This window comes from Dipodomys merriami, unplaced genomic scaffold (genome assembly GCF_024711535.1).
Source record: "Dipodomys merriami isolate MVZ:Mamm:240054 unplaced genomic scaffold, mDipMer1.0.p SCAF_29, whole genome shotgun sequence".
Classification (NCBI taxonomy): Eukaryota; Metazoa; Chordata; class Mammalia; order Rodentia; family Heteromyidae; genus Dipodomys; species Dipodomys merriami.
Window position 1 is genome coordinate 4,440,469 of NW_027204381.1, and position 66,321 is coordinate 4,506,789.

Here is a 66,321-nt window from a genome sequence, read left to right on the forward strand (position 1 = left end):
GATGTTGTCTGTTGGGGTCCCTTTCAGTTTGCAGGCTTCACTAGGGGGATGTGGCCGGGGGCGGGGCGGGGGGGCGGAGTGAGTTTTGGGACACGCCCTTAACCCTTTGACTAAGTCTAGCAGGGGTCTGAAAGACTGCGCTTGTCAACCTTTTTTCAACTGTGATTGCTTACCTCTGATCTCCACCCGTTCACCCACCCACTCCGGTGGAGTTACAAAACCCGATTGCGGCGCCAGAGCGAACTTCCTCTCGGTCAGGAGAGCCCTACCCCAGATCGGAACTCCTGAGGTCTCTCCCCACCACCCCAAAGTCTCATCCCGAGCCTAGGAAAAGTGTATGTGTGTATTTGTGAGGGTTAGGGATTGGAAGGTCTTCAGGTGGAAAGAACCCCCAGAAAAGTCAAAATTCTGTGTCTGGGCGCAGGGGGAGCAGTCGTTTTTTTCTTTCCTGGAAGGATTGTGTGCAGTTACATGGTTCAAACAGAGTTGCACGAATTTTGCATCCTTCTCTTCTCTTGCACTTGTTTATAGATTCGTATTACTGCACTTGGTCTTTGTTCCATTCTTTTATTCCCTTTCAGTCTCCTCAATAAATGGAAAACAAGGGGCTGGGAAGGTGGATCAGTGGTAGAGTGCTTGCCTTGCCATGCCTGAGGCCCTGGGTTCGATTCCTCAGCACCACATAAGCAAAAAGAAAAAAGCCGGAAGTGGCGCTGTGGCTCAAGTGGTAGAGCGCTAGCCTTGAGCTGAAGAGCTGAGGGACAGCGCCCAGGCCCAGAGTTCAGGCCCCACGACCGGACCCCCCCCAAAAAAAGGAAAACAATAGAATAAAATAGAGTAAAGCAGTATGCAAAGAAATGCAAACAGCCCGGTCTCCCACCCAGGTAGATCCGCGTTCTGCACGTCTGCCAGGAACTCCAGATTATGAGGGCACTTGCAGTGGGACTCTGGGGTCCAGGTGAGTCGCTCCGTTTCTTGGCCTCCAACTGCAGAGTTAGATGATTGGGAGGACAAGGGATGGGCCTGTGATGGAATTCTCGTCCCATTCCCACTTCTTGCTCCAAACCACTTCAGCCTCCCTAATTCGCATCGCTAAGCCCTGGGGGCCGGGGACCGCATGGAAACCAGGGGTCTGAAAGCCAAAGAGCGTCTGGTAGTGGGTAGTGAGCAGTTTGCCTCGGTTTCCTCCAGGTATGGGAAAAGGAGAGGAACAACGGTCTAGATTTGGTCAGAGGGGAAGAGTCCGAAAGAACCTCAGCCCCGACCTTGGCGGCTTTGAGAAGGGAGGGAAACCCTCCCGCCCCGTCCAGAACAGATCCTGGGGGCGAGGAGTAGAGGGAGGGCGGGGACTCCAAGTCGCGCGCCACCGCGACTCGAGTTTCCGGCCCTGCTAGTGGCCGTCGGGGTGGGAGTGGGGATGGGGAGGCGGATTAAGCCCTTAATTACGCAGTGATCGGAGTGGCACCTGCTTTCCGCCCGCCCCGCTCCCGGGGGACGGCGGCCAGGGGGGTGGAGAGAAGGACGAGCGGAGGAGGTGGAGGAAGAGGAGGAGGAGGAGGGCAAGCGGCGGCTCCGGCCGGCCGTTCCCGGGCGCGCCCGCAGGACGGCGGCACCGTGGCTGCGGCGGCGCGCGGCGGCTCCCAGCCCTCGGGTCCCGGACCCAGGGGCTGGGCCCCGGGCCCCCCACCACGGTCTCGAGCGGGTCGCGTCATGCTGCGCTACCTGCTCAAAACCCTCCTGCAGATGAACCTGTTCGCGGACTCCTTCGCGGGGGGCGCCTCCAACACCAGCGAGTTGCTGCTCTTCGGCGGCTTCAACTCCTCGCTGGCGCCCCTCCACCCCAGCCCGCTGCCTCCGAGCGATCCGCCTCCCAACGGTGAGTCCGCCCCGGGGGGCGTCGGGTCAGGGGCGAGCAGAGGGCTGCCTGGCGGGGAAGCGGGTGCGGGAGGAGCCCCTGAGTTGGGGCCGCCTCCCCGGGGCGCCCCTCGCCCACCCCCGGTGGGGAGAAACGTGTCTGGGGTGGGCAGGTCCCCAGCCAAGAAAGGTGCACGCGCGCGGGGCAGAGGAGGGGCGCAGTCACCTCCCGGCCACTCGGTGACCCGCTCGGGGAGCAAGTCCCGCGGTTCTCCGGGAGCTCACGCGGGACGAGGGCGAGGACGCCGAACTGTCGGCTGTGCTTGCTGCCCAGGGGGACGGGGACAGCCATCGTTTCGGGGAAACTTGGAACTAAGTTTGTGTGTCAGCTGTGGGAGTCACCGCCAGCCCACCCGGGCAGAGCAGTGGGGAGCGGGCAGCGCCGGCGGCTGCGGCGGCGGCCAGGTCATTACCGCTAATTACCGTGATTAATAAATGACTGAGACAGCGCTAGCTCCCCGCGCGCGACGGGAGGCGGCCGCGGTGAGCCCCGCCGCGCGCGGGGAGACGCGCCAGCGCGCCCCCTCACGGCCACCGAGGGAATTCCCGCTTCCCGGGACGCTCCTGCGGGGTTGTTGGTTCAGGTGCTGCTCAACTGCACCTCTCTCGGCCTGTGTGCTCAAGTCCGACGGCGAGCACTGGGCTGGGGAGTCAAGGCGAGGAGAGACGCGGGCAACGTGTGTGCGTTTGTCTGTTAGGTACTCCAGGTGCTGGGGAGGGGCCCCAGAGCCTCATTAGCATGCCCATTAGCTATTCATTAGGTTGCAGTTGAAGCATCTCTTGAGACAGGGAATGACAGGCAAAAAATTCCAGGGAAAGGGAGCCGGCAGCTGTGTCTACAGGAATTAGACAGGGAAGGGGGACTTGAGGGTGTGGTATGTATGCAAGAAGCCTGGGGAAGGGGATGGGAGAGGAAGCTGGATTCAATCTCCTGACCCCTCGGGAGTCAGCACTCCCGAACTGATGGCCCAGAGTTACACTCCCTGCTCTCCTACTGCTTTTTGCAGTGTTTCACCATATCTCGCGTTATTTAAACTTGAGAAATTAGCCATGTGCAGACTTTAATAGTCACATATTGCAGCTAAGAGAACAAAGTTATAGAGGGAATGGTACCCAAATGGTTGCAACAGCAGCCTGAAGTAAAATGCTAGCAATAACAGATCAAAGTCAGCTTCCTGCAGTTGGTGTAAACAAGAAAAAAGTTACTAGGGCCTATTTGAATCTCATTCAGGTGAACTGTAGAGTGTGCTGTGTAGACTAGCCTTTAAAATAGTGACAGAGCAAGGCACTCATGGTTCACATCTGTAATCCTAGATACTCAAGAGGCTGAGATCTGAGAATCACAGTTTGAAGCCAGCCCAGGCAAGAAACGCCTGTGAGACTCCAATTAACTTCCAAAAAAGCTGAAGTGGAGCTGTGGCTCAAGTGGCAGAGCACTAACTTTGCGCACAAAAAGCTCAGGGACAGTGCTCAGGCCCTGAGTTATTCAATGAATAGCATAAAACTATAAATGAATAACATAAAACAATAAGAATCACCAGATGTTTTAATTTTTTCTGCAGGGTCTTTACACCATGTTACAGATAAAGAAACTGAAGCTCAGAGATGTTAAATACTTTGCCTAGCTGGGTGCCTGTGGCTCACACCTGTAATCCTAGATACTCAGGAGGCTGAGATCTGAGGATCAAGGTTCAAAGCCAGCCAGGGCAGGAAAGTCTGTGCGACTCTTATCTCCAATAAACCACTCAAAACTGGAAGTGGCGCTGTGGCTCAAATGGTAGAGTGCTAGCCTTAAGCTGAAGAGCTGAGGGACAACGCTCAGGCCCAGAGTTCAAGCCCCACAACCGACAAAACAAACAAACAAACAAAAAACCCACTTTGCCTAGATTCTTACAGCTATTAAATGTTAAAGTCTGGGATTCCAACTGGGTGTTCCAAAGCCACCTTCCTGGGCTCTTCCTTTGACCATGCCTGGATGGATCACCATGGATCCCACTAGGGTGGGAAGGAGGAGAAGATGGGTGAGCTTCAGAGATTTCCTTTTGTATGCCCCTCCCTCCACTAGAGTGTGAATTCAGGACCTTGAATGCTAGGCAGGTGCTCTACTACTTGAGCCATATCACTAGCCAGAGATTTCCCTTTGAAAGGGAGAAAATTGAGGAACTTGCTTCTTTCCCAAGAGGCAAGAGAAATTGATTATACCTGGCAGTTAAGCTCTTCACAGAACAGTGCTGGCTCACTTGGCAATCTGTCCAGCCTTGTCTATGCCAGAATTTCCAAGAGGAAGAGCAGGAAAGGAAACCTAGTTCTCACCAGGTCTGGAAGCTAGAGATCCCAGAGGTGTTTAAAACGGGGTGGGCACAAGGTGGGGAGGGAGGCCTGGAACAGATGTGCCAGGTTGTCCTGGTTATTTAAGGGCACCAAGTTACACGAGGCTGCAGCGACACTTACTGGTGGATGCAGGTTACAAACCATTAGGGAGAGAGGGACTGAACTGCGCGACTCTAACAACCTCCCAGATCCCAAACCAAGCCGTGGAAGATAAACCTGGGGCAGAATATGCAGACAAACCGATCCGAGCGAACAGAGGAGACAGTAGACTTTCTTTTCCAGTGTGGTTCTTCGCCTTTCCCCGATAGTAAATTAATCTGTTGAAAGCTAATACCTTTCAGAAAAAGGAGCATTATGCATGTTTCCACTACCAGTTGTGTTCAGGTTCCTGTTATATCATAGGATCCACACACACCTCCAAAGCAAAAGGAAATTGGGGGTGTCAGGGGGTCCGGGTTAAGATCCCCTTCTAGTCAAGGGCCATCAGTTGTCCTTACACAGAGGACCCCAGACCCTCGTCCATTTCACCGGGCAGAGGTGGTTGCGCACTGAGCAAGGAACACATTCGAGCCAGAGCCCATGGGTGAAAGCCCGCCCTTAGTCAAGCCACGGGCTGCCGGGCATTCCCCACGTAAGCTCAGCAGGAGAGGAGAGGAGGTGGGGTTCTTTCAGTGATTCACAAGTTCCGATTGTTATTGATCAGCCTGAAGGATACTTCCAAGAAGGAGATACGAATCTCTCCCATGAAAAGGGAGGGCTAGTGGAGACCGAGCTCTAGCGGAGGAGGCATGGGGGGGGGGTTCTTTTGTTTTGGGACGTCCGCCTCTCCCTGTTTGTTGGTCTGTCCCTGTTTCTTGCTGTGAGCCCTCTGAAACCATTGCCCTTTCCAGGGACAAGAGTCGGGCCTGAGGACGCCATGCCACGCATCGTGGAGCAGCCCCCAGATCTGGTAGTGTCCCGGGGCGAGCCGGCCACGCTGCCCTGTCGTGCCGAAGGCCGGCCTAGACCTCACATAGAATGGTACAAAAACGGGGCGCGCGTAGCCACCGCGCGGGAGGACCCGCGCGCGCACCGCCTGCTGCTGCCCAGCGGCGCCCTCTTCTTCCCGCGCATCGTGCATGGGCGCCGCGCGCGGCCGGACGAGGGCGTCTACACCTGTGTGGCCCGCAATTACCTTGGGGCAGCGGCTAGCAGAAATGCCTCTCTGGAAGTAGCAGGTGAGAGTCCTGGTCGGTACTATTTGTATGTGTGTCAGTACTGGGGCTTGAACTCGGAGGCCTGGATGCTGTCTCTTACATTTTTCACTCGAGGCTGGCATTCTACCACTTGAGCCACAGCTCCCTTTCTGGCTTTTTTTGCTGGTCAGCTGGAGATACGAGTCTCATGGACTTTCTTGCTCCAGCTGGCTTTGAACTGCAAGCCCACAATCCTCAGATCTCAGCCTCCAGGATAGTTAGGATTGCCAGCGGCGAGCGACTTGCACCGGGCTTCATCTTTGCTCTTTAATTCCAACACCAGGGCCAGAGGAAGAAGCCAGTGGGCTGGTCTCTAGATGCATTTGTAGTTTGGAACCTGAGAATGTGCTCTGGTCTGCTGTGATCGCTCCGCCTTCTCCCCCCCCCCCTCCCCTCCAGTTCTGCGAGATGATTTTCGTCAGTCCCCCGGAAACACGGTGGTGGCAGTGGGCGAGCCGGCAGTGATGGAATGCGTGCCCCCCAGGGGTCACCCAGAGCCTTTGGTGACTTGGAAGAAGGACAGCACGAGGCTTAAGGAAGAGGAAGGAAGGATCACGGTCAGGGGCAGAGCCAGAGGCTGTGGGTCTGGGACCTGTCTCATGGGAGAGAGACCTGAGGGTCCTGGAAGCTGGGAATAATGTCCCTGTGGGAGATTTGAGTTTCCAGGTGACCGGAAGCTAAGATTCAGCCACAGGGAGAGAGACAGGGAGGAAGGGTGGGAATGATGTAGGTGGGATGTAGGATTCAATGCCCCAGAGTCTTCTTAGGCTTGTCATGGGAGCCAAGTAAATTTCACACACACACACACACACACACACACACACACACACACACACACACACACACACACAGATGGTTGTGAAGGACCAAGGTTACCACTATTCCCCTGCAGATACGTGGAGGGAAACTGATGATGTCACACACATTCAAGAGCGATGCTGGGACATACGTGTGCGTGGCCTCCAACATAGCAGGAGAACGAGAGAGTGGGCCAGCTCAGCTGGTGGTACTGGGTAGGCACTGAGAATATGGGAGATATGGGAGGAGTTAGCCCGGGAAGTAACTAAATAAGCTGGCAGACCTCCTGTTGACTGGCTCTCACTCTGTAGAGCGTCCTTCATTCCTACGTAAACCAGAAAACCAAGTGGTCCTCACTGGTGCCCCTGTGAACTTCCAATGTGAGGTGCATGGGGATCCCCTGCCTCATCTCCGCTGGCGCAAGGAGGATGGGGAACTGCCCCCTGGCAGGTGAGAAGCCCCCTCCTTCTGCCAATAAAGAGACCCAAGCAGCCCCCAAACCTCCCCTGTTCTAGAAAGCCGGAAGACCGATTCCCTCTGTGTCCCTGAGGACACAGAGAATCTGTTGCCCAGAGCCTATGGTTCCTATCTTACCTGGTCCCACCTCATGTCCCTGTTGAGTTCTGCCTTGTCTTTCTGTACCCTGACCCTAGCATCTGTCCTGGGGGAAAGAGAATGAGGTCTATAACGGTGGCCAACCCAGCCTGGGGGGTGGGGAGTGGAGCAGGTATGAGATCCGGAGTGACCACAGCCTTTGGATCGGGCAAGCGAGTTCTGAAGATGAGGGGGCTTACACCTGTGTGGCGGAGAACAGCGTGGGCCGCATAGAAGCATCTGGATCCCTCAGCGTTCACGGTGAGGGCTGCACATGAGATGGCCTGAAGCAGGGCAGCATGGAGGAGGTAGGAGTGGCTTGCCTGACACTTCTGGAAGGAGAGAGAAGACAGAGCCAAACAGGCTTGGGCAAGACATGGAAGTCTGCTCTTCCTTAAGCCAGGTGTGGGCTCCTCCTTCCCATCCCTCCCTCATCCTGCCCAGTACCGTTAAGTCCCCCTTCTTTTGGCTTTCTCCCGTTCCCAGTCCCACCCCAGTTGGTGACCCAGCCGCAGAACCAGACAGCAGCTCCAGGAGACAATGTGGCTTTCCAATGTGAGACCAAAGGAAACCCCCCACCTGCCATCTTTTGGCAAAAGGAGGGAAGCCAAGTAGGTGCTTGTGTCCAGGGCTCCACCCACCTGCCTTTCATCTGGGACTTAGAGCTCCCTCCTCTGACCTTCTATAAATGTTTCTGCCTATGTTTTACCTATAGTACTCCAGCCCCATAAAGCTGTGCAGTTTATTTGGGAAATTTAAATAAGGTAATGAATATAAAAAGCTCGGAACATCTGGATACTTTTAAAAAACCAATGCTAACTATTAATGTTTAGCTGGTAGGTACATGTCTGGAGAAAAAATTCTTGGGGAATGTTTTCGCAGAGTTGTATTTCGGATATAGCAAATCCAGTTAGTTCTCTTCTTTCCCACTTAGACTTTCTGGATCTTTGCTTGGGGGGAGAGGAGGGAGACAAACTACTGGAAACCAAGTAGTGAACTTAAAAGTTGCCCAGGGTAGAAAATTACTTGCTCTGACTATTCATAGCTCCTGCCACCAGGGGGAGCTCACAGTCATCTCCTTCCTACCCAGCAAACAAATCCCAGGTCTCACAACCTGAAAGAACAAGCACTGATGTGACAACATAAATCAGTGACTTGTGTAAACATTGCCACTAGAAAACAGAGTCAATACAGTAAAATGCAAGGGATTACCCAGGTACCACATAACCAGGTAACCTGGTAACCTGGTAACCCAAGACTTTGTTCCAAATCTGCATCTACTGCAGATTTCCAATATCTCTAGCCCCTGTGACTGCTTTGTTTAAAGTAGATTCTCACATAAAATGATGGTAGGATAGGGTGGAGCTAGGTGTCATTCAGAGGCTTAGCCTGGTCCATTTATCCTGAGACCCAAACCTGCTTCCTGTAATTCCACCTGTCTATCTAAAGTAAAACATTAAAGCCACATTTTAGTACACAAAGTATATTAAAATACTACCAGGATTCTTTCATTTAACCCTCCTTTAAGTGATTGAGGCTCAGGAATTCTTATGCTCAAAGGTTCTCAACTAGTAAGTCACATAGCCAGAAAACAGCCCCCCCGCCCCCACCATCTACAATTTTCCCAAGGCTACTTCAATGCTTGGGGATGGGATGTGAATTAGAACCTTAGGAATTCTCTGGATTCTAAAACAGACAGGCAAGGCGGGAAATCTCCCTGCCCAGTTGCCAGCTCATTTCCTTCCTTGGTTCCTTGTTCTGTTCCAGGTCCTGCTGTTCCCTAGCCAGTCACTTCAGCCCACAGGACGCTTCTCAGTCTCTCCAAAAGGCCAGCTCAACATCACAGCAGTGGAGAGTGGCGATGCTGGCTACTATGTGTGCCAGGCTGTCAGTGTAGCTGGCAGTGTTCTGGCTAAAGCCCTGTTGGAGATCACAGGAGGTATTTGCCCATGGAGGCAGGGCTCATGGTCTAGAAAGACATAGTCTAAAGAGATCTGTTTCTCTTGGATGCCATGTAATATATCTGCAAGGAAAGTGGGTATGCTCCTGAAGCATGCTCTTGAAGTATGGAAGTCAGGGGCACAGTGGCCCCAGGCAGAGACTACAGATGGCTACAGATTATCAAAGCCCCCTTGGAGGGTTGGGAGGGGGGTTTGATGCTCCAGGGACTGGTGGCTTGACCCTAGATTTCACCCCTGAGATGTCTGAATCCTTCCTCTCTCAGCCTCCTTGGATGGGCTGCCTCCCATCATCCTCCAGGGACCAGCCAATCAGACACTGGCACTTGGCTCCTCGGCATGGCTGCCATGCAGAGTGGCTGGGAACCCTCAGCCTAGTGTCCGATGGAAGAAGGATGGGCAGTGGCTGCAGGGGATTGACCTTCAGCTAAGCCTAATGGCCAACGGCACCCTGTACATTGCCAGTGTGCAGGTGAGTGTCACCCCTGGAGCCCTTGTAACTGAGAATGGCTAGCAGGCCCACCTTCCCAACTCTCGTAAGTACTCACTGGGCCTCTAACCCCATTTCTACTCCTCTGCTCTCTCAGACCTCCTAAAGTGTCCAGCATCTTCTTCATCCTTCTTCACCTGCCTATCCCCTCACCCTACCTTGCTCCTCTCTCAGTGTGCCAGTGCTCTACCCTCTCCTACAGGAGATGGACATGGGTTTCTACAGCTGTGTGGCCAAGAGTTCCATAGGGGAGGCCACATGGAGTGGCTGGCTTCGGAAACGGGGTGAGTTTGTTCTCTGTCCCCTTGCTTAGCCAGAACTTTTCTCCAAACCTGCTTTGAAGATAGTCAATACCTCTCCAAACCCCAGGGCTAGTTTTTAATCATTCAAGTGCCACGGTGTGGTGGGCGGATGGGGAGAATGGAAGTGGTACACTTGAGGCCGATATGAGTAAGGACTAGGATACATTGTTGCCTCCGCCCATCACCTTGTCACAACCCCACTGTTCGTTGGTGAAGGAGAGAGGCTGCACTGTGGTCCTCCTTTCCCCATCATTCTACTTAATGATTACCATGATTATCATTCTACTTAATGATACTGCAGAAGACTGGGGAACATCACCAGATCCCCCTACAGAACTCAATACCCCTCCGGGGCCTCCCTCTCAGCCTTTGGTTACTGAGATCACCAAGAACAGCATTACCCTGACCTGGAAGCCTAATCCACAGGCTGGAGCCACAGTCACCTCTTATGTGATAGAGGCCTTCAGGTATGGAGAAAGTTTTGGGCACAAACCTGGACAGTTACAAAGCGAGAGTCCTAAGTCCTTAGGATCTAGGATCTTAGGATCTTTGCTGTTCTGGGAAGCAGTGCTTCAGTGCTCCCCTCCCACGGTGAGAAGAACACCTGAGGTGGAATAGACAGGTTGGGAGTCGATAAGCCCTGACATATTATTTCTGTTGTAGCCAAGCAGCTGGCAACACATGGCGGACAGTGGCAGATGGCGTGCAGCTGGAGACACACACCATCAGTGGTCTGCAGCCCAATACCATCTACCTGTTCCTGGTACGAGCTGTGGGAGCCTGGGGCCTCAGTGACCCCAGCCCTGTCTCTGAACCTGTCCGTACTCAGGGTAAGGTCAGAGTTTCTGGGTTTTGGGGTATGACATGGAACACTGTATGCCACAACAACGCATGTCTGTACCGTGGCACCATGACAGTTCAGAGTTCTTTCCTGCTATTTCTACACTGGAGCCCAGCCTAGAATAGGAGATTACATTTCCCTCTTACAGAAGGTCAGGAGAAGAGGGAGGGAAGAATCCACTCCACCACCCCATCACTGCTGAGCCTTTTACCCACAAATAATACAGATTGTTAGGCTAGAAGGCATTTTGGGGGGGGACCAACTCCATGTTAGTGATGAGGAAGTGAGATTTTAAAGGCTACACATAGTTATACAGGAAGGATATACTCAAGTTTGCTGCTCCCCCATCCTATCTGTGCAAACAGTTCCCCTGAGCAGTCTCCTTAGTGTGTGCTCTGATGTACTAAGTGTTACAATCTGTGAGAGAGGGCAGAGATAGGGCACAAACACATCCTCAGTCCTTCCTCTCTGCCCCTCCTGGGCCTTGCTGAATAGGATCTTTGATCAACAGACAGCATCCCATCCAGGCCAGTGGATGACCCATGGAGAGGCCAGCGGGGACTGGCTGAAGTGACCGTGCGAATTCAGGAGCCCATAATCCTTGGGCCCCGGACTCTGCAGGTGTCCTGGACTGTGAGTGTGGTACAGGGGATAAAGGGATGGGGTAAAGGGATGGGGGATGTGAGGGCTCCACAAATGAGTATGAGACAGTGAGAGATGAATGGCTGCGGAAGGGGGCATGAGTGGAGGTGGGACTGGGTCTGCAGCATCTGTGTGGCCCAAACCTCTCGTGCACCTTGCCCCATCTCCTACAGGTAGATGGCCCAGTTCATTTGGTGCAGGGTTTCCGCGTGTCTTGGAGGGTAGCAGGCCCTGATGAGGGAAGCTGGACAGTGCTGGACCTACAGACCCCACACCAGCAAAGTACTGTGCTAAGAGGACTCCCTCCAGGAGCCCAAATCCAGATCAAGGTTCAAGCCCAAGGCCAGGAGGGGCTGGGTGCTGAAAGCCCCTCAGTGACCAGGAGCATTCCAGAGGAGGGTAAGGAGGGCCACAGGGCCGACAGGTGGTGCAGATAATGGGTGGGGAGGACGGAGATGCATACTTAAGGCGGAAGAGCAGGGAGGAGGCTGGACACCAGAGGCTCGGCCTGTACCACCAGCTACTCAGGAGGCTGAGAACTGGGGCATCTGGGTTCAAGCTGGCCCAGGCAGACAAGTCCTTGAGATTCTATCTCCAAAACGACAGCAAAAAGCTAGGCGTGCTTTGTGTGGTAGAGGCCCAGCCTAGCAAACTTGAAGCTCCCAGTTCAAACCCCAGGAGGTGAGGAAGGAAAGGGCAAGGAAAGGAGGGCTTGCAATGACTATCTGTGTCCTCCGCCCTGGCCCAGCCCCCAGTGGTCCCCCCCAGGGAGTGGCGGTGGCCTTGGGGGGTGATGGCAACAGCAGTATCATTGTGTCCTGGGAGCCTCCACTTCCTTCTCAGCAAAATGGGGTCATCACCGAGTACCAGGTAGGAGGTTTGAGCCGGGAACTGGGTAAGAGGACGGGGGGTGTGGGGTGGGTGGTGGGGAGAGGGAGCATCTAGAAGCTGCGAATTCGGGCGGAGGGAACTTCAGGGTTGGCCTGGGAGCTGGGGTGAAGTGGGGAGACGTTCCACCGGGGAAGCCGGGCTCCTAACCCCGCATCTGGGCCTCCCTAGATCTGGTGCCTGGGCAACGAAAGCCGTTTCCACCTCAACCGGTCGGCGGCGGGCTGGGCACGCTCCGCAGTGCTCGGGGGGCTGCAGCCGGGCCTGCCCTACCGGACCCTGGTCGCCGCGGCCACCGGCGCCGGCGTGGGCGTGGCCAGTGCCCCGGTGTCGGTGCAGCTGCGTGAGTCCGGAGGGGACCGGGGGGGGGGGGGCCGCCCGTGCCCGCGGGGTCAGCTCCCGAGCTCCGGGGTCCTCCGTCCCCGCTCACCTCTCTGACCCCCGCCGCAGCTCCGCGCGGATCGCCGCCTGGGCCGCAGGCGGGCCCGGGGCTGGCGGAGCGGCTGGCACGCGTGCTGCGGGAGCCGGCCTTCCTGGCGGGCAGCAGCGCGGCCTGCGGGGCGCTGCTGCTGGGGCTCTGCGGCGCCCTCTACCGGCGCAGGAAGCAGCGCAAAGAGCTCAGCCACTACACCGGTGAGAGCCAGGCCTGGGCGCCTCCAGTGACGGGGCGGGGAAGGGGCCCGAGAGGCAGGGCGTGTCCCACAGCCAGTCCAGGGGCCCCGGGGCCTGCGGGCACTGGGCCGCTGTCAGGCCTGGGCTTGCAAGAGTGGGCCAAGAGGGCAAACGGTCTGGATTTGGGGCAGAGGGGTGAGCCCTGCCACTAAGACTTGTAGAGAAGCAGGCGGGCTTTTCAGTTCGGGCTCCACTTGAAGGCGGAGACGGAGCAGGGCCTGGTGTGGAGGGGCCCCAGCAGGACCCCAACGTGTGAACTGCGAGTGTGGGGTGTGGATAACACTTGAGTCCCGGGCATCTTGGCAGAGAGGCTGGAGGCTGAGGCCGGCCGGTTTCAAACTTGGCTATATATGGGGACCACTTGGGAATTTGGGGATAAATTCCGAGACCTGCGTCCCACCTGTAGAAATTCTGATGAACCTGGTCCTCAGTGCAGCCTGGCTAGTAGAATCAGGAGCAGGGCCAAGGAGTGGACAGGTATATGGGGGTGTTTCTGACCCTTCGCCTCATTTCTCCTCTTCTTTTTCCTATGGGTTCCTTTTCGGAAGCCTCTTTTGCCTACACGCCTGCAGGTAAGCTGTAGTTGACCCAGTGGGAGTTAATTTCCTCCCCCCCCACCTCCTCCTCGCCCTGCGACCCCAATATTAGCTCTTTTCTCATTGCTTCTTCCCTTCATCTTCCCCAGTGTCCTTCCCACACTCCGAGGGCCTGTCTGGAGCCAGTTCCAGGTAATTCTCCTAACCTGTCTCTGAAGGATAATCTTTTCCAGCAAGGGCTGTCTCCCCGGTCCTCGGGCCTCCTTGTCCTCCAGCATCTTCTACCACCAACTCCACCATTCCTGTCCTGGGACTCTCCGTCACTGCCACCTTCCTCACCTTTGCTGGCCTCTCCAGGCTCCCTGTCCCCAAAGTTCACCTGCTGCGCTCCTTCTCAGGCCAACTATGGGCCTTGGCCCTGCCTCCTACCCCTGGCTGGCAGACTCGTGGCCCCACCCACCTCGGAGCCCATCAGCCCCAGAGCCCCGGGGAAGCTGCTGCCCCAGCAATCCCGACCCAGAGGACAGATACTATAATGGTGAGGAGTTCTAATTGCTCAGGAGCCCACCTGGCTCCCTGCCTCCTCTCCAGTTATTGGGGCCGGGAGCGGGGGGGAGGTGAAGGGAGCAGAGGAGCTCTATTCCTTCTTGAGTTTGGTCAGCCCTGGGTGTGGGGAGAAAGCAAGTCCGATGTCTCTGAGGCCTCACCTTCACCTTGTTTTGACGTGTAAGATTTGAGCTGGGGGAGGAAGTTGGCTGGGTGGGATCCCCTTTTGCCCTCCATTCTCCTGTTGTCCTCTATTGTTCTGTCTTTGCTCCCTGCCTTCTCCCCTGGGCCTCCCTCTTTCTCCTCCTCAGAGGCTGGAATCTCCCTGTACTTGGCTCAGACTGCCAGGGGCACAGCTGCACCTGGTGAGGGTCCTGTCTACAGCAGCATTGACCCAGCGGGGGAGGAGCTGCAGACCTTCCACGGCGGGTTCCCCCAACATCCCTCAGGGGACCCAGGCACCTGGAGCCAATATGCCCCTCCAGAATGGAGTCAGGGGGACAGTGGTATGCCCCCGATTCCTCACGCCTGTTTTATCCCTGTCTACAGTCTCCTCTGTTCTGATTCTTTGGCCCCTAGCTAATGCTTCCTTCTAACATGTTGTCTCACCTCTGGCTATCTCCTGCGTGTTCTGTATGTGTCCTGGTACTTCTCCTCAGGAGCCAGAGGAGGCAAAGTTAAGCTTCTAGAAAAATCTGTGCAGATGCCCTCTCTGAACTGGCCAGAAGCCCTGCCACCACCTCCCCCTTCCTGTGAGCTGAGTTGCCCAGAGGGGCCAGAGGAGGAGCTGGAGGGCAGGTGAGGATGCTGCCTGCTGTGGATGCTCCTCCTCCACCGGAGACCAGCCCAGGGCCTTCTGGGATGGGAACGAGCAGAGATGCTGGCAGATGAAGGGAAGTGGGCAATGGGAAGGCCATGGGGGAAGGTATGGGAGCTACTTGGTCCTTCCCATCTCTCCTACCTTTTGCCCTCAGCTCAGGGCCAGAAGAATGGTGCCCACCAATGCCTGAGAGAAGTCACCTGACTGAGCCCAGCTCCAGTGGAGGGTGCCTGGTGGTTCCATCCCGAGGGGAAACCCCCTCTCCTACACCCTCCTATGGACAGCAGTCCACAGCCACTCTTACCCCCTCACCTCCTGACCCTCCCCAGCCCCTCACTGACATTCCCCAACTCCACCAGATGCCCAGGTAGGGAGGTATATAGTACCCTACACACTAGAGGCCCCCAGTACACATCTAGTCAATGGGTGGCTGGGTGGAGGAATGGATAGGTGAATCTGGGGGTGCAGAGATCCCAGGTCTGTGTCAAGCTGGCAGCGTGATGTGTGATCTGGGGAGAAACATGGGAACTGACAAGTCTCTCACTCCTTTTGGACTAGATCTCCCTGGGAATGGATCTGCAGCCTTCCCTTGGCCTTTCACACATGGCTGTCCTCACGCTTCCTTTGTTCTGGAAGGCCTTGCGGGAGACAGTCTGTGTTTTGCTCACCTGAGGATTAGGCTGGGCCTCCAGCAAAGTGCCTGGCATATGGTTTTGTAGTGGGAACAAAGGCTGATGCTCCGTGTCATTGCAGGATGGTGCCCCTTGGGCCAAGTTCTCCTCTCAGTGTGTCCCAGCCTGCTCTGAGTAGCCATGAAGGGAGACCTCCTGGCTTGGTTGCAGGACCCACAGCCTCCTACCACCTCAACCCCAGCCCTGTCCCCAGTACAGCCAGCAGTGCTCCAGGTGAGTCTGTAGACCCTCAACATGCCTTCTCCTCCCTCCGTGGCTTCCAAAGCTTGGCTTCCCCTCACCTTCATGTCCCTCTCCCAACTGCCTTCCTTATGTACGCTCTCTCCATCCAACACTACAGGGAGAACACGGCAGGTGCCTGGGGAGATGACTCCCCCACTCCAAGGGCCCCGTGCCAGAGTCCGGAAGAAACCCAAGGCTCTTCCCTATAGGAGGGAGCACAGTCCTGGGGGTAAAGAGGACCTGGGCTTGGGAGATGATGACAGTCCGTAGAGGGGGTAGACTGGAAACCAAGGGGGCTGGAGCAGGTGATCTCAAATCCTGGGTGATTCATTTTCAGCCTCCTGGCATCAGGGCTGGAGGTGGGAGAAAGATTAGTGTTGGGCAAGGCAGGAGACTGCTGAAAACAGGTTTCTCCCCAGACTTGCCTCCACCACCCCTGCCACCACCAGAGGAAGAAGCAAGCTGGGCCTTGGGGCTGAAAGCAACAAGCAGCACATCCTCCTTGGAGCGGGAGCACACAGGGGAGAGGAACGTGGGCCAGGCAGTGCCTCTGAGTGCCCAGCGGGGGCCCCACCTGGATGGTAAGGAGCCCCACGGCAGCCGGAGGGGGATTGGAGGCTGGCAATAACCCACATGGGTTATTCTATCAAAAGTACTAGGTAAGGACAGGCGATTAGAAGTGCATCACCTAGCTCACCTGTCCACTCCAGTTGGGTTTATGCATTCAGTCAATGTCAAAGACTGTCTTTTCTCTCTTCCTCTCTCCTAGAAGAAGTTTCTGAAGGCCTTAACATGGGTCCTTTCCTAGGACTGAAGCCCAGGATGAAAGAGTGGGGTCTGGGTGCTCTGATTCCCCCTTCCTTAAGTCTCTCTCTGCCTACGAGTTTCCCACACATTTCTGAGCCCTCTGTTATGTCAAAGCTAGGTGCTGGGTGCTCTGCTCTCTTGAGCTCCCAGTCTGCCGGAGCCCAGTGCCTGCCCCTGGGTCATCTCTCAGAGCTGGGATATAGGTTACGATGATCATTGGCTGAAAAGAATCTTTCTTGCTCTAGCCCAGCTGTCTTTCTCTGTCATCTGCAGAAGAGGCCTGGCTTCCATATGGCAGACCGAATTTCCTGACCCATGGCCAGGGTACCAGCACCTGTTCCACAGCTGGCAGCAACTCTTCCAGGGGCTCAGGCAGCTCTCGGGGATCCCGGGGTCCTGGACGAAGTCGGAGCCGGAGTCGGAGTCAGAGCCAAAGGCCCAGACAGAAACATCGAGAGGTAGGGGCCAAATATCACAGAGAAATGAAAGATGAGGGTTAGAGAGGAAAGGGCTTGCAGAAGATGTTCAAAGGAAGGTTCCAGGGCTAGGTATGACAGTGTCATATAATCCTAGCTATTCATGAGGTAGAGATTGGAGGATCAAGATTAAAAGCCAGCCTGGGCAAAAAGTTAGCAAAACCCCATGTGGTTCACACTTGTGATCTCAGGAATTTAAGAGGTATAGGTAGGAGGATCCATGGTTCAAAGACAGTCTTGGCAAAAACATAAAACCCAGCCTGATAAATAACTAAAGTAGAAAAAAAAGGCTTGAGGGGTTGGGAATGTGGCTTAGTGGTAGAGTGCTTGCTTCGCATGCATGAAACCCTGGGTTTGATTCTTCAGTACCACATAAACAGAAAAAGCCACAAGTGGAGCTAGGACTCAAGTGGTAGAGTGCTAGTCTTGAGCAAAAGAAGCTTAAGGATAGTACCCAGGTCCTGAGTTCAAAGTTCAGGACTGGCAAAAGATTGAGACCATAGCTGAAGTGGTAGGGCACCAGCCTGGCAAATGTGAGGCTCTGGGTTTACTCTCTAGTACTCCAGAAAAAAACAACAATCCCCCCAAAACAACCTGTGTGTGGTATCACACTCAGCTACTTGGAAAGAGGAAGCAAGACTGAGGAAAAGTTAGCACAAGACACTCTCTGAAAAACTAAAAGCTAAAGGCCTAGAGATGTGACTCAAGTGATAGAACACTTGCCTAGCAAATAAATGTAAAACACTGAATCTAGTACCTTCAGAGAAGAAGTGAGAAAACCTTCCGTGAGGAGGGAGAGAGGGACCTTTAAGAAGTGACAAGGAAGGGGGAAGGGCAAGATGAGATCTAAGAGGAGAGCTGGGAACCCCATAGGAGACTAGATTAGGAGAAAGACAGATCCCTTACTGTGGCCTGTTACCCAAAAATGACCGTTCTTTCTTTCCTCTTTCCCTCTTGCTCACTCTTCTCCCTTTCTCTGTAGGAACCAAGATGACCCTTGTTCAAGATGACCCTTGATGAAAAAAAATAAAAAGACAATATCAAGAGTTCTATGAGGGATATGGGTGGGAACCCCCCACCTCCCTTCAGAAACAAGGGTGTGAGCCTAGAGGAGCTGAGACGGGGCTGTCTTCCCTTCAGCAATGATGCATGTGGCTCAGTCAAGTTCACTGGACTCTGGCTTCAATTGACTTGGAAGCTAGAGAGCCAGTTCTTCCTTTTCCATTTCTTTTTCGGATCGAAACCCATTTGTACAAAAGATAATAAAAAGATCTGATCTATTTTGTGCAGTATTTTGGAAAGAAAGGGACTATGAGGATCTCTTGGTAGCTTCTATGACCTTCTGAAAGTCTATCAAAAGCACTAGGTAAGGAAGACTATTAGAGATGCTGATCGATCTTGTTTTCAAGGAGCTGAAGTCACTGTCCCCCCATGTATCATTGAAACAAGTTACCCAATGCCAGCAACTTAAGGGAGGAATAATTAATTTCAGCCCATTGTCAACAGGATCTTTTGCTTCTTGGCTGTGGGGGAGAGGATATGGTGGAGCACTGCTGCCCACCTCATGGCAGCCAGAATCAAGAAGAGGGCAGGCCAAGATCTATCCTTAAAGACATGTCTCATTCTATCCTACTTTGTCCAATCAGGCCCCACTTCCTGATAACCCAGTGATGACATAATACCCTCCTAATCCAATCACCTCTCAATACTGCCAGCAGTTGAGGAAGAAGCCAATACTTGGGCCATTTGGGGGAACACTTCATACTCAAACCACAACCCCTATAACAACTCTAGGGACTTTCCAAATAGCCAATGAGCTGATACTGTAGTGTCTCCTCCAGGGTCCATCCACTTTTCTGGAAGAGAACATGCCCCTCACAATAAGAAGCTTTAAAACCCCAAAGAAAGGAGGTACATATGAGGAGGGAGGATCCCAAGCAAGAAGTAAGCATATTTCTCTGTGCCCCTGAATCTTCTCACAGAGTATCTATAAACAGGCACCTCTTGGCCAGACTGGGTGCAGAGATTTGGCTGGTACATTATAACCTATGAATGCCACAGACAGCATCACTTCTGCCCTATAGGTGGGCTACATGTTCGCTGCCTGGGGTCTTACTTCCTTTGCACCTGCTCCTCCCAGAGCCCAGTGACTGACTTGGACCCTCAGGCAGGTATTGCTGATTCCCTTCAAGCCCCAGCCCTGACTTTGGCTCTGTCCAGTTGACTTGAATGCCTGCAAATCCCTTGTCTCCCTTCAGGCTGGCAAATAGGGTTGGAATGTTTTTGAAAGGAATTTTACCAGGAAGTTAAAAAACAAAATCCAAAACAGGAAAAGCAAATGGAAATGGATACACATCCGGAGCACTAGTTCCTTTTCCCAAGATCACGACAGTCCAACGCAGACTACTGGCCTGCAGACCCCAGCTCAGTCACCCAGCACCAGGTCACACCCATTCAGCCTCTGACTTTAGAGTGCACTCCAGGTAAAGCTGCCGGGTTTGGGGACTAGCACCTACTTATATGGCCTGCTTTTGAACCTCTCTCTCCCTCCCAGAAGTACCTCCCTGTGACTCTGGTCATGTTCCCCCAACTTGGGGGTTTTGCTCCCCACCAATGGCTTTCAGAAGCTCGAATCCAGAAAGTCCTGTCCTTTAGTTCATCTCTCTATATCTCTGCTCTGTTGTTTTGTCTGAAGACGACTCAGTAGCCCACCACTGCAGGTGTTTCTACCTGTTGTTCAATATAGGTACCTTATCTATTTTTAAGAAACCATCTGGGACTGGTCTGGAGTGTAGGGCTGCGGAAAACAGGAGCTGTCTCTTCAGGTATTATTGCCAGGATCAGCCAACCCAGAAACTCCCCCATTTCCCTGAGTCTACCTAAAAACTAGTGAGTACTCTTCATTCTCCCTTCAGAAATGAGGATACTTCCTGAATATCAACAAATGCTTGATCCATCCTTAACCCAGGTATCCTGATACCCTTCCCAAGTGTACTTCCCAAAATGGTGCTCCAACAAATGATTGACAGAACTCAAGTCTTGACAGTTTTATAGTATCAAGTTCCTTAAGCTCAAAGTAACATCGGGAGGAGTACTTTTGCCCCACTGTCAAACCTCCCTTCAGCCTCCTCCCCAGGCCCAACATTGAACTCTAGGCCTTGGCACTAGGTGGGTAGGGCCTGGCATCACTCTTTATTTTCTTTATGTTGTGTATCAGGAGAGAAGCACTTTCCTCCATGGCCCTGTCCCATTGCTACCATGGTCCTCCACAAAGATTCTTCTGACCGCCCCTCATTTTCCTTGAACAACACACATGGAGAGAGCAGGAAGCAGGGCTGTCCTTAGGTTAAAGGTCCTGGCAGTGAGAAGGGCTGGAGAGAGTCCTCGAGTCCAGTGAGATGCTCCCTTGCTCCCGCAGGGTTTGCCTTGCTCTTGTTGTGGTTTGCTGTCATTTGTTTGGACAACCCAGCAGCAGAGTTCCCCTGAAGCTCGGAGAAGGTAGACCCCTACGGCAGAGAGGCATAGGCCAGGCCTTGCGGGAGGACAGGAAGGGCGGTCCTCAGGCTTTTCTGGCAGTCTTTAGGGACACAGTTCACGAGGAATCTGGAGAAGTTGAAGAACAGTGGAGTTATCCCCTTGCTCCCATCTTCCCTGCCAAACCCCGATCCTCTCTGAGGCTGTCTCCCCAGGATCCCCCCAGATGAAGACTGTCATGTTAGCCAAGCAGAGAGACACTCACTACCAGCCTTGGGCATTGCACCACTAAGCCGACTTCTCTGGGCAGAGACCCCAGAGTCAGGAGGCCAAGGAGGCAGCCCCCTTTCCAGTCGCTGGGTATGGTTGATTTCAGCATCTTCCAGCCAGTCTGGCCTCCACTCCCATAGGGGTAGGGAGAGGCTCTGGGTCAGGAAGAGGTCATCCCGTGGGGAGGGCGGTGAGGAGGCATCTGTCAAGGAGGGAAGAGGTGTCCGTGGGGGTTTTGACTTTTAGCAGAAAGCTCAGGACCAACTTGGGTACACATACAACCCTAACTCTAATCTACCCTCAACTCAGCCCACCAGTCCCAGTGGCTATATCCTCTGGCTGTCAGCGGGTTTCATTACAGAGAAAAGCTTGACTTATTTCCTCTCAGCCCAGCTCTGGCCTCTATTCCAAACACTCCTGTTTCTTGGCATTCTTCTCTGTCCGTTATAGGTCCTTCTTTCCTGGACAGTCCTTGTCCCCTCATTTGCTATAAGCTTTATTGTTTTCCTTGTGGGCAAAGAGTAGAGTCAGGGTAAGATGAATATGGGAGATCTGCAGGTTACTGGGGGAAGGGAATCCAAAAGGGGACAATGAGGCCTGATAATGGACCCAGGTACTCTTCAATCTCCCTCCATGGACAGGATGAGCAGAAGGAGCAGAGTCACATACATCACTGGATTAGGAAAAAATGGAGAGGCTGAGGGTGACCTTCCCTGGGACCCATGTCTAGGTAACAGGTAGAGGAATAGGCTATACAACGGATTACATCCCTGCTTTAGAATTGTACAATTTGTCTTTGTTCTGTGGGTGATCCTTGGCAAGTTAATAAACTTACTTTATAGTTATCTAATCTGAAAAGGAGGGATTAAAAAATATTCCTCAGAATCAGGCACTGGTGACTCAAGTCTGTTATCCTAGCTACTCAGAGAGGCTGAGATCTGAGATTGTGGTTCAAAGCCAGCCTGGGCAGGAAAGTCTGTGAGACTCTTATCTCCAATTAACCACCAGAAAACTGGACATGGAGCTGTGGTTCAAAGGAATAGAGCGCTAGCCTTGAGCAAAAGAGTTCAGGGACAGCACCCAGGCTTTGAGCCTTTAGTTCAAGCTCCATGACCCCCTCATTCCCCCCCCCCCAAGAGTATTTCTCACTCAGGGTTGTTAACATATAGAGCATTTCTCATGGTTGGACTCCTTTATCATTCAATACAAACTAGCTATTTTGATGGCCATGAGGATAATAATAACAATTAAGAAACCAAGCCTCTTGGCTAGAATGAATGAATGAGAGAGAGAGAGAGAGAGAGAGAGAGAGAGAGAGAGAGAGAGAGAGAGAGAGAGAGAGAGAGAGAGTATGTTATGGGAGCTGTGTCCATACTGAGGGGGTAAAGGTCAGAAGTATGATGGGGTGATTCCACATACCAGTGAAGGCACAGTCTGTCTCCCTGGGCTCCAGACCAAACCCAAAGCTGTCTACAGCCACTGCCAGGGCACGGGCAAAGTGGGCATCCGCAAGGAAGGAGCCATCGGAAGAGCTGACGAGGCTGGCTCTGGCACTGGGAACGTTGTCTTCGGAGGCTGAGCCCCAACCATTGGCCAGGGAGCCTTCACTGGGGGTGGGGGTGGGGCAGGGCCGAGGTGGGCACAACAAGCCCCCCACCTCAGACCCGACTCCCCCTCCAGCTCTGCTCATGTCTGCTAGCCCCGAGGCTGCTGGGATACTGATGTACCCGTAGGTTGTGGGAGGTGACGGGGCCCTTGGCATCGGAGAGACACTGTTCCTGGAAGAGGCAATTTTGGAAACAGTGCAATGGTGAGGGCACAGTGGCAGAAACAGGCCCAATGAGGTAGGCACGCGTACCCCCATAGAGATCCGTGGCTATCCCTTACTCACCTGGGGGTCTCCTCACCCTCGCTGAGTTCCAGGCACAGTGCCACCTCCTCCGGGGTCAGTACACTGTCCTGATCCTCTCCCAGGGAAGACAGTGAAGAGCTGGATAGGCGGCTAGAAGCTGGGCTGGGACCAGACAGGGATGAGGCCTGGAGACTGGGAGGCCTGCAGGGGCTAACACCGGGGAGTGGGTCTGCTGGCAGCGGGTCAGAGGAGGGAGCCTGGGGCTCCACCAAGTGCCTGGTTGGGGGAAGAGAGACATGGTAGAAGACTGAGTGCTCCCAGCTCACATCCAATCCCAGCACACACTCCCCCTCGCCACCTACATATACCAGCCCTGCTTCCTGACCCGATGCCCTCTTACTGGGTCTGTGGACTCTGAGGGAGGATTCCTCGAGCAGAAATGGGTACTGGAGGGAGCGGGCGGGATGCCAGCTCATTGGAGTTGCGCAGGAGCTGTGGTCCCAGCGCCCGCCAGGCAACCACACCTCGGGGTACAGCTCCTAAAGATCAAAAGCCAGAGCCTGAGAAGGGCTCTCAGCCCAGACCCCCGCCTGCCTGGCCCCAACCCCATTCCCAGTCTCACAGACACCAAAGGACAAGCCATGAAAAGGAGCCTGGGCTGATGTACTCGGTGGCCTGCTTCCCCACCCCAATTCCCCCTCAAACCCCCCCTCTCACCTGGGCTTTCAGAACGGTTCTTGGTGGCTCTATTTCCCAATTCCCAGCCCCAGAGCTCCATGGGGTGGCTGCCCCTGAGCAGTGGGGAGCTATTGGCTTGGTGCAGTTCTGCAAAACAAAGAGGTGGCCACTTGTGGACAAGCCAGGGTGTGGTCTTTCAGACCCCACTGAAGATTCTGTCTTTACCTTTACTATTCATTTCAGCACTGGACCTTGAAACCAGAGAAACTAGGAGAGAATCTATCCTAATCTACAACCACCTGCATCCAGGCAGCCTTAGTGGACAGAAGGAAAACTGGACTGACAAAGGTTTTTAGGTCTGTGACCTTAGGTAAGTCCATTAACCTGTCGGAGCTCATTTCTTTTCACAAACAGTTATTTCAAAGGATGGTCTTGAGGATAAAATAAAAATTGGGCACAGGTAGCTTATGCCTGTAATCCTAGCTACTCAGAAGGCTGAGATCTGAGGATGACAGCTCGGGCAGGAAAGTCCATGAGACTCTTTTTTTTTTTTTGGTCGGTGGTGGGGCTTGAACTCTGGGCCTGGGCGCTGTCCCTCAGCTCTTCAGCTCAAGGCGAGCACTCTACCACTTGAGCTACATCGCCACTTCCAGTTTTCTGGTGGTTTATTGGAGATAGGAGTCTTACGGTCTCTCCTGCCTGGGCTGGCTTTGAACCGCGATCCTCAGATCTCAGCCTCCTGAGTAGCTAGGATTACAGGCATGAGCCACCAGCGCCCGGCGTCCATGAGACTCTTGTTTCCAATAAACCACCAGAAAACCAATAGTGCTGTGGCTCAAGTAGTAGAGCATTTGCCTTGAGCTGAAGAGCTGAGGGACAGTGCCCAGCCCTAGAGTTCAGACCCCACAACCAACAAAAAAAGAAAGAAAGAAAGAAAGAAAGAAAGAAAGAAAGAAAGAAAGAAAGAAAGAAAGAAAGAAAGAAAGAAAGAAAAGAAAGAAAGAAAGAAGGAAGGAAAGAAAGAAAGGAAGGAAGGAAGGAAGGAAGGAAGGAAGGAAGAAAGGAAGGAAAAAAAGAAAGAAAGCAAGAAAAGAATGATTAAGTTTTACCCTTTAAATATGTTCAGTTCATTGTATATTAACTATACCTCAACAAAGTTGTTTCTTGTATGTTTTTGTATACATGTGCATATGCCAGAACTTGGGCTTGAACTCAGGGCCTAGATACTGTCCCTTAGTTTTTTCGCTCAAGGCTGTCACTTGAATCACAGCTCTACTTCTGGCTTTTTGGCAGTTTACTGGAGCAAAAAGTCTCATGGATTTTCCTGTTCAGTTTGGCTTCAAACAGCAATCCTCAGATCTCAGCCTCCTGAGTGGGTAGTATTACAGGTGTGAACCACCAGCACCCAGCTCTTTTTGTCTGTTTTTTTTTTTTTAATAAGTTCTTTAAAAAATCTTTTGGCAGGGCTGGGAAGGTGGCTCAGTGGTACAGTACTTGCCTTGCATGCATGAGGCCCTGGGTTCGATTCCTCAGCACCACATAAGCAGAAAAAGCCAGAAGTGGTGCTGTGGCTCAAGTGGTAGAGCACTAGCCTTGAGCTAAAGAGCTGAAGGACAGCGCCCAGGCCCAGAGTTCAGCCCCAATGACTGACCAAAAAAAAAAAGTCTTTTAGCATTATTGGGGATTGAACTCAGGGCCTTGCACTTGCTAGGCAATCACTCTACCACTTGAGGCTTCCTTTTCTTTTTTGGTGCTAGGAACTGAACCCAGGGCTTCATCTATCCTGAGTGTGAATTCTACCACTTGGCTACATCCATAATCCCCTAAGGATATTAAAATCCACAAAAACCCAGGTCCCTTAAATAAGATGGTATATTACCTGCCCAGATCTCCCTGTGCATCTTAAATCATCTCTGAATTATTTATAATACCTACTCTAAACATTATATAAGTAGTTATATTGTAGTGTTCAGGGAATCATGGCAAGAAAGTCTGTACATGTTCAGTACAAAGGCTATTTATTTTTTGCCAAATATATTTTAACCTACAGATGGTTGAGTCTAAGAATGAGTGTAGGGAAGGAGGGCCAGCTCTACCCATTCCTCTCTGAGAAGTGAGCTGGGAGTTTGTACCCAAGCAGACCTGAGTAGAATGTGTGAAGACCAGTCCCTATGAGCCTGGGTCTTCCTGCCAGCACCGGCCACCTTCTCTTGGCTCTAGGATTAACTTGTATGCTGGTCAGTATTTTCATCAGACTGGGACAAGGGCTGCCTGTGCCTACTAGCTCAGCATGTCTGGCATACAGTGGTATTTATTCAATGTTTTCTAGTTGGACTGATTGTAGAAACAGAGCCCTGCATCAGAAAGAAAAGCCGAGGTGGACACACTCCTGACTGAGTGCTTCTGAGTGGGGAAAGACCTGTGTCTACAAGAGGCACTCACACCAGTTCAAAGCCAGCAGGCCACACCCACCCCATTTCCTACTCTTGCTTCTCCCCATCACTAGCTCCAGATTTCGAGTCTCCTCTCTATCCTTACCCTGCTTCTTCTTGGCCTTCCAGGCCTCTGCAGGGGCCAAAGACAAGCGTGGAGAAGAGACTCCCCTACGGCTGCAGAGGCTGTCTGAGCTGGGCCAGGGGCTGGAGGTCCGGGACAACTGGGATGGAAGGTGCCTGGTAGCTGGAACCTGGGGGCTTGGCCGGGCTGGGGGCCTGGAGGGCAACTCTGCGATGAGGGAGCCATAAAAGGTACTGGTGTCTGGGAGCAAGGGCACGCCGGGACTGCGGGGGTCCCAGGAGATCACTGCAGAAAAGAAAATGACAGCAGTTAGGGTGAGAGTATCCCACCCTACATCCCATCCCTGAGCCCCTTGCCCCATGAGGCCTGCTCACAGGAACGTCGGCAGTCTAGCGGGTCCCGGGGATCCACTCCCAGCCGGCTGCTGAGGCTGCTGCTGCTGCTCAGGTCTCGAGAGCCAGAGGTAGAACGCCAGGTGTCTGCCAGCCAAGGAGAGTCACTGTGGTCCATCCTGAGGTAATGGGCGAAGGACCAGGGGTGGGAGGTGGTGGAAGTTGAGGACGTGGTAGTACTGGATTTATCTTTCCTGCTACTTTCAGCCCTTCATAGATTCCTTAAGTTCTCAGACCTGGTTGGTGCCTTGACTTAGTAGCCCTTCTATAGAGGGATCAGGGGAAGTCTAAATTGCTCAGAGCAGAAAGGGATTAAAGTGAGACAGCTATGGATGCTGAGACAAAAAGAACAGATGAGCCAGGAGCTGGCGGCTCATGCTTATAATGCTAGCTACTCAGGAGGCTGCGATCGGAGCATCGCAGTTCAAAGCCTGGACAGGAAAGGCCATGAGACTCTTATCACTAATTAACACCAAAAAGCTGAAAGTGAAGGTATGGCTCAAGTACTAGAGCTCCAAGCCTTGAGTAAAAATACGAAGGGAGAGTGCCCTGGCCCTGAGTTTAAGCCCCAGTATCAGAGGGGAGAAAAAATAAAAGGAACAGATGTGACGAACAGACCTGGTTTGAAAATCCCTGTCTACCACAGCTTAGCCCAGTCTAGTAAATCTATTAGATGCTTTAAGCCCACATTGCCTCCTCTATAAAATGGCAACAATAGAGCTTTCCTACAGGGCAGATGCTGTAAGTCTAACTGAGGATGTGACATCATTCAGCTGGTAAAGCACAAGGTTGCTATGTGGATGCTAGCTTCCAGCTGTCTGAATGTCTTTTAAGAACAGGCAGCTGACCAAGGTACTTCTTTGCCTAGAGCCTTCAGTGATTCATTCCCTCATCATCAAGATAGAGCCCCACTGCCTGGTGTGGCTAGCCTGGCTTCCAGCTTTGTAACCATATCTTTGCTCAGACCCATTTCATAACTTACGCCCCCATCCAACCCAAATGGCCCGTCTTTGGGCATAACAGGTTATTTCTGGTTGCACTGCCACTCTTCCCCTCCTAACAGTCAATCTTTCACTAATGTTTCTCTACCTGACCTCTTCCGTGTATTTCCCCCATCTGCTTTTCCGTGGACTACTCCAGATTGTTCTCATGCTTGTCTCTGCCTAGACAGCTCCTTCTTGATGGATGGAGAATATTGCAATAGACCAGATAATCAGAATTGCATTTCCCTCAAGGACAAAGGAGAGGGGACAGGGGAGCAGAGCAGATAAAGGCCGGGAGGTGGCTTGAAGACCAAAGGCATTGAGTACAGAAAGACTCTGCCAGCTAGCCAGCTTGGAACCCTGCTTTGGGCTGAGTATCAAAAAGCAAACTGGCAGCCCAGGGCCTAGGTGCTTGACATACTTTTGTCAAATAATTCAGACCTAGGCTGTGAAAACTACTCTAGGAAATCTAACCAGATGATGAGCTGGGAAGTTGAGAAGAGCAATGAAATGGCTGCTCGGTGGAAAACACAGCACATTTTTAAAAGAAGTTTCTTTCTTAGAATTTCACAACCACAGACTTGCTTTGTCAGCCAAATTAGAACAGAAGTGCATGCAGGCTGGCCCTGGGTCTAAACGATAAGAACCTAGGTCTGGACGCCCTCTGCCGGAAGTGGGGTGGATCGCATGCAAGACTGTAATTCACAGAATGCACTAGGTAGACGCTGGCAATTCAGGAAAAAGTAGACATTAGAAGTGGTTACCTGTATTGGTTACTACTCACCTTGCAGCGTGAGCTAGCAGGACAGTGCAGTGTCTTGTTAGTGAGAGGAGGTACGAGAGCACGGGTAGGGGTTTGGAAAGCCAGCTACTAGGTTACGAAGCCTTTGGCAAATTCACTTAAATTCTATGACTCTCAGTTTGTTCTGCCATCAAGTGGTATGGTAGAACGTTAGCAAAAGGGAAATTCACTGTCACTCAAAAGTCTAGCACATCATCAGGTACTAGTAGGGTAGATGAGAACTTCATCTAATTCCCTGTCCCAATTCTTACTGTCTCAAGCCCCCAATGCCCTGTCCCCACATCTTTTTGCCTCTCACCTGTGTTTTAGGATGGCGTCTTCACTGGTATATCTGTACATACCTTGGAAAAAGCGAGAGACAGGGTAAATGCAAAGGCTCCATTTTCTGGTCAGAGATCTAAACCCCTTGTAATATTCTCACGGAACCCAGGAGAGGCCTGGACCCCAGAGAGGTCCTCTCACTCACCTGGGCCCAGGTGCATCCCAGCTCTGCGCCGGCGGTAGATACACACCGCAGTGCCCAGCAGCAGGAGCCAGAGCAGGACAGCCCCGCAGGCAATGATCTCTGGCCGTCTCAAGGTGGCCCTCAGCCACTCCAGCGTCCAAGGACCTTGCTCACTGGGTTCTCGGACTGATTGTTCCATGGCCTGCTCTGTATGGGATGTGGAGCTCAGGGGCAAGGCAGGCAGGGCAATGATCATTCAACAGAGAAGAGGAAGGAGCTAGAAGTGTGAGACTAGGAGAGAGGAGGGTGGTATGGGGGTTGAAGGATATGGATGACCATGTAGATACGTTTCTCACCTAAAAAGAGACAGACAGGGCTACTGGGCTTCCCAGCTCCAGCCCCTGTGACTGCTGCCACTTGCACACAGTAGGAGCCTGACATTCGGGTGGCAATCTCCAGCTGGGTCTGTTGCTGCCCCACTGTGGTCCAGTTGGCTGGGTGTAAGGAGGTATTGCCAAGGCTCCAGACCTGGACAGGAGCAAAGATGATCAGCTACCTCTAGACGACATCCCTTCATCTACAGATCAGACTCTGGGAATGGAGGCACCCTGCCCTGACATTCACCTGACATTCTCTTCCCTGATCCTTCCTTCTTCTACGAGAGACTTCTCTCTAGATTGACTTCTGTCTAGAAATAGGCTAAACTATACCTGGGAACAGCAGTTTCTCAAACCTCTTCTGGAGACTTTATAAGGTACAGGTGTCCAAGCTCATCGTTTAAGTTTCTGATTCAGAGAACCTAGGGAGAAGACCTGGGAATCTTCATTCCCAACAAGTTTTCCAGGTGACACTAGCATGGCTGGTTCTGTTTCTTCTGTCTATGATGTTCATTTCACTTTGCAGGTATAAAGAGGGTTAATTAATAACTCGGGGCCAACTATGAGATGGTAGAGTCGGTAGATTGCTTGGCAGAGTCTGGCTGATGCTCAGTCCTTGCTCAACAAGAAGTTAAGTTTCCTTTGCTTTTTGGCACAGGTATCACTTCTTGGTGGGCAGAGCAGGGGATGGGGGGAGTGTAGGACAACAGGTGTGCCATCTACCAAGAAAGGCTGTGTCAGCAGTACCTGGTAGCCACGGATGATGCCATTATGGTTTTCGGCAGGTGGTGGGGCCCAGCTCACAAGGACACTGTTGTTCCCAGGTTTTAGGGTCACCTCCTGGGGTGGAGCATTAGGCACTGAAGGGAAGGAAAAACAGACTGTGAGGGTACTAAGGGAGAAGAGTCTTTTCTAAGCTTGAAAGCTGGCATCCTATTGAGTTAGAGTCCCATTGAGGATAATAGAAGCTTCTTCCAGCTCTGCTTGCCTGGCCAGGGTAGAAGGGAATCCTTGAATAAGACTTTCCATCTCCCCAGATTGGACTGAGACAATCTAAAGGTCAAGAGAGCCTAGTTGCTGATGGCTCACATCTGTTATGCTAGCTACTTAGGAGGCTGAAATCTGAAGATCTCAGTTCAAACCTAGCCTGGACAGACAACTCTGTGAGACTCTCTATTAACCAGCAAAATGGAGGTGTGATTCAAGTTGGTAGAATGTCAGCTTTGAGCAAAAAAGCTAACCAAGAGTGCGAGGCCCTGAGTTCAAGACATAGTAACTGGTACCGAGAAAAAAATAGATGGAATCTGGGATCTATTGTTGGGTCTGGGAGGATCTGTCTCTGACCTTGTTCGGGCAGCCTCAGGAGCAGCACATTGCTGTCAGGACCTTGAGCTCTACCGGAGGATGGTCTCACTTTGAACTCGTAGTCTTGACCCCACAGGAGGCCCCCAAGCTCTGCGCTCTGCCGACCATCCAGCAGGGCCTCTGCCCACGGAGCTCCCTGGCCCTCCGGGACCCTCTGGGCCCTGAACAAAGCTGTGTAGGACTGAGCAGGGGCTGCAGGGCCACTCACCTGGGAAGGGAGGAGTCAGAGGAAGGGGAATGGATCAGGAAGCTCATGCCAGGTGGTTTTTGGAGCTCTGTACAGGCTCTCACCCTTAAGTCCTGAGTCTCACCTTCCAGCTAAGCCACACAGTTGGCCCAGGCTTGGGGCTTTTCATAGGATCTGGATTCAGCAGGGTCACATTTTCTAGCTGGATGCGCACGGCTAGGAGTTCCAGAGGCTCCTTGTGGTCCCTGGACTCTATAGAGGAACAGAGGACTGGAATGAGACCCACAGTCCCAATGTGAAATAGAGGAACCCACACTCTCCGAGCATTCCTGTTTCTATTCCAGCATGGGTGAGTTTCTTCACTCAGGGAACCTTACCAATTGGCTCCTGGTCTCAGGCTTAGCCTAGACCAGGATCTAGACCACGCTAGACCATGCTACCCTAACTGGAGGGTCCCACCTAATTTGGACCCTCCCTCCATCCTTACCCTGGACGGATAACCTGGCTGATTGGCTCTCCTGTTGTCCCGCATTGTTGGAGGCCACACACATATAGCTCCCTGCATCGCTCTTCTTTGCTCTTGCCACCAGCAGGCCACCCTTGGACACCTGTCAGAGTGAGGTACAGGGTGAAGTCTTCAATGGGAAGAAGGGCTCTGAGGTTGGAGGGTTGTTTAAGTCCTTCTTGCCCCTCCTTGCTCCAATCTCCTGGGCTCCATGGGGCAGGAGAGTCCTTCAGGATGTATCCAGATGTGCCAAGGACAAGATGACATGTGGGGCCTGGGGGCTTCACTCACGTTGTGTCTTCCTGGTTGGAGGACCAGGGGTTTTCCATCCTTCCACCATGAGACTGTGGGTTCTGGGTAGCCCCGAGGTGGCTTACACTCCAGAATCACCTGCTCACCCACTGTCACCACTGCATCTTGAGGCTGGATCTGGAAATTCTTTAAGAGGACTGTGGGGAAGATGGCAAGTAGGTAGGAAGTTGGGACCCAGAGTTCTGCCTTGGCATTTCCTGGCACATTCCCTCCCTCCCCCATTTTATATTTGCCCACTTCCCAGGCCTCCCAGGTAGCAATGGCTCAAACCCTGCTCTTCCTCCCCAGTTCCCAATACAGGCCTCCCCTAATAACAGGTGCTAGCCTGAGCCTTCCCTCCTAGGCCTCACCAGCCACAGACAGCCGAGCACCTCGGCTGACTGCTGTGCCCAGCTGGTTGCTGGCTTCACATGTGTAGACACCCAGAACTGCCGACAGCGCCTGGTCATCGTGGGCCTGGCCCTGGACAGGAGGCTTCAGTAACATAAGGGTTCCATCAGGTAGGAGGTGGTGGCGATCTGGGGGCACCATGCTCAGGGGGTGCCCATTCAGCAACCAGCGGATGGTGGGAGGAGGCTGTCCTGATGCTTGGCAGTTCAGCTTGATGGGGCCGGGACCCTGGATCAGCTTGTCCTGGGGATGAACTAGGATCTGGGGTGGGAAATCCTGAGCCATGCCTCCTGAGAGGAAAAAGGAGACAGAGCCTGGTCTGAGCACCACAGGCCCCGTGCCTCGTCTCTCTCTCTGGTGTGGGAGATTGATGGCCGGTACTGGGCTACTGAAGGCTGATTCCAAATAATAAGCTAGCTGGGAGGGGAGAAGTCAGCATGTACAACATGAAGGCCAAAGCTTAGATAGCTCTTTCTTTCTGTCACTCACACACACACACACACACACACACACACACACACACACACACACACACACGCACACACACACACACACACATCATTAGCATCATCATCATCCATCACTCAACAACAGCAACAATAATACAATCTCTGGTAACCCAACGTCAAAAAGGAAGCAAAGGAGCCTCACTTACCCATGATGAACAGAAGCCAGAGAGGTAGAGGCCCCCAGGTCCTGGGAAGGCCCACACCTCCAGAGCCCATCGCTGCTCCCAGGCCTCCGACCCAGTCGCAGGCACTTTGTCCAGTGACTCTGAGCTCACAGCAGCAAGGAAAGGAGGGGTGGGGTGGGGTGGTGGTAGTTGTTTGTGACTGAGACTCTGTCCCAGTAGGGAAGCGGCTTTGAGGAAACGGATGCTTCCTGCCTAGCCCTCAATGCCTTGGAGAACTGGGAGGAGACCAGAGGTGAGAAATTCTCTGACCTCTACCCTTCTAGCCATAACCCCTGCTGTACTGTTTGCCTCCAGCCTAGTTTGAGATTTCTTTTTCTTTCTGTTTTTAAGGGGGTGGGCTGAGTCTTGCTAAATAGTCCAGGCTGGTCTTGAACTCATGATCCTCTTGCTTTTACCTCCTGTCTACTGCCATTATAGGCATGTGTTACTATACTGGGCTAGTCTGAAACTATCTTTCTTTTCCTTTCTTTCTTTCTTTCTTTCTTTCTTTCTTTCTTTCTTTCTTTCTTTCTTTCTTCCTTCCTTCCTTCCTTCCTTTCTTCCTTTCTTCCTTTCTTCTTTCCTTCTTCCTCCTTTCTTCTTTTTCTTTCTTCTTTCTTGTTTTGTGTGCTGGGCTTAAACTCAGGGGCTCACATTCTCTTTCTTGGCTTCTGGCACCCCCACCTCTTGAGCCACTCTTCCACTTTCTGGCATTTTGCTGGTCTGAAATAAAAGTCTCATGGATTTGTCTGTCCAGACTGGCTTTAAACCATCATTCTCAGATCTCAGCCTCCTGAGTATCTAGGATTAGAGGTGTGAGCCACCAGTTTGGATTTTTGTTGTTGTTGTTGAAAAGGGAGGTTCATATTGACTGTAAGTCCACCTGTAGTCTTAATTGTTCACTCCTAACACTCTATGGAAAGCTTCTCCTTGAATCTCAGTCCTTATTGTTTTGCCTCTGGATGACTATCTGTTAGGGTAAAGTAGAGATGCTGAGGCTCAGGGCACAGCAGGAATAAGCTGAGAATGGAGGGCAGTAGGGCTGCAGGCTGAGAATGCTAAGTGGGAAAGTGCTGCTGTGGATCAGTTATTGGTCTCTTTCCCTAGGGACAGATGAGGCTGGGGGTGGGGAGGGCAAAAGATGGGAATGACTCAGACCTTTGGGGCCAAATTGGGAGATTCCCACTGCGTGTGTGTATTCTGCTCAGAGAGAGGGGAAAAAAGCTTTTGGGAGACTTTGGTTAGATTCCTTAACCCTACACAAATCAGTTTCCTTATCTGTAGAATGAGAATGCTAAAGTAAATTCTATTTCAAGAGCTATCATCGTCATGAAATGAGATAAAACATAAAAAGGACTTCATATGGACAGTGCTTGATTATAAGTGAAAGGTTAGCTTGTTCTATTTGTTTATTTTTCGTATGCATCCCTTCACTGAAACTATTTGTGCCTCCTCCTTGGGGCTATTTTTCTGCTTCTGGAAAAGAGTGAAGGACCTTTCCAGTTCTGAGACCCCATGTCTACAGTGGACAGGCTCTGTAGCTTCTCAGCCCGTCATGCCAGAGCCTCCTCGTAGTCTGGAGGGGTTGCTCTCTGCTCACAAAGCTTTAGTCCTTGTTTACAGGTCTCTTCCTTCTAAATCTGGAATCTCAGCCATTTCCTGAAGCTGTTCACAGAAGGCCAAGGCCAAGCTCTGGGGCTCAGCGGAAGAGTATCCAGCCTTTGTTCTCAATTGTTCTGGCCTGTTTCTCTGCTGGGCCCCTAACCTCGCTGACTCCCTCCCTTCCTCCCCCTCCCAGCTGGGTTGAGGTCCAGACACGGTTCTAACAGCCTCTCAAGTGGGAGGCTTCCTTCATTCCTCCTCCCCCTTTCCCCTGGAACTGAGACCAACACCCCATTAGAACAGAAATCAGATCATGATCTCTGCAAAATGGGGAGTTTTATGGGATAAAGACTAGATGGAGGGAATGGACTAGAGTGACCAAATTGGAAGGGCAGGAATTGGAATCAGAAGATAGACTATGGAATTTTAGAAGTGGAAATGCAGCCAGGTATGGGGATGCAAACCTGTAATCCAGCCCTTGGAAAATGGAAACTTTGAGGAGGACAGTGAGATTGAGACCAGCCTAGGCTGATCCTGTTTCAAAAACACACAATGGGGCAAGCACTGGTGGCTCTGGTTGTAATCTTATACCCCATACCTGTAATCCTAGCTACTCAGGAGGCTGAGATCTATGGATCTCTCAACCCAGGCAGAAAAGTCCATGAGACTCTTATCTCCAATCAACTACCAAAATGCCACTAGTGGAGTTGTAGTAGAGGGGAAAAAATTTGAGTGAAAAAACTAAGGGACAGTGCCCAAGCCCTGAGTTCAGGACCTAGTACTCACACACACACACACACACACACACACACACACACACACACACACACACACACACACACACACACACACACACACACACACACACACACACACACACACACACACACACACACACACACACACACGCAACAAAAACAGCAAAAGCGTGGAGGGTGGTGACCAAATTCATGACCTGAAGGATAGATCCATGTGTGACCCACAAAGTACAGAAGTGATTAAAGGGAAGGATCTGTGGGGTCAGACTGAAGAGGATCTATTTAGCATTTGGATACTGAGGTCAGCTGAGGAAGTAACAGGAAAAGATGTGATAGGGCAAGTATACTGACTCCCTACACAGCCAATTTGGGATTTCCCAAGTGCAGAAACTCCAGGAGTAGCCGGACTCTATATTATGTTATTGTGAGCAGTCCTTCTTTGGTCTCTCCTGCTTCTAGACTGTACTTGGGGAGGCTGCAACTTCTCTGCTATTATTGTGATGTTGATTTGGTTTTACTCACATCTGTATGATTCAGAATGATGGTTAATCTCCCCTCAAGGGAGAAGAGGCTAGTCACAAAAGAACTGTCTTTCAGACTGGACAGTTAAACAGTGAAAAAGAGATGCTCACATCATGCTTTGGGAATGGAGCCCCAGAGTCTACATCAGCTAAAGGAGAGACCCTACTCCACAGCCTCATGCCTCATGCCTGGAGTTAGTTTTGGAATACCCTCTCCCCATTAACAGACTCAGAAGATCCAAGTACTGAGAACTGAAGGGGATTGGAGAGGGGCAACCGTTCCGACAAATCTGTATGACTTTAGAACTCTTATTCCCTCCAAGCAGCCTGGGTACCAGTGATGAGCATGATCGCCAATGGGACTTTCCAACAAGGGACTTCTGGATGGCTCCGAGAGGTCCCAGTACTCATTTCCAGCAACCTGGTCCAACAGTACTCTGATTGTCTCATTTCCACAAAGTAAGGAAAAGCCAAAAGTATGAGTCATTGGGGATGATGTAGATGGATGAGCTCTGCCCCCTGTGTTATTTCAGGCCCAGTGACCAGTTTAAACACTGCCTTTTGTAACCCTAGTTCTAGTGTTTTGTGAGTAACTCCTCTTTAGTTGTTTGTAAGAGGGAGGAAAGAGGAGAAGGACCAGACACTCTTTGGCACGATCTTTACAGGAAATTTCTCTTCACCTCTGACTGCTGGCTTCTCTGGCTTCCTGTGTCTCCTGTTGGTCAAGCTGACAGGGTGAAAAGGATGATTCTTGTGGGATCTGAAATAGGTTGAGTAGAAATCACACTTCCCTCCTCCTCATCATTGGCCTCCTCCTCCTCCTCCTCCTCCTTCAGCAATAGTAGGGATTGAATTCAGAATCTTGTGCCTTTACTACTTGAAACACATCTCCCAGCCCTTATTTTCTCCTTTTCACTTTTAAGTGTGGTCTTGGCTATTTGGGAGTCTTATAAAGTTCCTTGAAAACTGTGCAATTAAAAAAATGGATTAAATGCATAAGAACGAACGAACATCTTACAACACAGTCTTATTCATGAATACCTCTTTAAGTTTTCATGGCCTTTCAATACATTTTTGTAATTTTCTCTATAGATCCTTGAATGTATTTTTAAGCTAATGTATTATATCTTACATTGAAAATTAGTTGCAAAGTTAGTTGCAATAATTCCCACTATCCCTTTAAGCTTGTCCCTTGGAGAGTTCATTTTCTCTCTCATGAAGAAGAAAATGGATTCATCAGCCCTTTGAGGTTGGGTTGGCCTTGTGAATTGCTTTGGTAGAAGTCATGTTGCAGAATTCCTAAGACTAAGCTTTTAGGAGGTCTTGAAATTTTGCTGTGGCCTTTTGAGTGACTCCTTGGATACTTCCATGGGGAAATGCTTATTTTAGCCCCAGAGAGCTGAGATAAACTACAGTAGCTGAGAATTCCAAAGCCTCCTGGCCAACAGCCAGCATCAGTCACCCGACATATGAATGAGGCCATTTTAGACATTCAGCTCCCCAAATCAAGCTGTTGGATGATAGTTATACATGACCTCAGGCAGCAGCAGTAAATAAACTGCCTGTTTTGAAACCAGCCCAAACCACTGTTACAAAGAACTGCAAGCCAATGAAGTTATTTTAGCTTTAAGTTGCTCAATTTTGGGGTGGTTTGTTACAGAGCAATAGAAAACAGATATCTTGATACTGTGTCTAATAATTTGCCTATTCTTTTCAATTTGCTCCATAGAAAAATCACATAATTTGAACAGAATGGCAGTTTTGGTTTTGTTTGTAATCTTTTTTGGGGGAGAGAAAGGGTGAGTTTGTACTGAGGCTTGAACTCAGGGCTTTGACCCCTTACCTGGCCATTTCTGCTTAAGGCAAGTACTGTGTGGACCACAGCTCCACTTCTGGCTTTTTGCTTGCTGATTGGAGATAAATATCACACAGATATGTCTGCCTAGGCTGGCTTTGAACTGTGATCTTCAGACCTCAGCCTCCTGAGTAGCTAGGCATGAGACATTGGTGCCTGACAGATGCTTTTTTTTTTGTTTTTTTGGGGTCCAGTCGTGGGGCCTGAACTCTGGGCTTGGGCACTGTTCCTCAGCTCCTCAGCTCAAGGCTAGCACTCTACCACTTGAACCACAGCACCACTTCCGGCTTTTTTCTTTTTGCTTATATGGTACTGAGGAATCAAACCCAGGGCCTCAGGCATGCAAGGCAAGCGCTCTGCCACTGAGCCAATTTCCTAGCCCCGATGCTTTGGTTTTTAATCTGCAGCCTTAAACAGCATTTTTTGCTTCATCTTATGCTATTTGTATTTTCTTGTTGGACTTTTTTGTTTTGTTTTTCTGCAGTGCTAGGAATTCAACCCAGAATAACATCCCTATCCTTTGGTTTTTTGAAAGAAGATCTCCCTAGCCTGGCATCAAATTCAAGATCCTCTTGTGTCCCTTTCCTGAGTATTGGGATTATAGGTATGAGTTACCATGCTGGGCTTACTACGCGTTAAGTTAAAATTTTTCTTTTGTGATTTCTTTTGTGGCATACGAATTATTAAAGAAGTACATTTTAAATTTAAGTTTTAAGTTACTGGTTTCTAATTAATTTGTAGTCAGAGAATGCAGCCTGTCTGATCTCAGCTCTTCAAAATGCATTGAGACTTAGGTCCTAGAAAATGATCAGATTTTGGAAACCATTCTATATGTTCTTCAGGAAAGTATGCATTATTTGATTGGAAAAGATTTTACACATTGAAAACTAAGTTTATATATTGGCATACTAAAATGGCATAAGTCTTTATCTTCTTTTTAATTCTGTTCAAAAAATGGAGTCAAGGCAGGCGTGTTAATGCCTAATACTGCCAAGTAGATTTGTAGACTTCGCTCAGTAATGCTATTAAGTTTTACTTCATTTACTTACAGACTAATTTAGTCAACTTTCAGTATTCATGGGAGATTCATTACAAGACTCCTCTGAGATAAATTCTCAGAATGCTCAAGCCCCTTGTATGAAAAGGCACAGTATTTACATAGAACTGACACATATCCTCCTGTGTGCTTAAAATTGTTTCTAGAGTACGTTTTCGTTTTTTCTTTTTTCTTTTTGGTCAGTCATGGGGCTTGACCTCAGGGCCTGGGTGCCATCCCTGAGCTTTTTTGCTCAAGGCAAGCACTCTACCACTTTGAGCCACAGCACCACTTCCAGTTTTCTGGTGGTTAACTGGAGATAAGAATCTCACAGACTTTGCTGCCCCAGCTGGCTTTGAACTGTGATCCTCATCTCAGCCTCCTGAGTAGCTAGGATTACAGGTGTGAGTCATTGGCACCCGGCTCGTGTTTCGTTTTTCAGAATACAGTGGTTTTGATCCCTGCTTGGTTGAATCTGCTGGTGTGGAACTTTTGTATGCAGGGAGCCAACTGTGATTAGATGTATACAATTCATCTTTAATGTCTGCTTAGCACTGTAACTCTTAATATCATGTAGTTAATCTCTGTAGCGGATGCCGTTGATGCTTATACTTGCACACAACTTAGACTCTGAAGGCTGTTTTCTGCAACTCTGTTTGAAGAATATATTGGCCTATACTCAAGGCTCAACTGAAAGTGTTGGCCAACTTCTTAAGACTCCAGAGAGGCCCTAAACTAATGATAGAGAGTTGGTGGATCAGTACCCTGGCTTCCTTGCCTCTGTTTGGATTGCCTAACTGTTTAACACTTTCTTCCAGTACTACCCATGGCCTTGAGCTCCATTTCCCTAAAATGTTAATTGGCTCTCATCCCTTTCCTCATCTGCCTCCCTACTACCGTACTGCTATTTTGGAAATGAATTATTTGCATTCAAATTCAGGGCATCCTGATTATTCTTAATAATTAGGGTAGACATCTATTTGAGGGTACTTTTGGCAAGCTAAAAGGTGCTATAATTCGAGTGTGGTATGTATCTACCCCCAAAGATTTATGTGTTGGACTTGGACCAGAGTATGGTGGTACTGGGTGGTCACTGGGGGTTGCCCTCGGAAAGATCTCTGAGGTCCCCAGAGATCTTTCTTCACCTTTTTCTTTCTTTGTACCAGTAGTAGGGCTTTAACTTAACACCTAGGAGCCATCCCTTAGCTTTTTTAACTCAAGGCTGGTGCTCTTCCACAAGCTATAGCTCTACTTCTAACTCTTTGCTGATTAGCTGGAGTCTCACAGACATTCCTGCCCCCACTGGATTCTAACTAGAATCCTTAAATCTCAGCCTCCTGAGTAGCTAAGATTACAGGCATGAGACACCGGTGCCTGGCTTACTTTCTTTACTTGCTACCTATACACTTCCACAGATAATCTGATACACTGCCTACAGCCTGGCCCTCAGAATTCCCCAAGTATCTTGCATGCCTAAGCTTTTGTACCTGCTTCTCCTGCTTAGAATGTGTCCTCTCATCCTTCTTTTAATGCTTAACTAATCTTTCTAAGACTAAGCTCAGGCTCATTCTCCCCAAAATATCTTTACTGAAGTCCCTAATGTGGGTAGAGGTCTCTCCTACTTTCTCCCAGAGTACCTTGTAGCTATGTGTCATAGCATTTCATAAACTAGATCATAATAATTTTCTTACTTATCTTGTCATCCTCCATGAGATTAGCTTCTGGGTAGGGACCATGGACATTATCCTGGGTGTAGCACAAAATTTGGTTAATGGTAGATAAACAATTACCTGTTGAGTAAATTATAAAAAGCCCACCTGGATGAATAAATGATGGTTTTGGAGTGGGAAACTTAAGAGATTTGAAAGCATAGTGAAAGAAGATAAAAGGAAATGGTTCATATAGTTAAGTGGTTCATTTTGTTCCTGCTTAAGTGAAAGAAGGTTCTTATTTAATTTCATCAAAACTTTATTGAGCATCCAGCATGTGCTAGGCACTCTGCTAGATGCTAGTAATACAAAGATAAAGATCAAAACAAAACGAACAACAACAACAAAAAATCCACGTTCTTACTTACCCCCCCAATATAAGGCAGATTTGGCTTGAGCCTGGGAAGCCAGCCCCTGAGGGGTTCAGCACCAGGGTGTGGCATGGTCTCATCTCACCCTAACCTTCACCCCTATATCTCAAGGCTGACTTAGCAGGTACCACTTCTCCAATGTCTTAGCTACCTGAGCAGCTTCTCCTTATATGCATTATGAGGAGTGATGTACCCTGTAAGGTTAGGGGATCTTTCTCATTAAGAAAGGGAAGATGCAAAGAAAGATACACTTGCTTACATGAACCCAGGAAGGATCTAGGGGACTGGCAAGCTGCTGACAAGCATGCTATTGGAGTGAGGGTAGAGGGGACAAACTAATCTTGGTGCTCTTAGGCTGGGGCAATGCACGGCTTGATAAGAAGGGGCTGGATACAAGATGACTTGAGAGTTGCTCATAAGGGAAGTAGACATGTGGTTCAAATGATAGAGCACTGGCCTTGAGCAAAATAGCCTCACAAGAGTGCAAGGCCATGAATTTAAACCCTAGTTCAAAAAAAGGCCAGGAACTGGTGGCTCATACCTGTAATCCTAGCTACTCAGGAGGCTGAGATCTGAGGATTGTGGTTCAAAGCCAGCTCAGACAGGAAAGTCCATGAGACTCTTATTGTCATTTAGCCACCAAAAAAACCCAGAAGTGGTGCTGTGGTTTAAAGTGGTAGAACACTAGCCTTGAGAGAAAAATCTCAGATATAGGACTTGGGCCCCAAATTCAAGCCCAACAACCACCACAAACAACAAGTTGTTTACAGGATGGTCAGAGCTGAGACTTAGAAGATAAGGAGGGGTCAGGGATACAAGGCCTCCCAAGAACAGTAGGAAGGAGAGGACAGAATACCTGGGGCTTCTTTCTCTTTCTACATTTTAACTACCTATCTTTTTGCCCAATAGATTATTGCCTCTCCTCCAAACTATTCCAAAGTGGTGGCCACTGTAGACTACCTAGTACCCAGCTCCTTCGTATTCAGAGGGTAGGATGATTGAGGAGTTTGCGCTATCTGGTGGTGTGGGAGGAAGGCAGCTGAGGGAGTGGGGTGGGAGTAGAATGTCTCAAGGATTGGATCAGGACTGGCATTGCCTGACTGAGCAGGCAAATAAGCGTCCTCTTCTCCACACCTTTTCTCTGAAGATTAGAATCTCATTCTTCCAGTTGGAGGAAGCTCCACCACCTTCCCAGGGATGATTGTGTGAAATGCTTGTTTCTTAAGGAAGCCAAGGAGAATCGTGAGGAGTTAAAAACAGATACCACCAATATAGCTTTCTGAGAGGAGGGTGAATAGACATGCCCTTCTTTAAGGGAATAGACACGGCCCATCTTTCCATGAACAGGGACAGGAAGAATGCCAAGCATGACCTGCAGATGTGTGTGTGTGTGTGTGTGTGTGTGTGTGTGTGTGTGTGTGTGTGTGTGTGTGTGTGTGTATTAGTTCTGGAGCTTGAACTCGGGGCCTGAGTACTGTCCCTGAGCCTTTTTTTTTTTCCTTAAGGCTGGTGCTCTACCACTTGAGCCACAGCTCCACTTTGGGGAGGAAGCCAACATGGGGAGCTTGAGTGATTTGCTAGCACCCGGGTTCTGGGGTATATGGTATATGTCAGAACCCAGGAACTGAGCCCCCTGGGGAACTGTTCTAAGACAGGGCCTTCACATTGTCCTTAAGGACAATGGGGCACTGGGGGCAAGCGGTCTCCCTAATATGGGCTTGCAAAATAATAATAATTAATAATAAAAGCCAAAGAAATCAAGCTTCCAGAAGGAAAGGGAGTGGAGCGGGGAGCATTAAGAGCTCCCAGGATCATTATGGGGATTAGATTACTGATGTTAGTTTCAGAAGATCCTTTTTTTTTTGGAGGAGGAGGAGGAGGAGGGGGACAAGAAATTTAATCATCTATACAGTCCTAAGAGGGCACAACCTATACCCACGGAGAACAAAGCCAATAAACCCAGAGCAAACGCAACCTGGTTTCACCCCTAGATGAAGATGATGATGATGATGATGATGATGATGATGATGATGATGATGATGATGGCAGGGCCTGCTCTATGTCTGCGCATGCGCACACGGGTCTGTCCCCCTCCCTCCCTTAGTCCCCTAGGCCCGGAGGCTCCGGGACTTCTTAACCCAGCTCCCAGGACGGGACGCGCGCGCGTGGGCTGCGGATCACGGGGCGCCTCGCGGGGCTCCCCGGGGCGGCTCAGGCGCTGATCTCCACCGGGCTGGCCTCGTCCTGCTCGCGGATCATGTGCACGCCACCGGCAGTCCGCAGTGTGCGCGAGGCGCTGCGCGAGCGGCAGGGCGAGCTGGGAGCCCGCGGCGGGGACGCCGTGTGGGTGCGGCCGCTGGCCGGGGAGGGCGCCGGGGAGCGCGGGTAGCGGCGGGCAGAGCGGATGGGCAGGCCCGGAGAGCGGCCTGGTACCGGGGGCGAGACGGAATAGCCCGGAGGGCCCGGGTCTGCCGTGCTCCGGGGCTCCGGAGCGGGGTTCTCCTCGGGGTCCGGAGAATCCTGCAAGGACACGGGGTGCGGGCATCAGGGGCCCTGGTCTAGCCTGGCCTAGGAGGCTGGGGCTGCGGAGACCTCCTTGGGTGTGGCTGGACCATCTGCTTTTCCTTCTCTTTCCTGAGACATGTACTAGACTAGTAGGGTGCCTAGCAGGTAATAATAGGCGCTCAGTAACTCGTGGACAAAGCTCTGAGTACTTTGTCCCTTTTGTTCACCAGTCTTGGGCAACCTGAAACCTTAAGTCATGAAATAGGAAACCAATAGAGCTGGTGTCCAAAGACTTAGATCTGGAACCTAGACCTGCTACTTACTTGTGTGCTTCATCCTGTGCAGATTGTATTTTCTAACCTGTAAAGCGGAGATGATGCTGGATGCGGGCATCTCACACCTGTAATCCTAGCTACTGAGAAGGCTGAGATCTGAGGATCGAGGTTCAAAACCAGCCTCAGCAGAAGAGTCTGCAAGACCCTTACCTCCAATGAACCAATAAAAAGTCAGACGTGGAGGCGAAGCTCAAGAGCACCAGCCTTGAATGAAAAAGCTAAGGGACAGCGCCCAGGCCCTGAGTTCAAGCCTCAGTACTAGCACCAAAACAAACCAACAGATAAATAGGAATGCCAGAAAGATTTCACAGGTATCCCAGCATGTGCTGGGAATTCACTGCTGGTTTGTGGGACACCCATCCCCTAGAGCTTACCTTGTCCTTCAGGATGTAGAGTGCCATGGGGTTCTTCCGCTCCTGTTCTCCACTTCGTGGGAGGGTGTCTGCTGCACAGGGAAAAGAATAGGGTGGCTGGCCTAGGTACAACTCTCTCTACCAGCCAGCAGCTACACCCCTTCCTTCTTGAATAGTCAATGATAACCTTTACCAATGTGGCTGAATACTTGAAGTCCTACCTTGGCTTGTACAGGTCCCTGTTCTGCAGTCTTCCAGAAGTTGGTAAAGGAAGGGCCCTGCAGAGCTGGCTTCCTTGTGGCCCATTTTTCCCCTTTCCCAGCAGCCCGCTGATCTGAGTATGGATGGGTGGGTGGGTGGGTGTTGGGGAGCTTACCTTCTGACTTCAGGCGGTCATCATTCTGATCCATGTACTCCAGGGAGTTTTGCTTCTCCAGCTTCCTCTTCTTCCTGCATATCAATCCATCCCCCCACCAAGAAAAGAACTATTGAATGAGAGCAGAGGACCTGGGGAAGAGACCCAAGAAGAGCTCTGATGACCATAAAGGAGGCCTCCTCATAGCAGGAAGATAGGCTGGGTATGAGGGGGGTAATAGGAGTAGTACCTGAGCTTTGGAATGGGTTACATTTAAGTTTGCATGCTGATGCTGTCACTAGCTTGTGGCTATGGGCAAGTCATTTATCCAACATGAGTCTCAAGAGTCTTCATGCATAAATTGGAGGCAATCAAACTTAAAACCCCAGCCCTACTGCCTGGCCCAAAGATCCTCAGCACATAAAACCATTATTTCTGGAGGCAATGAGCACAAGATACAATTCCATATATAATGGAAAGAGACATATCTTGGGAAAAGCCCTGGGAAGCAAGGCATCTGAAGAGATGAGAAAAGATCCCTGCGTGGTGGCTCATGTTTGTAATCCCAGCACTTGGGAGACAGAGGGAGAAAGACTGAGAGTTGGAGGTCAGCTTGGATTACATAGTAAGAACTTGCAAGAGAGGTGGGGGGGGAGAAGGGAGGGAGAAGGAGAGAGGGGGTGGGAGGAAGGAAAGAAGAAAGTGAAGGAGAGGAAAGGGGAGAGGAAGAAAAGATGGAGATAAAAAAAAGAAGAGAGGGGAAAGGAGAATAATGGAGGGAAGGGGAGGAGAGAAGAAAGAAGAGGAGAGGAGAGGATGGAGAGGAGAGGAGAGGATGGAGAGGAGAGGAGAGGGGAAGGGGAGGGGAGGAGAAGATAAAGAGTCTATGATGTATGAATTCCTGCATTCAGTCCCAGGCACCTAAATAAATGATAGAGTTTAGGGCTGGAACAGACAGAAGGATTTGGGTGCATGGGTTGTGGAATTTGCCAGATTACCTAGACTTTTTGGAGGGTTTCCAGCAGGCACAGACTGTCACCAAGGTCACAAGGAGGAAGATGCCTCCTGTAGACAAGATGATGTAGAGGGAGCTTCTTCCTAAGGGGAGAGACAGACAGACAGACAGGTGGGAGAAACTTCTGGAAGGGGCAGTGGGTGTAGCAAGGAGAGCTTGTGGAAGGCAGAGAAAAAGAGCCTCAGGTGCCATGGCTGGCAGGTGGCAGAGCTGGCTCAGAGCCCACTCCCCACCTTGTCTGTCCTCCACAAATAATCGGCCCATCTCTGCCCTCCTTCTCCTCTCAGAGTTGCTCTCTGCCCTTAGCTCCACTGGGCACCTGACTCTCGGGCAGGCGGGAAGACTCACTGTACACGGTGATCTTGACCGGCAGGCTGCGGACCTGGCTGATGGGATTCTCCACCACACAGCTGTACAGGTCATCATCCTCCATGAGCACACGGGTGATGGTGAGCACCTTTTGGTCTGGGGACAGGAGCATTCTGGAGTCGTTGAGGAGGGGCTTGCCATCCTTCAGCCATGTGTAGCTGGGCTTGGTGCCGTTCTCATGTGAGCAGTTGAGGGTGAAGCCCTCACTGAGCTCAAGCACAGTGGTTGAAGCCACGACCACCTGCGGCCTTGAAATGGGCACTAAGCCCCAGTGGAAGAGCCAGTAAGTCATGGGCAAGAAAGTGTCTCCCTCCCCCCGCCCCCCGCCCCGCCACTTTTGTTTTTGTCAGTGGTGGGGCTTGAACTCTGGGCTTGGGCACTGTCTCTCAACTCTTCAGCTCAAGGCAAGCACACTGCCAATTGAGCCACAGCACCAATGGTGCTGTTTTCGGGTGGTTAATTGGATGTAAGATTCTCACAGACTTTCTTGTCTGGGCTGGCTTTGAACTGCAATTCTCAAATCGCAGCCTCCTGAGTAGCTAGGATTATAGGTGTGAGCCACAGATGCCCGGATCCCTTTCCCTTTTTTAAAAAAAAAAATTCCCTGAGCCAGGCATTGGTGGCTCACGCCTGTCATCCTAGCTATTCAGGAAGCTGAGATCTGAGGATTGAGGCTCAAAGCCTGCCTGGGCAGGAAAGACCATGAGACTCTTCTCTCCAATAAACCACTCAGAAAACCAGAAGTGGTGCTGTGGCTCAAGTGGTAGAGCACTCTTCTTGAGCTGAAGAGCTGAGGGATAGTGCCCAGGTTTAGTTCAAGCCCCATGACCAACAAAAAAATAAATAAAATAAATGAATTCCCTACATTCCAATATGCCATGAACTCAGCTTGTGGACTGAGGTAAAGACATGCCTAAAGAGTTCATCAGTGCAGTCCCTTCCCATCATTCATTCTTCCATTCATTCATCCACCCATTCATCCGTTTACTCATTCCATTTCTCATGTCCCTACTAAGTGCAGGGAGCACAATGCTGAACAAGGCAGCCTGGTGTCTGCCTTGATTCTTCCTAAGTACCTTTCCAAGACCACTGGGCTTTCATGTCTCCAAGCAGCTTGGAAGATACTTTAGTTAGGAGAAACCTTAGTTCTAAGTATCTGCGTTCGTGTCTTGGCTCTAGCAGTTCTATAGGCTTGGACAACTGATGCCATCTCTCTGTGCCTCAACTTACCTCATCTATAAAATAGAGAGAGTGACATTTACTTTGCCTAAATGAGTGTAACTCTAGGAGCTGACATACGTAAAACACTATAGGTAGCTTCTGGCACACAGCAAGGACTCTGTCCATGTTGGCTGTACTCAAGCATTCCCCCGGGGCCTCCACCCTGCCACCCGGCTCCCACAATCTAATGTCTGTGCTCAACTCCACAGTGCCTTGGTTGGTGTTCTCTTGGGTCTAGCTAGTGTGCTGGGCAGACCCTTCCACAGCCCCAGCCACCTGTCCTGCCTCCATCCTGGTCAGAGAGTTTTACCATCGACAGTGAGGTTGATGGTCTTCTCCCCCGTGAACGTGTCATCGGTGATGGAGATCTCCACCTCGTAGGTGCCCTCGTCAGCCAGCTGCAGGTCACTGAGAAGCAGGGAACCATTTTCAAAGAGTCGGATACGGTCTCGATAGTCAGGCCGCAGGTTGCCGATGACTTCAGTGCCAATAGACTGCACCACGGTCACGGGCTTGTCTCGCTTCAGCTGCCACTTTACCACGGGCTTGTCACTGCTGGTGCTGCTGTACTGCACGGAAAGCAGAGCTGACTTCCCCACGGTGCCATGGATCAGACGTACCGGGCTGGTGATGTTCACCCCCTCCAGGGGGACTGCAAATAGCGTCCCATGGGGAAGAAGGTTAGGCCCAGAACCTTACCCTCACCCACCTTTAAGTCCCTTGATCTCCCAGTACCTTACCCTGTGGGTCCTTCATTTCCTCTGTCATTAACTCTCCCATGGTGGCTCTATGCTTTGGTGTCCTCACAGCCATCCCATGGCTCTCCTATTGCCTGGTTCTCTGCCTCCCTGGCCCTTTTTCCATTGCCTTCCTCTTATAGGAGATTTAGCCTACCTTCGATGTCTTTATTCATAGAAATAAAACATCTCCTATGTGCCAGACACCTTTATCCTATGGCCTTCAGATAAATCAAAAGCAACGCAGATAGAAATCTTTGCACTCCCGAAACTTATAGCTCATTGGATAGCAAGGGGGAAATTGTCAAACTTGAACACTGGGATGAGTGGGAAGCAGAGAAAGCATGGGAAGGTAGATCCACAATGCAAGAGTATGTCATAAGAGGGGGGTCGAGAAAGGGGCAGCTTAGGGGTTCAAGACATGGGTACTTTCCGTCATAGCAAGAGTATCTGATCTTTACCCCAGAAGCAAGTAGCATCTTTCTGAGCCTGCCCAGTACAAAATAGAGGAAGAATTTGGATGGATAGACTCAGAAGAGCCTTGCAAGACTTGCCTCTAGCCTACTAGCACTTGGGAGGCAGAAGGATCATGAGTTTAAAGCAAGTCTATTCTATACAGTGAGACCTTTATTTAAAAAAAAAAAAAAAAAAAGCAAGCCAGGCACTGGTGGCTCACACCTGTAATCCTACCTACTCAGGGGGCTGAGATCTGAGGATTGTGGTTCAAAGCCAGCCTGGGCAGGAAAGTCCGTGAGACTCTTATTTCCAGTAAACCACCAGATAACTGGAAGTGGCACTGTGGCTCAAGTGGTAGAGCACTAGCCTTGAGCTGAAGAGCTGAGAGACAGTGCCCAGGCCCAGAGTTCAAGGCCCACTACTGAAAAAGAAGGCAAAAACTACCATTTACTGCACAGATTTAGGCAAGCAAATCTTTCTAAGTCCCTTTCTTCTTGCTTATAAAATAAATATATCATTATAAAATGAAGAATAGTAACAATAATAACAGCAACTACCCTTTCATAACCATAGGATTGTTAAGCACCCCAGTTACTGTTGTGTAGTGGAAAGAACACAAGTTTGAGCATCAAAGATTAGGCCTTCTGCTGGGCTGTTTGATCTATGAAAAGCCACTTACCTGTTTGGGGTCAGATTCCCCTAAGTAATTTGAGTAGAGACTATATGGCCTCATGGACTCTAGGATTTTAGGACCTGTCCAGGGGAGTCCTATTCAGAGACACATCTCATATTCTGAGGCTTCGTAGTAGATCTGGCGCCTAAATGGATGCTGTTCATTAGTGTTACTGGCCAAATAGAGCATCCCAACGACTCAAAAGAGAGTCCTCTGGAAAGAATGCTGGTAGGAATCAGGAATCAGGGTTTAGCTGAATAGACACATGCCAGGTTCTCAGTCCCTCTGTTCTCCAGTTGCTTCCTTTTACCCTCTTTGTCTCTGAATCTTCCTATCCTTCTTGTCCTTACTTCTTACTCCACTATAATGCAGTCTAGAGTTGAGGAAGCTGAGCTATGCTTTCTCATTCTTCCTCTCTTCTGTTCTAGGGAGTCTAGACCAGAACAAGAGACAATTAAAACTTTATAGTTGTTTGTGGCAGGGTAGGTCAAAGCAAATTTTATTCATTAAGCATATTCAGTCTATTTTCAGAACTGGTACTTTCTTTAGTAGTGAGCTCCTCACCTTTGGAAGAAGTCAAGAAAAGACCAGTTGACTTTCCTTTCACCTCTCTGGGTCTCTTTCTTTGACCTGTAAGCCTTTTCTAACGCTAATATTCTATGACCCATTACCATCAATGTATCACAAAACTTTGAGTGGAAAAGATGGCTATAAGAATTAGGACAGGGGCTGGGAAGGTGACTCAGTGGTAGAGCGCTTGCTTTGCATGCCTGAGGCCCTGGGTTCGATTCCTCAGCACCACATAAGCAAAAAGAAAAAAGCCAGAAGTGGCTCAAGTGGTAGAGCACTAGCCTTGAACTGAAGAGCTGAGGGACAGCGCCCAGGTCCAGAGTTCAGGCCCCACAACTGGACCCCCCCCCAAAAAAAAGAATTAGGACAGTCTAGATGTGAATTTTTGAACATTTTATGTTTGTTGTTAAATGGAAGTCTTAATTTGAGGAAGGCCGAGTGGACAAAATAGTTTTCAAACATTATTATTATCTTAAGTAGTTTCACAAAGGGGTTTCAACACAACATACCCATTTATGAGCACAAATGCACCTAGATCAGTATAACCCTGTCCATCCTTCTATCTCAACCTACCTCATCAAACTTTTTTTTTTTTTGGTCAGTCATGGGGCCTGAACTCTGGGGCTGGGCGCTGTCCCTCAGCTCTTCAGGTGAAGGCTAGCGCTCTACCACTTGAGCCACAGTGCCACTTCTGGCTTTTTCTGCTTATGTGGTGCAGAGGAATTGAACCCAGAGCCTCGTGCATGCAAGGCAAGTACTCTACCACTGAGCCACTTTCCCAGCCCCTCATCAAACTTTTTTAAGGCATTTTTATTCCTATAAAATTTTTCATCAAAATAGAAATAAATATAATGTTGGTCTAACTCACCTACCTAAGTACAATTTGTGGAAACATAAATCATGTCCTCCAAGTAATGGGATCTACTAGGAATCCCTAGTCTGTGTACTAGGTGGAGATCCATTTGGCCATATGATCTTAAGGTTACTTGCAACTCTCTGTGATTACTTAAATGGGATTTCTAAATCAGATCTCAGGTTTGGCTTGATTTAGAAAAACAAATTCTCTAATTTCTTCAATTAAGCAAAGGAGACTTTAGTATATATGACCCGAGGTGTTTTTGAGAAAGGCCATGAAGAATATGGTAGTGATGGCACATAGGGAGCATCTTCCTCCTCCTCAGGATGCAATAGGGGATATACACACCAGTTATATGTGCAGAGCCTTCCTGTGGGTTAGCCAATCTAAATAACAACCATGCTGTGGTGTGCATTGTGGTCTGTTTAGGTATTAGAAGCTAGAAGCAGTGAAACCTTTAAGAGGTAGAGGAGTTTAGCTTCACTGAAGGTGATGAGAGGTTAAAGGAGTTTTTTGTAGTTTTAAATTGATTCTCCAGAGAAAGTTATTTAAAAAAAAAAAAAAAGAGCCTAACCCATCTCTGCCTTCCTATTTTTCCATGAGATCTTTCTCTCTCGCACACATTCCCTGAAGTCATCTGCCCTGGTGTGCTGCAGTTAGACCCCTTTCCCCCGTCACCAAAGCCCAGGGTCAAGCTGTTTGGATGGACTTTCTACCCCGAATGTTGTAAGTTTAAATAGCATCTTTTTATTATAAAGTACTCAGCTTTGAGTATTTTATTATATCAGTTGGAAACTAACACAGATCAAACTTTGAGATTTCTATTTCCGTATACCATGGCTGGAAGGGACAGCCTTAGCACTAAGATGAAGAGATTCTCCCTCTCCCTTCTATAGCTCTGACCTCCCTTGAGTTTCTCTGGCTTAGACTGTCACCTATCTCATCCCATTCCAAGGTCCCAGGAGACCTTTTTTCTTTTGTGTCAGTTCTGGGCTTGAACTCAGGGCCTGAGCACTGCCCCTGAGCTTTTGTGTTCACTTTACCACTTGAGCCACACCTCCATTTCTGACTTCTTTTTTTTTTTTGGTAGTTCATTGGAGATAAATCTCATGGACTTTCCTGCCTAGGCTAGTTTCGAACCATAATCCTCAGATCAGCCTCTTGAGTAGCTAGGATCATAGGCATGAACCACTGGCACCCAGCTCCCAGCACCCCTTTTAGTGATGTCTTTCCTCTCCCATTCTGTTCTTCCTATAAGGTTAGATAATTTATGTTGGATTAAAAACACTGGGGAAACTGCAGTCTATGGATTAACTCAGGCCATATTCTTGTCTAAGTGGCTACTCTCCTTCCTTAAGCCTGTGAACATGGCATTCCGGGGAGTGGAGGACATTCGTCGTGTTTATATGGGTCATACATAGTCATACACCCATGTTCACATGAAAAAATGAGCAGACTTTGCTAAGCAAAGGCTGTTTTGCAAGAACTGTAGCCAAAATCAGAATCTACGTTAAACTCAGGATTCCACACTTTCTTTTTTTTTTTTTTTTGTCGGTCGTGGGGCTTGAACTCTGGGCCTGGGCGCTGTCCCTCAGCTCTTCAGCTCAAGGTGAGCGCTGTACCACTTGAGCTACAGTGCCACTTCCGGTTTTCTGGTGGTTTATTGGAGATAGGAGTCTCACGGTCTCTCCTGCCCGGGCTGGCTTTGAACCGCGATCCTCAGATCTCAGCCTCCTGAGTAGCTAGGATTACAGGCATGAGCCACCAGCGCCCGGCTTAGGATTCCACACTTTCAAACGACATGGAGAACTGGAACAGGAGCCAAAGCAGGACACAGAAGTGAGGAAATGGCTCACAAATGTAGCCCAGAGTGGCAATAAAAAGAATTAGGACTATTCAACCTGGAGAAGTAATTAACATAGGCATTGTCTCTGAGATATCATTATGTAGAAAGTTTTTGTTCCCACCTAAGGCTCAATAAAAGGAAACTAACATCCCATTAAGAAGTTCCTGTGGACCTCAACAATGCTCTTTGGATTAGATCAGACAAGGAAATTTCCAGAGTTGTGTGCTCACTCATCTTGTCCTCAAGGCTGGCACTGTACTACTTGAGTGACACTTTCAGCCTGGTTGTTTTGCTGTTATTTTTGGAGATAAAGTCTTGAGGATTTCTGTGTCCAAGCTGCCTTTGAACTGTGATTCTCCAGATCTCCGCCTCCTGTGGAGCTAGGCTTATAAATGAGAGCCACCCATTCTCAAAAGAATAAATCAGTTGTGACTTGAAGGAAAGTCAGACTTCCAATATAAGAATGTATCTGAAAAGAGCTTTGGGCTCCCTTTATAGCTTTTTCATTTAAAAACAAACCATCCAACCACTATCTACTCATATTTGCTGGGCAAATATTTCCCTTTTATAATACTCACCACAAATTTACCTTTCAAAAGTGTCAATGGGATCTGGTTTCAGTATTCTAATGCCAAGAACTGTAGCTATATCCCCTTTTACCAGAAACATTTTCTTTCTCCTTAAAGAAACCCCTCCATTTCTTCATCCATCATGGACACCCTTCCCTGGGATTTCTCCAGTTACATTCTTTGTGCGGGGAACTTGACCCACACATAACAAAGGACAGCATACAGCAATGTCTTCTAAAAGGAAAGACACATTGTTTTCTGCTTTGGCTCTTAGTTATCATTCCTAATGATACAACAGCCTCAACCCGTGCTGTTGCTATCTAGATGCATTACTTATCGTATAAATGTAGGGGCTATTGTGTTGTATTGTTATCCTGTTGAGGCCTAAGACTGTGAAATCATTTAAAGTACCAATCATTCAGGAATGGGAGAGAAAAACATCAGGAAACAGAAACTGTGAAGAAGGCCCTTGGAATACAGAAAGAGAAGACTCTAGAGATTTTTATATGGTCACAGATACCTAGCTGTATGAATTAAAAATAGCATGTAGACAAGATGTTTGTGAATTGAAACATTCACTGTTGTTAAGCTCTCCCAACTGACCTTCAATTTAATACAATACCACTGAAGACCCAGGAGGTTTCCTTTTTGATATTGGTACAAAATTAGCTCAATAGAGTAAAACAGGACATCCCAAAAATATGTCAGTGGGAGTACAAATCAATACAACTACTTTTTTGGGGGGGAGGGGGCGGTCATGGGGCTTGAACTTAGGGCCTGGATGCTGTTTCTGAGCTTTTCTGCCTATAGCTAGTGCTCTACGCACTTTGAGCCACACTTTACTTCCAGTTTTCTGGTGACTAATTGGTGATAAGAGTCTCATAGACTTCGAAGCTGGCTTCGGTCCATAATCCTCAAATCTCAACCTCCTGAGTAGCTAGAATTATAGGCATGAGCCACCAGCACCCAGCTTGATTCAATTACTTTTGAAAACAGATCATATCAAGGAAAGCTCAACATGTTGTGACTTGGATATGGTTTACTTGTGTCCTCCAAGGATTTATGTTTCTGAAGCTTGGTTCTCAACGTAGTAATTTTTAGAGGTGGTATATAGAACTTTTAAAGGCTGGAGCCTAGCAGAACTGCTTAGCACATTGGAAATGTGCCCTGGCAAGGGGTAAATGTAGTTTTCCTGGGACCCTAGTTAGTTTCTAGTAATGTTTTACCTTCCGGTATCACCCTGTGATCTCTTCCTCCTCTTTTCCATCTGTGATCATGTCCTTCATAGCTTTATGGATTGTATATGAAGTATCCTTCCAAAAGGCTGAGTTTCCAGCATGGATCTAATTGTTGAGAGGTGATTAGATCATGAGGGTGCTAATTTCATGAATGGGCTAATTCACCAATGAGTTCATATAAGTGGGCTATTAAGAGGTGGAGTCTGATTAGAAGAAGTAGGTCACTGTGAGATGTGTATATCTTGAAGAGTTTATCTTGCCCCATCTTCTTCCTGTCTCTCTTCCTATTATCCATGACAAGGTGAGACAGTTTCTCAACCACATACTCCAACCATCATGATGTTCTGCCTCACCATGCATTGGTCCAGAAGCAATGGAGCCAACTGACAATGGACTGAAACCTCTCAAAGCCAAAATACAACTTTCCTCCTTTAGGTTGTTTTCTCAGGTGTTTTGCAATAGCAAAATCTACCAGGATCAGGCTGATACCAGCACCATACTCTTGAATCTTTAGAACCATGAGCTAAATTAACCTCTTTATTTTACAAAGATATCAGGCCTAGAATATTTTGTCATACTAAAGAAAAATATACTAAGAGAATCTATAACTCAGCAATTCTATTCCAAGATATATTCACAGATGAAATTTGTATATATTGTATATATTTACTAAAAGTCATATACCAGAATATTTCAACAACTCTGTTCATAAAGCCTGAGTTGAAGATTGGTTTAGAAACAACCAGAGTATCTACCAAAATGGGAGAGATAAACTGTGGAATACCAAGCAATGAGACCAAATGACAATTATAATAACAATATACATAAACCTGGCAAACTGTTCAGCAAAGGAAGCTAGATACAAAAATGCATGCACATAATTTCAACTATAGTGTTCACAGACAAGCAAAATTAATATGTATTATCAATTAGGATGCTCCAGAAATCCTCAAGAGAGGGCAGTAGTAACTGAAATACTAAGGGGCTGATTTTGAGGCACTAAATATTTGATTTCTTTATATGGGGGATTAATATTTGGAGTTACTTTTTATAGGTTCATCAAATTATGATTCCCATCCCCATCATTGTTTCCAGGCTATATTTTGGATCTTCTGAATGTAGTTTACACTCAACTTCACAAGCTGAATGTAGTTTGCCTAACGCAACTCATACTTTCCTCCCCACCAATGATGAACTGCTGGTTCTGCCTAAACACATGAAGCTATTTCAAGCTAATGACTTTTGCCTTTTTCCTCAACTGTAGTGCCCATATATACTCCTACCATTTTTCTCATCCTTTAAAATTCAATGCAAATGGAAGTGGTGCTGTGGCTCAAGTGGTAGAGTGCTAGCCTTGAGCATAAAGAGGCTCAGGGACAGTACCCAGGGCCCCAAGTTCAAGCCACAGGACTGGCAAAAAAAAAAATTAATTCAAATATTCCTACTACAGGAAAGCTAACCTGAGATACTACCCCCATCCCATTCTGCTCTGATTCCTATATATTATTTGTGTCTAACTCATGGTAGTTTCTGTGTTTGTTCAAATGATCTCTTCACTCTATCATGCATTCCTAGTCTCTCCGTAACCTTTGTGTGTTTATACACAGAAAATACATCTACTGTATTTAAAGTAAGATCAGTTCTCCAAGAGGTCAGTAGGGGGCGCTACAGGAGGTAGGTGTCTATGACATGGAATGAATTACAGCTAGGTTAGTGTTCCTACCCTAAACCAGGAGGCTGGTTATCTTCCAGCTATCCCATCTCCCATGCAGTTTACACTCAGAAAAGCAGAGGAGGGGTTTAGGGAGGTGCAAAATCAAGATTTTTCCCTCCCTCTCCCTCCTAGCCCCATCATAATCCTTTGGGAAGAATGCTGGACTGGCCCACGCCAACAAGTCATCCCATAAGAAGTGGCATAGTGCCCTCCATCTAATGTACTGAATGCCGTGGGAGCTCCTTTTGGGGGACGGGGCCCGAGGCGGGGTGGGGGGGGGCAGGAGACTCATGGAATGAAGAGATACATTCAACACCAATGCTTGAATTGTTGCTTCCCACAGCCTGAGCTCTCTCCCCTCCTCCCACCCCAAAGGCATTCTGGCCTTCAAATCTTCCCCTCCCTCTCCCTTGAAAGTCCTTTCTCCAGATCTTTTCTTACCCTTTGAGTCTCCTACCTGGCTGGATCAGAAGCAGGTAGACCAAAGGAGTGAGGTGCAGGGCCCTGGAGGCTCTGGACAGGGCTCCCCTTTCTCTCTTCATTTTGGGTGGCGTTCTCCAGCTCTGCTGCAGACAATTAGCATGATTTCTCCACTCTGGGCACGTCCCTTTGTACCACTCGGAGTTTCTCTGCCCGAACACAGCTCTGCCAACTTCCCTCTGAATACACAGAGCTCTGTGTATTGCTGGGCTTGTGCTTTCCCCTCACTCAGACCTGGCATTTTCTAGTATCCAAGCCCTGCATCCCCAGTTGGGATGCGATTCTGCTTAAGAGATCATCTCCAATGTAGGTTCCATTGTGAGGGGTTGCTGGTGGGGGTGGGGGGGTTCTTCGCTTGTCTGAGCTGAGACCCACTCCCAGAGCAGATGACAATCTGGGCTCAGTGAAGGCACAGCGCAGGGACACACTGAAGGAGACCTTCTGTCCCAACCCACCCTGTCTCCACCTCATACTCCTTGTTCCTGAGAAGGAAGGTTCCTGCCAATAAGCTCTGGAAAGAGAGAGAAAGGAACTTTTGAAAAGCTAGGAAATGAGGAACTCCACAGAATTTCCATGGAATTTCTAAAGAAATGGGGAAACTCCTGTTTTACCTCACAGGAAGAAGATTGGAAGATAGCTCAAGTTCTGTTGTTTTTATACCTTTCCTCACCCTGGCTGGCATTCTCCTGTCATAGAATCACGTAGATGCTGGGTACATGCTCTGTTCACTCCCCTGCCTTCAGCCACTATTCGAGAACATGTCAGAGCAAAGATTAAGGTAAGGTCACCAGCCAGTATCCCAGCACAACAGTCTAGATGTGGCATCCTGTGTCAAGGCTGTACATCTAAGCTCTACCCTGATGCAGCTTGTGACCATATCTCCTCATGGTGGCTGCTAGTAGGCATTCTTAGAAACTGAGTGGTACTGGGATGGCTCACTATGTCTCTTTGAGCCTCTGATTTCACATCTGTAAAATGGGGAGAACAATAGCCTCTTTGGAAGAATTGTTGGAAGGATTGGTGTAAATATGGCACATGAGAGTGACTAGCACATTTTTTGTTAGTGAGATGATACTTAATGCTGAGTGTGACAGTACCTCCTGGGATCCCAGCACTCAAGAAGCTGAGGTGTAGGACAATCTGGAGTTCAAGGCTGGCCTGAACTACCTGGGGAGACCCTGTCTCTAAAAAAACAAGCAAGCAAGCAAACCAACAGAAATGATATTTAAACCATGTCATTAAAAGTGCCTTTTCTTCTTTTGTTTTTCATTCCTACAGGGATATTTTATTTAGTGAGACTAGAGTTCACAACTCTACTCAGTTGCCTCTCCCTGATCTGATATAAATGCACCAATGATCTTACCGCTTCCTCTTTTTTTTTTTTTCATATTGAACCAAGCCCTACTAGGCTGTTTTAGAACTGAAGCTTCATTGTATAGTTCATCTGAAAATACAGAAAGATAATATAGAGGAAGAAGAACTGGGAAGCATTGGTGTTGAATTTCAAAGAGGAACTCCAAAAGATATTTAAAAATCCACTTTTTCTCTCTTTTTTGGAAGGGGGGTGGTACTAGGATTTTAACTCAGTGCTCCATGCTTGCTAAGCAAGCACTCTACCTATTGAGTCATGACCCTAGCCTTTTCCTCCTTTTGTAGCTCAGTACCTGTGACTTTTCCCTACGCAATGTAAAGCACCTGTTTTTCTCTAAAAAGCTCTTGTTCCCGCAGGTTTGCAAAAGAGAAGACAAATTCAGCACTCAGCTTTTGACATTTAGAAATTCACATGGAGTTAGTAGCAAAATAAAAAGCTTAAAAGTCAGTAGCAAAATAAAAGGCTTAAAAGTCAGTCTTTACAAAGAACAAAAGGATATTCTAATTTCTTTCTATCCATCCCTTTTACATATCTGTTTGGCAGGTGGTGGACCAAATCACTGAGTTCTTCTATGGTATAAATAAATAGGCCATTTTGCCTGTGATAGCTTGGCCTTGAGGCTTATTGGATGGGAGGTAGAGGAGCATATGAAGTTCGGGAAATAGCCTGAAATCTGCTGCTGCCTCCTCCTCCTCCTCCTCCTCCTCCACCCCCTCACCTCCTCTTCCTACTCCTCCTTCTCTTTCTTTTTGCATGAAGAACTGTGGAAAATAAAATGTGTGAGAGAGAAACCAAAGAGGCATCTAAATCCTTAACAGAGGGATGAGACTAAGGCTACTCTACTTGCACAGAATTTCCAAGTACTGCAAAGTGCCTACAAGCCCTTGGGAGATTGAGAGGTGCTGGGAGGGTAAAGATCAGACAGAAGCCAGGTGCTGGTGGCTCACGTCTATAATCCTAGCTACCCAGGAAGCTGTCTGGGCAGAAAAGTCTGTGAGACTCTTATCTCCAATTCACCACCAGAAAACCAAAAGTGGTGCTGTGGCTCAAAGTGGTAGAGTGCTAGCCTTGTGCAAAAGAGCTCAGGGACAGTGCCCAGGTCCTGAGTTCAAACCCTAAGACCGACCAAAAAAAATGTACAGGCATGAAGCAGAAGATAGAGCAAAGAGGCCAGAGTGTATAGGGACTTTGATATCTCTTCACCAAGAGGTGATAACTATGGGACTAGCAAGGCTGTATTGGGAGCCAGCATGTAACTCATTAGACCTGGGAGCACTGTAGTAGGATTCTGAGACTATAAAATGAGTCCACTTCATTCTCTACCCCTGTTGCAACAAGGTCACCTTAGCTAGGCCACCTATACTTGCTGCACCCATTCTCAGAGAGGAGCTGGGGTTAGGGGAGGAAATGGGAAATCTTGTTTGCACAATTGTCAAGTTGCCCAAGCATGGACCTAGTTACCTGAAGAAATAGTTAATGTGGTTACACTAAAGTGTGCGTAACAGTAACCTGAAGGTTAGATGCTCACGTGAAGGTCACAGCAACTGCAAAGACATAAGGGCACTCCTTGGTATATCTGAATGTATAACATGCAAATTTGCAATCCTGGCTGAGAGGAGCAGACCTGGAGAAGCTTAAAATTGACAGTTTACATGTCTTTCTCTCCTAACAGACAGAGAACTTCTCCACCCTGCACCCTCTGGGTACTGGGAATTGAACTCAGGGTTTCACCACTTCCTAGGCAAGCACTCTGACATTTGGACTATGACCTCAGCGCTTTGGCTAACTCACTAGGCTCTCACTAATTTTGCCCATATCAGCTTTGGACTTCAACCTCCTGCCTCTGCCTTCTGCATTGCTGGAATTACAGCCATGCCTCACCATTCCCAGTCCAAGAGGACTCTTTAATTTAAGGCCTGTTTGTGTCCATTGTCCTGGCTTCCCTTTGTGCTGTCCTTTCACGAATGCTTTGGAGTTTCTTGCTGGGTGTGTTTGTCTAATTGTTGATATGGCTAATTGTTTTTGTTGTTGTTGTTAATGTTACATTTCTTTTTTTTAATCTCAAATATATGTCCATACTTGTTAACCTGCATGTCCATCCAATTCTTGAGTGAGATATTGTCATCATTGTGAAGGTTCTCCTAGGTAGTGACTGTAACTCTTCACTGCCCTGGGTCTTCTTCTCAGCCTAGCTCTGAGCACTGTAAATTTGGCTGCTTGCTGGGTGCTGATAGCTCTTGCCTATAATCCTAGCTAGTCAGGAGGCTGAGATCTGAAGCCAGCCCAGGGAGAAGAGTTTGAGAGATGCTTATCTCTAATTAACCACCAAAAAGCCAGAAGCAGAGGTATGGTTCAAGTGGTAGAGTGCCAGCCTTGAATAAAAAAAATAAGGGTGAGCACTCTGGTCCTGAGTTCAAGTACTTGCACAAAAATAAAATTAATAAAAGTCTGCTCCAACAGTGGGGTAAACTGCCTGTCTGACTGATGGCAGTCCGGCCCTGCTTAACTAAGGTTCTCAACCCTAGGTTTTCTGAGCACCCTAGCAGATTCATTTCCAACTGCACTGTCCTCTTCTCAGCTGGCCCAGTTCTCTTGGCCCCTGCATTCTGCATAGTTGTTTCTGGTTCTTCCTCCTTTGGCACCGTCTTTGGGGCCCTGAGATCAGACTGCTCACTCTTGTGGCAAAGGCAGTCCAGATATGCTGTGTTCAGAGAGCCCCTGCAGTAAAAGAGCCCCCCCAACTCCACCCCATACCCACGCTCACACCCACCAGGCAAAAGTCAGAAGTGTACACCTCTGGATCAGGAGAAAGGAGCAAGCAAGAGGTGTTAACCGAGTCACAACCTGAAATGGAATAAAGAAATGGAAAAAATGGGAAATGGAATAAAGAAAAACCAAACTAAGAAGCAGGGTGGGGAATTGTAAAAGGGAGCCAGTCTTCCTGAAGGTCTTGCAAGAGTGACAGGACAGGGCTGTCACTAGCATGCTTGGCTAGCATGCATGAAGCCCTGGGTTTGATTCCTCCATCTCACATAAGCAGAAAAAGCCAGATGTGGTGCTGTGGCTCGTGGTAGAGTGCTAGCCTTGAGCAAAAGAAGCTCAAGGACAGGACAGTGCCCAGGCCCTGAATTCAAGCTCCAGGACTGGCAAACAACCAAACAAAACAACTTGTGAGCTCCACAGGTTGAAACAGATGTTGAAGCATTTGGATTTGGAGATTTGAGATGGGCAGTCTGTATGTTAGGGCAATGAGACATGGAAGGGAAAGAAGCCAATACAGGTAGTATTTCAAGCACATGACTATCATAGACAACTAGAACTTAATCTTTCCGAGAAATCAGTGAGATAGGGAGTCATTCCTCCCAGTTACATCTGAAGGCATGGGAGCTGGGACACGCATCTACCAACTGCCAACAGATATGGGCTGCTGAGAGCTGTTTCTTTTTCTTTCTTTGTGAGACCAGGACTTGAACACGGTACCTGATGCTTTGCTCATCCTCTGTTACTCTACCAGTTGAGCCATGCCACCAAGCCCTGAGAGTTGTTTCTATGGAGTAGGAGAAAATTAATGTCAGAGACTTCTAATCTATCACATCGAGGTATCCTGCCCAAAACTTCTGTGTGTGTGTGTGTGTATAGATTTCAGTGTCATTTTTTACTTAATTCTCCCAGCACCCATTTTAGACTGAGACTAAAATCTCATTTTACAAACAAAGTAAGCTGAACTAGCAAAAGGTTAGCAACTTGCTGAAGTCACATAGTTACTAACTGGCAGGCATTATTATTATTATTATTATTATTATTATTATTATTATTATTATTATTATTATTATTATTATCTTTAAATAGTTGTACAAAGGGGTTTCAACCCAACATGTCAGTTTATGAGTGCAATGCATCTTGATCCATGTTATCCCTCACATGGTTCTCCCACCACGTTAATCCCAGAAATCAGGTGGATCACCCACACTACTTAGACTTTTGTCTGTCCCCAGTCTCATCGTGTGCAGGAAGTCCCTGCTCTGTGTACTTAATCCTCAGTCCTATCCAACTTTGTACCCCCAGCACCTACTCTCTGAAGAGCTCAGGATGTGAGGTGGCTTTCTCTGCTCACTCCTTGTGTCGCTATTACTAACGGTATTTTTTGGTTTTGTTTCTAGGCTATACATGAAATGGTGCTGGAGTTGTCCCTACCCGAAGTTCAGTTTTGTTTTGTTTTGTTTCTGATCGAGAAAGGGCTCAGGAGGCAAACAGCAGCCAGAGAGCTTGTAAAGCTGCTGGACATTGCCTAGGAAACAAGGAATTTGTGTGTGGCTTTGTGTTGCAAGGAGGCAGGGCCCAGCTCCTCTGAACAAGAGGCAGATTAACTAGCCCCCTGCAGAACAAAGTCAGCTTTTCTTATGGCCTGGACAGTGAGGAATGGCCTATCCTAAGGACTTAATTTTTCTTTGTACTTGAAATCACTTCTGAGAAACATCAGATAGAAAGTGGAGATGAAGCCAGGCACTGGTGGCCCATACCTATAATCCTAGCTACTCAGGAGGCTGAGATCTGAGAATCACATTTCAAAACCAGCATGGGCAAGGAAGTCCCTAAGACTCTTGTATCTAATTAACCACCGGAAAACCAGAAGTAGAGTGGTGGCTCAAAGTGGTAAGATGCTAGTGTTGAGTGAAAGAGCTAAGGTATAGCACCCAGGCCATGAGTTCAAGCCCTATGACTGACCAAATAATAATAATAATGAAATTTTTAAAATGGAGATGGGGTTAAAAAGGGACCTTCTCCAGCACCTTCAACCTGACCATCCATTTGGGGTCCTGGAGAGTTCTAGAAATATGGAGAGTCACTCAGAGTAAAGAGTTCTGTGGAGGGCTGGGAAGGTGGCTCAGTGGTAGAGTGCTTGCCTTGCATGCTCGAGGCCCTGGGTTCGATTCCTCAGCACCACATAAGCAAAAAGAAAAAAGCCGGAAGTGGCACTGTGGCTCAAGTGGTAGAGCGCTAGCCTTGAGCTGAAGAGCTGAGGGACAGCGCCCAGGCCCAGAGTTCAGGCCCCACGACCAGACCCAAAAAAAAAAAAAAAAGAGTTCTGTGGAGATAGTTGTCTCGAAAAAGTGCAGGTATGTTTGGAGAAATACATGATCCTGGGGGAAAGGGCTGGTGTAGGATATTGAGCACATTTTGAGGGGGTAAGGAAGAGGGGATCTCATTTTCATCCTGGAAAATGAAAAAAAAAAAAGAGGGGGGGGGGGAAGAAAACCAAACATCAAAGCCTTTTATTCTGAGAGTCAATATTTGATTTCTGAATAGAATTCCCGCCCCCTCAGAAACTGAGAGGAACTCAGGCTTGTGGCCATGGTTGCTAAACGTGCCCTATTCAGCAACTCTCCAGAGGAACAAAGAGAAGAAATTAATTGGTTTTAAAGGGTGGGAGAGATCCAGCTTTTGCTGACCTATTTAAGATGCTACAAGGACAGTTCTAAAGAGCATCTCTGGGGTTGTGTTCTTGTAAAGCCTTCTGTACTTGTCAATGCAAACAGGTTGGGGAATCACAAAGAAGCCACCAATGACGCCCTGATCCTGAAAGACCCTATTGTTTCCCTTTTCCTGCTTCCTCAGATCGTGTCCACCCACCAACCACGTCCTAAGGAAGGATTTGCCTCACCCCCCTCCCACCCCCTTTACCCTCCTCTCAAAGAGAGAGGCACAGAAATGCAAATCAGCTGGCCACCATCCAATCATTGCCTGCTGTGTGGGGAGTACTCTGTGTTCCAGCCTTCCAGAACGGTAGGGATGTGGTAGAGGGGGGCCAGTGGCCGTATTCAAAAGCAACAGTTAGGCTGGGACTGTAGCTCAGTGATATATAGCCCCTGCCTAGACTGCTTGAGGTTCTGGGTTCAATCCCCAGCACCCAGAGTTTTTTTGTTGTTGTTGTTTTTTTTTTAATCAATAGTCAACCACATCCCTGCGTAGGAGTTTAAATATATTAGAAAGCCATATTTAAATCTGGAAGCACAATTTTGCTTAGTACATTCACATTGCCCTTCTCAAATTATTTTAGAAAATATTTGATTTTGTTTTGAAGAAGGAACACGAAGCTGAGAGAAATTAACTGCTTAAAGTTAATTTTTGCTTTTTTTTTTTTTAAGTTATCACAGTCCAAACTCAACCTGTGCTTCTTTGTCTAGGGTTTATAGTACAGTACCACACTTCTGAAAGAGGCTGCCTTTAGCCAGGCCTAGGAGTAAATGTGGGCAGAAAAAAAAAAAGGTCTCTTGAGTAGATGTAAAAGAAAGGAGGATAAAGAAAGGAAGAGATGGGACTTAACAAGCAAAGCAAAAACAGGGAATGGGAAGTGGCGTTGTCGCTCAAGCGGAAGAGTGCTGGCCTTGAGCTGAAGAGCTGAGGGATAGTGCCCAAGCCCAGAGTTCAAGCCCCACGACCGACTTAAAAAAAAAAAATCAGGGAATGGTGCTGTGGCTCATGCCTGTAATCCCAGCTATTAGGGAAGTAGAGACCAGAGGATATAGATTTGATACCAGCCTTGGCAAAATAAATAAAATAAAAATAGTGAGACCCTCATCTCAGACAACAAAAAACTGGGCATAATAGGACACACCTGTCATCCCAGATACTCAGGAGGCCATAGGAAGATTGTGGTTCAAGACAGGCCGTTGGCAAAAATGAGAGACCATACCTGAAAAGAAACTAAAGAAAAAAGGGCTGGGAGGCATGGCTCAAGTAAATAGCTGTCTAGCCTCTAGTGAGGCCCTGGGTTCAAACCTCAGTACTTCCACCAAAAACAATAAACAAAGTAAAAGCCCAATTAGTAAGAGAATGATGAGCCTCCAATGGTAAGACCTGGGACACCAGTAAGACAACTTTATAATAAGTGGATCAATATAAAAAAAAAGGTTTCTGCCAGGCACAGGTGGTTCATACCTGTAATCCTAGCTACTCCAGAGGCTGAGATCTGACAATTGTGGTTTGAAGCCAGCCTGGGCAAGAAAGACTGTGAGGTTATTATATAAAATAAATTACTCAGAAAAAGCCAGAAGTGGCATTGTGGTTCAAGGGCTAGAGTACTAGCCTTGAGCTCAAAAAGACTCAAGGAGAGTGCCCAGGCCCTGAGTTCAAGCCCCGGGACAGGCAAAATAAGCAAGGTTTCTTAGAAATAGGCCCTAGCTAAGCTGGCAAGGAAGGTGATTTTGAAGATACCTATCTGAGAAATAACCTAAGGCAAAAAGGCTGGAAGTATGGTTTAAGTATGGTTTAAGTATAGTGCTTGCCTAGCAAGTGTGAGGCCCTGAGTTCAAGGCTCCAATACCACTAAATATAAAAACTAAAAAGATACAATGGCAAAGCTTCCATTGGAGGAAAAGCATGTTGCATAGATACATAGTAGCTGGCTATGGAATTGGAGAACATAAACATAAGCAGCTCCTAAACCAACCTTTGTAGGTAGATCGGACCCATTCTTCTTGTCTCCTCCATGCTTCTATATGTACTGATGGATTCCTCCATCTTGCTCATATTAGGGATCTCTATGTCACAAATAGTGCAAAAAGAAATAAAAATTGTCATCACAGAGATTTTTTTTGGTTCCTATATTTAAAAAGTCTACAGGTATCCTGATGGTGATAGCTCAACATCTAATCTAGCTATTCACGAGGCTGAGATCTGAGGATCTCAGTTTGAAGTCAGCCCAGGCAGGAAAATCTATGAGACTTTCATATTCAATTATCCAACAGAAAGCAGAAGTGAAGCTCCAAGTCAAGTGGTAGGGCACCAGCCTGAGTGGAAAAAACTAAGGGACAATGCCCAGGCCCCAAATTCAAGCACTAGTATCAGAAAGAAGAAGAAGAAAAAGCCTTAATGGAGAGATTCCTTCCTTCCTTCCTTCCTTCCTGGTTCTTCCAATGTAGCCCATGAATATTTTTTTTAAAATTCAAGTCATATAGAATACTTTTGTGTAAAATCCTCTAGTGGTTCCCCAGCTCAGCCTTTAAGGATGGCTTATGATGTTCTATGATTGCTCAGGACTTCAAAATTTTAACTCCTGTCTCAGCTCTTTGCTTCTCGTTTTGTTCTGATTATTACTAGCTTCCTAACTCTTTTCTAACCAGGTAATGTTCCTATCTTGGGACATTTGTACTTGCTGTTGACTCTATGTGGAACACTTTTACAAAAAGCCCTCCCTTTCAGGTACAGTAGCTGCCAGGTGCTGGTGGCTCATGCCTATAATCCTAGCTACTCAGGAGGCTGAAATCTGAGGATTGTGGTTCCAAGCCAGCTCCGGCAAAAAAGTCTCCGTGAGACTCTTATCTCCAATTAACTATTTGAAAACCAGAACTGGCACTGAAGTTCAAGCGGTAGATGGCTAGCTTTGACCACAAAGAAGCTTAGGGACAGTGTTCAGGCCTTGAGTTCAAGCCCCACAAACCAACAACAACAAAAATTTACAGTAACTTATTATATTATCTAAGTTTTTGCTCAAGTGGCTCAAGTGGTAGAGTACTCGCCTTAAACTGAAGTGCTCAGCGACAGCAACCAGGCCCAGAGTTCAAGCCCCAGGATCAACCAAAAAAAAAAAGAAAAGAAAAAAGAAAAACAAGTTATCTTAATAAATCTTGCAACATTCAATTTAGTATTTCATCTCCACACACATTCCCTGTCCTCTTTGTGTTTATTACACAGTATCAGTATTAGACATATTCATTTGTCTTATGTATTTGTTTTTGCTCTTCCCTCCATCACTATTGCCCCAGCAAGGAGTATTTGTTTTGTTCTCTATGTATCTCCAGTGCCTAGAAAAGTAGAGGCGCAGGAACTCAGTGTATTATTATATGTCTATAACCCCAGCTACAGAGGAGGCAAAGGCAGGAGGATAAATTGTTCAAAGCTAGCACAGGCACTTAGCAAGATCCTATCTCAAAAAAAACCAACAAAAACAAAATAAAAGCCAAGGTGTTGGTGGCTCATGCCTGTAATCCTAGTTACTCAGGAGGCTGAGATCTAAGGAATGAGGTTCAAAGTCAGCCTTGGTGGGAAAGTCTCTGAGACTCTTATCTCTAATTAAGCACCAGAAAAATGGAAGTGGTCCTTGGCTCAAAGTAGTAGAGCACTAGCCTTGAGACAAAAGAGCTCAGGCCCCCAGTTCAAGCCCCAGGACCAACGAAACAAATAAAAACAAAAAACCAAAGGGGCTGAGGGTATAACTTTCATGGTAGAGCATTCCCCAGCTCAGAAAAAAAGAAAAAAACAACATACCATATGGGTATATAGAAAGCTGTTGTGTGTTGGCTCAATGAGTAACCCACAGGGCTAATAGAATCCAATCACAGCTCTGGATTAGAGCAGGGCTTAGTGTGAAAAGGGTAACTGCTAATTAGGCTGAGATTTTCAAACAGAAGAATAAGTTTGAAATATTGTTGTACAGATATTGAGCCGTATGAAGAACTAGAAGGGCACACTATTGTGCACCTTAATTATACAAAATAATTTGTTAATTATACAAATTTGTTTCTTGAGGAAGCACTTGCCAGGACCGTCTATCCTTTTTCCCAAGTTTTTCTCTTCTACAGTGAACCCTGGCCCTGTCGGTCCATCAGCCTTAGCATCCTGTTTTTTGTTTTTGTCAGTTGTGGGGTTTGAACTCTGGGCCTGGGCGCTCACGTGGTTTTCTGGGGTTAATTGGAGATAAGAGTCTCAAGGACTTTCAGACTGTGATCCTCAGATCCTGAATAGTAGTGGCCTTTCTTTCTTTTTTTTCTTCCTCCCCCTCCTCCTCCTCCTCCTTTTTTTTCCTCTTTTTTTTTTTTT

At 48.7% G+C, this 66,321-nt stretch overlaps 3 protein-coding genes across 4 annotated transcripts; 1 reads left to right on the forward strand and 2 right to left on the reverse strand.

Annotated features, from left to right (window-relative positions):
- The first annotated feature begins 1,710 nt into the window (after positions 1–1,710).
- Positions 1,711–17,994, forward strand: LOC138838758 (roundabout homolog 3-like). Its single transcript, XM_070038092.1, has 28 exons — positions 1,711–1,876; positions 5,136–5,462; positions 5,880–6,037; positions 6,373–6,493; positions 6,590–6,728; positions 7,006–7,133; positions 7,359–7,483; positions 8,640–8,811; positions 9,097–9,302; positions 9,523–9,604; positions 9,924–10,089; positions 10,286–10,452; positions 10,975–11,096; positions 11,279–11,504; positions 11,854–11,975; positions 12,165–12,336; positions 12,444–12,626; positions 13,214–13,237; positions 13,351–13,393; positions 13,600–13,739; positions 14,059–14,253; positions 14,407–14,545; positions 14,722–14,934; positions 15,321–15,472; positions 15,600–15,710; positions 15,901–16,062; positions 16,562–16,746; positions 17,747–17,994. Exons 1-28 carry the CDS (start codon positions 1,711–1,713, stop codon positions 17,756–17,758), a joined length of 4,158 nt encoding a protein of 1,385 aa, XP_069894193.1. The 3' UTR covers positions 17,759–17,994.
- A 1,802-nt stretch (positions 17,995–19,796) lies between these two features.
- Positions 19,797–32,087, reverse strand: LOC138838840 (roundabout homolog 4-like). 2 transcript variants are annotated; one of them, XM_070038224.1, is made up of 18 exons: positions 31,969–32,087; positions 31,274–31,603; positions 30,903–31,060; positions 30,594–30,714; positions 30,231–30,358; positions 29,899–30,127; positions 29,302–29,414; positions 28,534–28,705; positions 28,199–28,384; positions 28,031–28,073; positions 25,930–26,066; positions 25,577–25,840; positions 23,078–23,185; positions 22,761–22,899; positions 22,400–22,636; positions 21,928–22,286; positions 20,504–20,710; positions 19,797–20,367 (listed from the first exon to the last, which is right to left on the reverse strand). In XM_070038224.1, the coding sequence occupies exons 1-18, from the start codon at positions 32,036–32,038 to the stop codon at positions 20,357–20,359; spliced, it is 3,012 nt and encodes a 1,003-aa protein (XP_069894325.1). In that variant the 5' UTR covers positions 32,039–32,087; the 3' UTR covers positions 19,797–20,356. The 2 variants fall into 2 exon arrangements, with proteins under 2 accessions (XP_069894325.1, XP_069894327.1); XM_070038226.1 differs by lacking the exon at positions 20,504–20,710.
- A 7,638-nt stretch (positions 32,088–39,725) lies between these two features.
- Positions 39,726–55,461, reverse strand: LOC138838841 (hepatic and glial cell adhesion molecule). Its single transcript, XM_070038227.1, has 7 exons — positions 55,108–55,461; positions 46,302–46,643; positions 44,750–45,031; positions 44,385–44,484; positions 43,408–43,481; positions 43,053–43,123; positions 39,726–42,358 (listed from the first exon to the last, which is right to left on the reverse strand). The coding sequence occupies exons 1-7, from the start codon at positions 55,190–55,192 to the stop codon at positions 42,050–42,052; spliced, it is 1,263 nt and encodes a 420-aa protein (XP_069894328.1). The 5' UTR covers positions 55,193–55,461; the 3' UTR covers positions 39,726–42,049.
- Positions 55,462–66,321: the final 10,860 nt, after the last annotated feature.

What these genes read in the sequence shown, in the direction of transcription:
- LOC138838758 (XM_070038092.1), top strand. Translation starts at nt 1,711, where the DNA reads ATGCTGCGCTACCTGCTCAAAACCCTCCTGCAGATGAACCTGTTCGCG. An exon ending in AAGAGGAAGGAAGGATCACG is followed by an intron (nt 6,038 to 6,372) that starts GTCAGGGGCAGA and finishes ATTCCCCTGCAG; the next exon opens with ATACGTGGAGGGAAACTGAT. An exon ending in ATGGAGTCAGGGGGACAGTG is followed by an intron (nt 14,254 to 14,406) that starts GTATGCCCCCGA and finishes ACTTCTCCTCAG; the next exon opens with GAGCCAGAGGAGGCAAAGTT.
- LOC138838840 (XM_070038224.1), bottom strand. Translation starts at nt 32,038, where the DNA reads ATGGGCTCTGGAGGTGTGGGCCTTCCCAGGACCTGGGGGCCTCTACCT. An exon ending in GAAGGCCAAGAAGAAGCAGG is followed by an intron (nt 23,186 to 25,576) that starts GTAAGGATAGAG and finishes TTTGTTTTGCAG; the next exon opens with AACTGCACCAAGCCAATAGC. An exon ending in GAGGGTGAGGAGACCCCCAG is followed by an intron (nt 22,287 to 22,399) that starts GTGAGTAAGGGA and finishes TGCCTCTTCCAG; the next exon opens with GAACAGTGTCTCTCCGATGC.
- LOC138838841 (XM_070038227.1), bottom strand. Translation starts at nt 55,192, where the DNA reads ATGAAGAGAGAAAGGGGAGCCCTGTCCAGAGCCTCCAGGGCCCTGCAC. An exon ending in GGTCAAGATCACCGTGTACA is followed by an intron (nt 44,485 to 44,749) that starts GTGAGTCTTCCC and finishes CTCTCCCCTTAG; the next exon opens with GAAGAAGCTCCCTCTACATC. An exon ending in TGACCGCCTGAAGTCAGAAG is followed by an intron (nt 43,124 to 43,407) that starts GTAAGCTCCCCA and finishes TTCCCTGTGCAG; the next exon opens with CAGACACCCTCCCACGAAGT.